Genomic DNA, 60,948 nt, shown 5'->3' with positions numbered 1-60,948 from the left:
ATCATAGTATTAGATGTAAATGAATATACAAGGTTCTTATAAATGATCTTTTCAGAATAAGTTCCTTTGTATTAGCATTGTTTATCTATATTTTGCATATACATAAACATTGGCCCAGTTGTCAAAGGTGATGCAATTCTCCATGCACACCTTAGACTTTTGAGAAACCTATGATTTTGTTTATATTGCTGTTAAACTCAACTCACCCAGTCACTTAATATACATGTATAGATATTTGGTCAAATGGCCTTTAAGAACTTTCAAGTCAACTGCACTTGTGAATATTGCATCATGGTATCATGCTCTGTGACCAATCTGTTGACCGGTTCCACTGTAGCACAACTGTTTCTAGAGAACGGTTAACACATGTCCTTGCACGTTGATACAGTATACAGCTCAAGCACATCCTTGTACATTGGATACAGTATACAGCTCAAGCACGTCTTTGTACGTCGGATACAGCATACATCTCAAGCACATCTTTGTACATCGGATACAGTATACAGCAAGCACATCCTTGTACATTGGATACAGTATACAGCTCAAGCACATCCTTGTACATTGGATACAGTATACAGCTCAAGCACGTCTTTGTACGTCGGATACAGCATACATCTCAAGCACATCCTTGTACGTCGGATACAGCATACAGCTCAAGCACGTCTTTGTACATCGGATACAGTAAACAGCTCAAGCACATCCTTGTATGTCTGATACAGTATACAGCTCAAGCACATCCTTGTACGTCGGATACAGCATACAGCACATCCTTGCATGTGGGGGACAAGCTAAAGCACAATCTTTAAGCAGGGGTCCGTGCTTAAGCACATCCTTGTAAGTAGCATCCATTGTAGTAGGTTTCACTTCTCCCGAGTGTCATCAAGTGGATTGTCGACCACAGACTCATGTATCATGATAAACAGTGGTACATATGTCAGGAAGTCCAGAAGGTCAAGGGACACCAGGTGACCAAGCCTTTCCCTGACCTCACATTCATGTTCATAGCTCACCCCACCGGCTCGAAGTTCAATCATCAACTGTTCCAGCGAGATCTTGTTGGTATCTCGATCCACATTGCATTCCCAAAGTGTCTGAAAACAAGGAAATATCAAGGCGTTAGAAACCATTTGTGATGTGAAACAGAAAAAGGTTACAAGTGTGTATACACGTGACAGTAAGTGGCGTTTTGGCACCATGACTGTAGCCAGCCAAGTGCACAGAGGAGGCTGCTCCTCACTCAGTCTAATGTCATCCCTAGCATATAGTTGTTGGACATTACGCCTTTGGATTACAGTTTCACTGAGACACAGAAGTTGCACTGCACCTTGTATCTGACTTACCTTGCACTTGAACATCTTCATCTCCAGCATCTTGAAGTCAACCGCACCAATAAGGTTCTTCATCCAGTTACTGCAATTAAATCATGGCAAACAACTTATAGAAATGATCAATGCTTGAAAAGTCAAAATATTATTGGCTGTGTTCAATGTGATCATTCCGTTTTTTTCTTTAAAAATCATATTTACTTTACTGTCACAGTTTTACAAAGGTAAAGAATAAAAAAATGATTGATGACTTGCCTGACAGACAACACTTGTCGACAACAAATAAACATGTGTGAAATGTGAAATGGAAGCAAGTCTTCCACATCATATACATGATAAGTGATGGCAGTACTTACTCCACGGAAGCTATACGCTGGGACAGTGCTGCTAACAGAGAGAACAGTTTGAAGTCGGCTCCATTGGTGATGCTGTAACCAGTCAACTCAAGGATCTACAACAGGAAACTCTCAATGAAGTCACTTCACAACAAGTTGGTTGTGATACAAAGTAAACATGCTGACAGATACAGAGTTTATTGATCTAGTAGCAGCAAAGGCATGTGTCGAAGGCCTTGATGATATTCAAAGAATAATACTAACAATTATCAATAACAAATGTACAAACAAGTCGAGATACATTATTATGATTATGTGTATACCTGACAGTTTTAAAAAAATCAAGTCTGGACAAAACAATCCAGTGATTGACGTTATGAGCCATGATCCACATCATATATGGGCTACAATAACATGCTACCAAACATGTCACAGAACCTGACCAGTCCTTTTTTAATATTTTAATTTGTTCTTGTGTAATGACCAAAATTTCCTCCAAACTATACAAGTAACAGAGAAACAAAACAGGTGAGGCCTAACTTGGGGCCCAGTATTACCCTGTACAAATATTCCTCTTCTGTCTCCGTCAGCCTGTTGTTGGTGCCTCTCAGTGCAATCATGGCTTCAGTCCCAGTCAACCAACCACGCTGCTCATCATCAACCTGACATACAGAGTGAGTGAAGTTGTTTTACGACCCAGTCAGTAATATTCTAGCAGGCCATAAATAATCGAGTCTGGACCAGGCGTCCATCTCCCGGCCGCGTCATACCAAAAGACGTTTAAAGATGGTACCTGCTGTTACCCTGCCTGGTGCTCGGCATAAAGGGGCTCAAACAAGGACTGGTCGGCTCCCAGTCAGTATAGGGTGTCTGAGTGGAGTATTCATGTTAAACTGCAACATGGTATGTCACTGGGATAGCACTTTAAAATCAGCAGACTAGTACAAAACTGAATGCAAACCTGATCCATTTTAATCCATTTAGTCAATTCTTTTAAAAAGCATAGGTTACTTGGGACCAATTCTACCCTGGAATCATCACAGATCTGACATAAAGAGCTTGTGTGTTGACATCTTATATGACAGCGGCCTATAAATAATCAAGTCTGATGATTGATATCGTGAACATTGATCTACACTGTTGGGATAGACTGAGTCTGACCACCCAATATGTTTAGTCACCTCTTTTCTCCAGCATGGGTAATATATAAACATACTGTCCAATTGAAATGTTCTACTGAATATATATTTTGCTCAAAATATTCAGGAAAGACATGCAACATCATCAAAAGACACACCATTTTCATCAAGTGGACCTGGGATTTGTGTTTTATGAAAAAAAGTGTAGTATCACTCTTTCATTAATATACTACTCAAAAGAAGTTAAGGATCACCTGTTTCTTTCATATAACTATAGTTAATCTCTCGTCATGACAGATTAACTTTACCATTATGAAAGAATAGGGTGATACTTAACTTCTTTTGAGTAGTATATATTGTTTTATTCGAACAGAGAATGTATTTTTTGTTTCTGTGTTTTCCTGGGTTGTTTACATAATGACAAGGGTGTATTACTGGTAAATGTTCACATACTGCCTGAAATGCATGCCTGTACATCTCCAGGTTGGCACGGCTCAAAATGCAGTACTTGGCTAGAAACCCATCTGCACATGAAAGAGAAAGGTGTCATGTTCATTATCATTACAATCTCATTAATATGAGATCTTAGTACTCGCTACTGCTAAACAAAGATCTGAAGACTCCATTACAGGTCGCATCAGAATGATCTTTCACGAATTTTGAACGACGAATGAAGTGGCTAACATACAAAACCTTTTGACACATTTGATTCAAAATTTAAAAAACTGACCAAAAGAAATTAAATTGTGGAATAGATGACCGAGATTGTAGGACACTGTGGAAGTATCTATCGTTTCGCATGTTTATCCCACTTATCCCATTGAAGTGAGTGATAGACAATGATTTTGACAGAATCAGTCGTACAGACTGTCACTGTCATTTGGAATACCCTTTTCAAGGTTCTCAATCTTTGTTATGTGGTAGTGAGAGCTAAGATCTGATTTTAATGAGATTGATTCTTATTACTTTGAATTATTTTATATAATATCACAGACTTGTCATCAATTTTTATATCACAATACACATAGTACAGTTAATTCTTCTTTTTATCAGGCCACCTCCGTGGTCTACCCGGTAGTTTGACTGGTAGGGCGTCCACCTGGAGAGCGGAAGGTCTTATGTTCGATCCCTGGCCGCGTCATACTAAAAGATGGTACTTCTTCTTGTTAACCTGCCTGGCACTCAGCGTTAAGGGGCCAAAACAAGGACTGGCTGGCTCTGAGTTAGTATACTGTGTCTGATTCGGATATTCATTTTAAACTGTGGCATTTTATTTCAGAGGGCCAACACTATAAAATCGGCTTCCAGACTAGTAAAAGCAATACCATCCACACCCATACCCACACCCACATGTGCATACACAACATTATATAAGTGCAATAATCTTGAAAGCAACGCTAAACCCTATTTCATCTCACCTCCTTTTCTTATCTCATTTCTGGTTACATCTCAGCTCTTTCACTATGTCCCTGTGCAAACTGCTTTCTTATTTGAAAGCTGATCTTTAAGCAGTGTGTGATGGAATACTAGTTTCTTCATAAAAATACTTTGGTGACTCTCTATATACCCATGACATTATTTCAGCCTAAAGAACTTACAGTCTTCAAAGTTAGGTATCCCAGTTATACCCTCTTCTTCCATTTTCTGTCCAAAGTTTTTCTTCCTCTTTCGTTCTAACATTTCTGCCTGCCGTTTCCGCCTTGCTTCTGCCAGTTCCTGTTTAAGAAGCTCATCTTTATACGATGTATCACGTTTCTTAGGTCCCCACCTCTTCTTGTTTTCAATGGGTTGTCTGAATGCCTGCAGTTTGTGCTGGACTCGGCCAATGGTGGTCTGACTTAGAGTTGATGGAAGATAGGGGACAACTGGAGGCAGCACGATCTCCTCTAGCTTCACCTGGACACTCTCTGTGTGAATAGATCAATATTGCAAAATGGGGCTTGTACTCTGCTCATGTAACTGTTGGAGACAAGCACTCTAGTTTTACAATAATTCTTTCGAATACTTTACCTCGTTGACATCATAGCCATACATTCCTAAGAACCAGTCTAAGGCACTTGGACGGCATAGTCACTATTCCATTCCTACATTGAACAAATTTGTGGAACATCCTGACAAGACTCCTGTGTCCCATTAGAGCTGTGAAACATTATCTCATAGCTGCTGAAAAACATAGAAGACAAAGGAAATTGCTATTCATCTCTTGCTAGCCTTCATCAGATAACAACACAACAAAGGCATCTGTGGCAGGATGGCTAAAGACCACCATATCAGATAGCTACCATCAGGCACAGCTTTCAACACTGACGTAGGGTAGCAGCAAAGAAGATACCAGCAACTACACCTTTACGAGGTACGTTAGCCTTGGGATATTTTGTCAACCAGGATGGGACGGATCATAGGTTAACGACTTCAACAGCATAAGATCTGGAGGTGATCTATAGCTCCATAGAAGTGACGCCAGAACTAAATGACATCAAACTGGATGTGAACCAGAATTGACATCATGACCCAGACGTGACGTCATAAAAACCGGAAGTGATGTCATAAGTGCCAACAAAACAGGATTCTCAGAGGAGGTATCAGGTATTGTGCAATGTTCTTCCCGGTTTCCTATCTTTTCATACTTAAATGCTTCCAGCTGTCTAGGATTACCGGTTCTGATCCAACTGGTCTCTCTGATGAATTCTGGATATGATGAGTGAGTGAGTATGGTATTATGCCATTTTTAGCAATATTCCAGCAATATCACGGCGGGGGACACCAGAAAGGGGCTTCACACATTGTACCCATGTCGGGAATCGAACCTTGGTCTACGGCGTGACGAACTAATGCTTTAACCACCAGGCTACCAGACCGCCCCCCTGGCTATGATGAAATAGAGATAAGGTATTTGAAGGAATTACAAAAACAACAGTTAACATTGTGTATATTATTTCTCACCCTGACACAACACATTGCAATTTTCATCAGGAAGAGGAAGTCTTAACAGCCATGCAGAGTGGCGTGAACTAACAGTCGTTACAATCGCCATATCTTTTGTTGTGACTGCAATTGTTGAGGCAGTAAAAATCATGACAACCAGAACAAGAACAAGGAGAACTTTGTCATCACCTACATCATGCTACATGCAGGCCGACAGGAACAGATTTGCAGGTGCTGAACATGGCCAAGAGCCAAGAGACTCTAAAGACCATTCATCTCTATTCCTTGTAATACAATTTACATGAGTACATCATGGCTTGAAGCTGTGGTGAGTGTATCAATCTGTGAGCTCTCCTCACCTTCTACCTTGCTGGGTATCTCAGCCACTTTCTCTTCATAGATCCAGTCTGCCGATTTCTTTACTTGCACCACTGCTGGCGCAAGCTCACTGACAGCTTCCTCAGTCTTACATGGACGACGGCTTACCACACGTTCACGCTTCTTAATTGGAGACCGCCCCTTGGCAACAAACAGCAGTAAGTAAAATATTTTCAAAATGAAAATAATTGCAATGTAACACTCAGAAATTGTAAATCACACATTGAAACTCTCTGGCATCATTCAACCTGTCAATGTCAATCATTCACTCATAACTATTGGGCGTCATTCACTGTTTCACTGATCATTCAACCTGTCATTCAGTACATCATTCCCAGCATACAGACCACCATCATACAGCTGGAATATTGCTGAGTGCTGTGTTAAACAAACAAACTAAAGGAACGGTAAATCTTGAAATTAATGTATCTCCAAATTAATACTACTGCTCACACCTAGCCAAAAATGCGACTCAATATTAATGCGACTTCCCCCCTCCATCCCCAGTGGATTGATATATATATATCCTTACCTTAATCCAATAATCCAACCTTATCTTAATCAAATCAAACAGCAAATAACACCACTCATTAGCACTGAGTAAAAACAGTTCACTGATTGGTATGCGGAGAAAGTGTCAACAAACTTGACAAGACAAAGGCTGTAGATCTGAGGCTAAGTGTGATGCAGTGTTGCGTGGGTGGCATCTGTCTCGGACTGCTGGAGTACTCGATGCCTAATTACTAACCAGTTGCTCATTGTGTACTTTCTACTCTTTGAATGACATTTTTATATATTTGTTACAACTCCTGTTCAATAAACCATGATGTGGAATATATAATTTTTTGTGTTTATATTTAAGTTGGCATTTCCACTATCAGAATTGTGTAGTGAGGCCGTCTTATTTTTGATAGTCATTTTGGGGACATAAATGCGAAGTTTAGTTAATGTGAGCAAAGACCACTCGCATTTAATTCACGCTCGCATTAATTTCAAGATTTACAGTAGTTGCTTGCTGGTCTGATTGAGTGCTTTCAAAGCTGATCTCACCTGATCCGACTGTTCTGAGCTGCCTCTATCGGAGTCGACTGACGGGGATAAGGGGGGAGCAGGGGCAGCGGGCTGTGCTGTCACCACAGGGAGGGATATTGGCAGAGGCTGCGGTTTGTCATCACTAGAAACTGAAATACACAAGTAAATACACGAGATATGTAAATCAAGTAAACAGTGTTTTAAACCATGCACTTATAGGAAGATTTGAATTAAAAGACTTTACAATACAATTGCCATCACTTTCATTTTCAAATCACTTGAACCTAATATGTTATTTTTGTTATAATGGGTAGGTTTCTCAGCAAGATAGATTCAATGGATAAAAATTGTATTTGTTGGCATCATATACCGATAAATATGCAAATATAAAAGGTCAGATAGGTACCACTTTTGGTGTTTACAAACACAGATTGAGCTACTATTGTCTAGCTGCGATTGAGTCAGAATTAGCCAATGGGGGATCTGGACAAATACAAGGATAATTATTATCATTATCAAAATAATAGTGTGAAATGCAGAAAATCAACGCCTAACAGGGATGTAGCTGAAGCATTTTACAAGTTTGGGAAACTTTGGAGGTATAAATATTGCAAAACAATTTAGCAAGGGTACTAGCGATCAGTTTCCATATCTGTGATTGAATCCTCTGCGGCTTGGGGTCTCTTCTCCAATTAAAAAAAAAATCTGACTGTATATCTTAGGCTATGACAGGCCAGGCAAACAGACATCTCCTACACTAGAGTAGCTGCCCTTTGTAAGGCGCAATTAGTCTACTGGGCTGAATGACAGACTGCCGCGAAAGGAAAACAGATAGATTATGTGCAGGCAATTGTTACTTTGCCGATATGTAGTTACGCCACTCTAAAAAAATAGGTTTCAGATGGAACTACATTGACTGTTATTTCTGTCCGACTGACTAATCACATTCCAGGTAAAAGTGATGAGAATAGGTTTTTTTACCACAGAATTTAAGAACATTACATACAAAAAAAGAGATTATCAAGAGGTTAGTATTAGGAATAAACTATGTATTAACCTCGCCAAGGCTCGCTAAATACACTGGTTTTTTACTAACACAGGATATTTACCATCACAAAACATACTTGCGTTATAATCTCTATATACTAGCCACTACCATAGCAACAGCCCAGCTACTGCTGTGATTACAAAGGCCAGGCGATATGTAGAAGTGACTATCTGTGTCACAACATCCATCCTGCAATCTCTATTCAAGCCACTGAGACAACCAAAACCCTACCCCATGCTGCCACATTCCTGAGATAACCTACCTGTCTTCACTAAGAAAACTGTCTGTTTATGACTGTATCGACACTACATACCAACACACAAAGATAACATATGAAAGATGTACATGTATAAATGAAACACAATTTTCATTTTCATATCTGTTAAAGCTCTGAGTTAAAATTCAAATTCAAGTTAATTTCATGTATACAAATCATAGAAAAACTGGAATCATATTTACTCAATGTTGCTCTTTTGAAAACCGAATCCCATTTTTTCACAGCTATTAAGACAAGCAAGGAGTCCTGGGTGCTCCACTCCAGAACAGCCTACATTATACTTTTTGATGGACAATGTTCATACGAAAACAAATACATAATGTCACAGAAAGCCACACTAGAAGACTGAACTGTCCACATAATACAACAAATAGTCCAAGTTGAGAAATGTTCATTCCTCTCACCTCCGTCCGCGCCTCTTTCACAGAGGTCACAGAAAGCCACACAAAATTAACAACATGTCATGTGACTGATTGAATCTGTCTACCTTATTTACCGGTGTGTAGGTAGATAAACAACATAATGATTGGACGTAATTGTCAGCTGACATGCAATCCACATGTAATGGACATATCTATGACTATGTCATCTAAGTACCAATATGGCAGGGGGCTTACTGATCAGAACAATATCAACTTATTGTGTTACAATCATTGCTGTAAACATAAGCTGGGTGAATATCAGACTCTCCAACATAACACTACTATTTCTTGTTGACATTGACAGTATTGTTGGTTGAAAGCTGAAAAAGGTCACATAAATAAAACCAACATAAAAAACCCAAAAAACCCAATGGCTATTGATAAATACATAAGACAAATAAAAAGGTACCACAGGTATTGAAGCTCACCATTAATGGAAGAATTAATCTTTCTGGGACAATGTTTTTACCAGTAAGTCTGTTGTGGGTGTCAACAATTCAGTGAGTGAGCCTATGTGGCTTGGACCAGTATTTCAGTTATCTATAATAATGTGGGAGGAAGCCCAAAGTAGCACAGGTTGTAAACATTTGTCACCTTCGTTAAAGTCAGGAACACTGGCATGAAGCTGACAAAGCAAGGAACATAAACTGGGCAAATCTGTGATTTTGAACCCACATCTGGCAGTTCCTGGCACATGTAAGGGAGACAGTCTTAGGCCAATAGAACATGGTGTTGTTACCTGTCAAACTTTTAGTTTTAATTAACTACTTGTGGCTATGTCATTTTCCAAACAAATTCAGCTGACTAATTTAATTCGAAATGAGGCATGAAAGCCAAGGGGTAATATCACATCATAAAATCTTTTAGTTTTTCAACAGGCGTTCACTTTACTGCCACATTGTCTATGATTAGTTTTGAGGTAAACTCTACACTCAAGTTAATGCAATTTCGCATGTGCAAGGCGGCAAAACATCTATCCGACATTCTAGGGAAAACTTCTTCTCAACTTCTTCTATATATATATGACACAAGTCTGTCTGTGGGTCCACAACAGTTTATTGAGGTACAGTTACAAGGTGTTGCTATGACTCTCAGATTCTGACTGCCCAGCTCATTCCTGACCATGGTCCTTAAAAGGTTATACCACCAGGCCAGTAGTACCTTGTCTGCAATCCACCATGTTATTAATGCAGTGATCGTCAGGATATCTCCTTTTTAATCATGTAGTTCCAAGAATATCACCTGAGTTCTTACAATACACCTGACTTCTCTCACTCCCTTTTCAGACAGTCCTCCATGGCCAACATTTATGTTCTAGCCAGGTCAAATATGTGTCCCTCCATCAGGGTGTTTGGCTAAGAGGGAGGGTGTGATGGATGCCACTGATACAGGGCCCATCATGCAAATCTTGCCTCTGATACATCATTTCTTTTCCGTGTGTGCAGAAGTAAACATAATTTTTTTAGAAATCACATTCTTGCACATTTTTGGAAACGTTATCACACTGTAATTTCAAGATTGTCTGTGAAGACAAGATACAGATATCAGACACTTGCAATACCTGCCAGGAGAATTGAAGATCAGACAATGAAGTCACCAATAAATTAAATTATATGAGGAGAAATCAGTAGACTAAGCATTATAGTTCCGTTTTTCTTAGATAAGCTTGCTAGAAGAGGATGTCTGTTGAAAACCTAAAAGATGTTATTGTGTGATGACAGCCCAAATGGAATTTATGGCTCTGATATAATAGCGGAAATATTCTTAGAATTATACCCAATGATAACTATTATTTGATTTCAGCATGCTTCCATTCAGGCCAAATTTAAGCTGACCTTTCCCTCTGGCAACCAAAAGTTTGTTGCTATTCTTTTCGTCTATCACTAAGACGTTTTTTCAAATCCTCTAATAAGATTATATTTAGATGTTGAGATACACATTCTCTAAACCACAAGGACAAACACAATGAAATAATCTCATGCAACAACATGTCTTGTACCTCTCCGCTGGTTGGTCTTGTGAGAAGGCGATGGCTTCTCCTCCTGCACAGGGACCTCCCTGGGTGCTGTGTCATAATAGTGATGCAAGGATTAACTATACTCAAGGGAAATAGGAGCCACCATGTTCTAATTGTTTTTTTACAAATTGTGAAATACATGACTAAATATACATATTCCTTCTTTGCAGGAATGAAACAGGGTACTTCAAAGGTTGTCCAGTTCCAGTTTAGGGTAGCTATAAATATCTAGTTGTAATCTTTTCAAGCAGTTTGGAAACGCTTAAATGTCTGTCTAAACGCTTTGAGGGGTAAGAGGGCATGTATGGAAATTGTTGGAAACATGAACAAGATGAGCTTGTATTAACCCATTCATCTTTCTGAGTTAACTGACTGTATAAGTTCAGTTTCCACCCTTGTCAAATTAGGCTGGAATTTGGGATATATATTTTGGATAGCCTAATGAGTTTATGCATGGTCAAATCAACATCCGGTTTATAAACAACATGGCAACTACCGTGCCAAATTTGTTCGATTTGCAGAGCATGTGTACCGTCAACTGGTCATCAAATCTTTTCATGTTTTTAAGGTGCTCTAGTGATTTGATGCAAGGTAAAACATGTTTTATTGCAATAGACATCTTTATTATCAATGACCACGTCTTGACTGGGTGCTGCCATTTTGTTTGAAGCCAATGCAAGTGATATGAGAGGTGGAATCTGATTGGTCAATAGGAGTGACATGGAAGGGGTATAGCTTGTAATAGCTACTGGTGGCGCTACGATCAAGCCCAGAAATTCCAGTCTAGTTCGGCAAGGGTGGAAACTGGACTTTGAAAGTTAGTTAACTCCCTTGCCTCGGGAAGTGTTAGTGTTTTTCAAGATTTGTGACATATAGGTGCAGCCTATCCTTACACATGGAGCGACATCCTGGGGTTTACAAAGGTTTGACCCAATAGAGAAAGTACATGTGATGAAGGAAAGTTGAATGCAATTGATAGTTTGATAATTTTTAATTTGACGTTTACACGATATACGGCTTTTTCACTGGACGAAAGGTTGGTCACATGACCACGAAATTGACGTTCATAAGTTTGATGTTCATACGTTTTTCACGAGACCATGTTCTTGTAATGACGTAAACAGTGACGGACTAGTTCCACATTCCTGGGGAAACGAACCCCTGGGAATTCCCAAGCACGAAAACATACATAAGCATTATTTCTGACCATTTAGAACCTTTAATCTTGGTCTCAGCATTTCAGTATACATTGAGAAACATAAGAGAGCTTGACTGCATGATTGTTCACGAATTTCCTCGCTACGGCCGATCCTAATGAACAAACGAAAAAATGCACATCCAAACTATCGTCAGTATCGACTCGATCTTTGTCTATGGTGACAGTGACCGTCTCCAGCAATCTACGAATTTACCTTGGTGTCTGTTTGACGCATCTTTAATCACCTTTCAATAATCGGTCAGTTGATCAATAATGACTAACACATGTAACCGCCACAGGTTCTTTAACAACTTCGGAAATCCTCCCGTCCTGTTTATCGCGTCAGCCATTTTGACGTCTTGTACTTGATGTAAATGTATTATGATGAGCTGTCATTGTGACTGACTTACTGAGGTAGTTCTTTACAGACCTTTCTCATCTAATGGTGATACACTGTATTATTTGAACACATGTGTTTCATAAGATGTTTCTGAAGAGCAAGTTGTGCATCCATACGCTCATGTTACCTCTCTTTTGGGGAACTATTGTCACACGTACTAAATAAAATTGTGTTCAGATCGTAGCCTACATCCTTTGAGGTAAGAAATTCTGATAAAAAATTAAAAGAATTGGCTTTAACTTTGTGTGTGGTCATTGGAGTATAAACCTTCATAGAGTGAGGGCCAAAAACACAAAAAATTACGCCCTTCAACAGCAGTTAATGTTTGTATATATATATACATATATATATAAAGATTTTTAATATTGTAATTCAAAATTGCAAACTTAAATTCAAATTCTACTCAGACAATTTTGGTGAAATATTTTCATTCCTTGTGGGAGATGTACAGCAAAATAATTTGAGGTGTGATAGTCCATATCATAAGAATGATACCATTGCCCATTGGCTTATCTATATGCCAATACCTAAACAATATTATAACCCTTCAACATTTGACTGCCATCCTTGCTATGTTTTAGCCTTCAAGCTACATGCTATCTTTATTCAAGTATGTATTTTGATTTTTTTCTGTTTTTCTTCTAAAAGTTAGTATAGTTATTGTAGATATTAGCAATGAACAGACATCTTATTCAAGATCCTTGTTAACTACCTTTCTTCTGTTTGGCTGTAGGTCTGGCTGGTTTCTGTCGTTGTGGAGGAGACTTGTTCACTTTAGCAGTGTTTGGTTTTGGAGGAGACCTGCTTGGTTTCGATGTGGCAGGCTTTCCTATACACAACACCATACAGTATAGTCACAATCAAGTCACAATCAAGAATGATGAAAACAGAATTAGTGTTATGATGTCGATAAGCTGGATATGAATAGGGTTATTAAACTTGATACAATGATTTCTGACACACACGGTTAATCCCTAAACTTATTTGGACATGGACGTTATGGATAAGAGACAAATATGTATGCCAAACCTTTTAGTTACAGTTACTCACAAAAAAAACACACAAGAAAAGTCTGAAAATTGGGCAGCTTTGCTTAGCCATGTTAGGTGGTTGGACAGAAAACAGCATATCCATAAGGAAAACAAGCACGTCGGCAATAACTTCTCAGGCATTTGCAATCCTACAGCAATACAACAATAAACGACTTGTCATCAACACCAAACTGTATTTCATGTGTGTATTTGATTTGTATCATCAATAAATGAGATTGAATATGATATTTTCATACAACTATAACTTCCTCTCCACCCTTAAATCCCTGAAAGAAAACAAGTTTGCATTTTGCTAAGTAATTTTCCATACAATAACTCCTTCATACAGAGCCTCATCAGCAATACATGCCTGCGTAGTTGTAGTTTTTTTTACTGCAACAGCACCTTGTATTAAATCATGATATTCCCTCTCCTAAGAAATATTTGAGGAGATCATTTGGAAATCCAATCTACTAATTGAACTGTCCTATCATTACAATAGCATCAAATCATTTCACTGCATTGGCAGAAATGTGATGAGAGTCAATCCTCACCAGACCCACTATATAAAACAAAAGGGATATTTTCAAAATCAAAGCAATTGTCTAAAATTGACTTGTACATGTTGGATATACATTGACATGAAACAAACTATTCATTTATCATTTTTACAGTCATGGCACAGAATCAAACATTAATTGACTGTTGCCTAGTTTTATCCTGGGTCCTGGGGGATTTAAGAAAGCAGGACTGAATCATTAAAACTATTAGAAATTGTAAATTGCATGTTGCATAATTGTCACTTTTGTTCTGGTTAGAAATACAAAGTTACGAGTGTCACTGGTGGACATTCTTCAATCTAACGTTGAAAACCCCCATCTAAGATAGGCTATATATATTGTTAAGACAATTTAACAACTGTTATTGGGCTTGTCAATAGATAGACCTTGTCACAGATAAATATATGATTAATAACTATTACAAGAAAATAAAATTAATGTATTGCAATAAACAAAATTCTTAACTTTAGATAAAGATAAGTACTCTGAATATTCTTAGTTCAACACTTGACAAACTGATCTTAAATCTAACCTGATTTTATAATCATGATTATCAGAGATAATGACTTTTGAACAGCAACGAAAGACTGTTGTTGATAAGTTTAGATTAGTAGTAGGGAGACTTTAGGGAACACTTGGACCCATAAAAGGTCTATTTGTCTTGAAGAGCTGGGGTATTTCATTAAAGAAGTTGTCTCCCTTGACTTAACATTTGACCTTGCTGATGTGACCTTCATAACTTTTCATTCATCATTCATTAAATATCATTACAAAGTGCATGCTGATGAAAATGAGTCACCATTTATGGTTCAAATATGGTTATATCACGGGAGACAACTTCTTTAATGAAATACCCCAGCTCTTCAAGACAAATAGACCTTTTATGGGTCCAAGTGTTCCCTAAAATTGTGTCTGCTTTTCCTAGACAATTCAGGAAAGGAGTCAGCGGAGAAACTCATAGAAGTCAAAAAGTTATAAGTATTAGGATACTGATTGTTAGTAACTGAATGTTGTTTTACACCACAGTCAGAAATATAACAGCTGCAGCATAGTGACAGACCTGTATATATCTGGGCCAGGAAAACCTGTAAAAGACAGCATGAGCAACAAAACACAACGTCTGGATGTGGTGACATCATCATCCATGTTGATTGAAACAGTGTCCCTATGTGTGATGCTGATAGGATTCATTCAAGGTTACTACTGTGACCTACTTGGAGATGACTTCTTTGAATGTGTTGATGTCTGGCTTTTGCTTGGTGGTCGGCGTGGAGGAGGAGGAGGTGGTGGCTGTTGTTGTACCTGTCGCTTGCTGACCACACCAGCAGTACGGCCCATCTGGCTTGTGTCATGTTTGTCGGGGGGTGTTTGGTCAGCAACCCTTTTGACCATCTCTTCTGCATGGGAAACAGCATGCATTGTGAGTTGAAAATATACCATCCCCCATTGACATGAAAGTTAATCTTTCAACAGAATTAACAACCAGTTAAATCATCAGCAGTGACAATCTTGTTCATGACGTCAACTGTAAATGAAATATTATGTCTCCAATAGCCACTACATGATGGTAATCACTACTAAATAAAGTTCTTGTGAACCTTCTACTAGTTATTTCTAATATCCCTAAAGATACCCAAGATTACTTAATTGGTGCTTTATCCTGAATTTTTGTGGATTTGATGGGCTTTTTCGTCTAAAAACGAGTACTTTAATCTAATGATGTACATATTTTGTGTCATAATCATGATTTTTTTCATTTCAAAAGGTGAGAGTTCACACATTACAATAAACAAACATATAATTATTTAGAGCTGCAGTTGAAAAAAGTCAATCAGGAAATGAGAAAGACAGAACAAAAAACAGTGCCCTTAGATAAGAATATTATATATTGTCAAAATGCATACAGCTTACATCTGAAGATAGATATCCTAAAAGTCAAAGGGTCCTTGTCACTGCTTTGTACACAAAAAGATTTAGGGGGCCCTGTATTCAAATACTATAGAAGCAGCCTCAAGGACCCCAAGATCTGCTTCATTTGGAACACCGCTGTGTACATAATATGTTAATACTACATATCACTAACAACATGTCCATACAAGTAACACAATTCACAGTCACTGCAGTATATGTGTGTATACATGCCACTGTATATGTTAGTGAATGTTAGTATCACTACAAGTATATATAGATATACATGTACCAGCATGCAGATAGTCATGCTATTGTGTACACCACAACATGCACACAACAACTAGATACCAAGTTTCTGTTGTCTGCTTCGGGGTTTCCTCGTAGTTCGTGTCCCCCTTGGTCCTCCCTCCCCTCCCCCTCCCCACAGCTGTGTCTCCACCTCCACCTTCCCATGTTTGCCCACACGGTATGGAACACTCTGTGAGACAGGTTCCAGTTCCACCACATCTGTGGCCAGTACTTGGGGGAAGTGAACAGACTTGGGATGTGGATGTTGTTCACAAACAACATACTGAATAGACACGGATGGCAGTTTGGGAACACTGTCCACTGTCTCAGAAGACACTCTTGATGTTGCAGATGTGTCTCTTTCAGTGTATTTGGGCATGGGAGGTGAGATGGCTGTGATGGGTGTATGGGGTTTGATGGGTGTATGGGGTGTGATGGGTGTATGGGGTGGGATGGGTGTATCAGGTGGGATCGGGGAGGGGGATGTGTTAGGTGAGAGGGATGTGTGGGGTGAGGTGGAAATGTGGTGAGACACAGGTGTGTGGGTAGGAGTGGGTAAGATGAGATTCTCCAGGTAGTGTGGGGTGATGCTGGCTGTAGGGTGTAGTCTCTGTTACTTATCTGATATATGCATGTATAGTAAATATGTAACAGTTTGAATTTGTGAAGTGTTTAACACTTTAACATTTGTAATAGTATAATCTCCATTTTTCACATTTACAGGGCATATGGTAATAACTATTTTCAAGGTTCATTCCTTAAAATCTGAATCTTTTAAAGACAAGAAGATGTGTTTGGTTCATTCTAATTTTGAATTAGTAATTTTGATTGAGTTACACTGTAAACATTCCAGCTATATTACAATAGAACTGGAAATGATGAAGTCAAGAGGATGCATAATCAACCATGTCACACCCTAGCAAGTGGGAGTTTAGTTTCTTAAGACTCTTGAGATGATCATTTACTGATTACACTGCTACAGAAAAGGTCAACATTGGACAAGATCGATTTTGGTTGACTGAAAATGTCATATTCTAAAATTGCTAAAACTTTGAAGTATTGGTATGAAACTTATCACTCATATGACATGTCCAAAAGGTTTCTTCTTCCTCATATTTTCAAGTTTTGAGCCTGTGACATGACCAAATACATATGTATGGATAATATGAGTAGAAAAGGTTGATTACTTAATTTCAAGAGAACATAAGAGTGTGCATATCAGTGACCTGAGAAGACTGCTGTATCATATTTTGTACTGTTTCTGTATTTTCCTAAGAAAACAGTCTGAGTCTCATTCAAGTCAACACATCTCCCAAACATTATCATGTGTGAAAGTTTTCTTCATTTTTTTAACTATGATTATCCTCGGCAAAAAGGACCTTATCATACCTCTTGGTCTTTAGTAAATGAACAGACAAATTTAGCTAATGGAAAAATCTGCATGTTTTCTATATATAATAATCAAGACCTAATTGTGCCTTACATTTTATGATGCAGTCATGGAATTGTTTAACTCAAAACATGTCAAACTGGATGAAGAATACATGACAAACCTATTTGTATTTCTAAGATAATTCACAACCAGTATACTGAATTCACTGCGACTCAAAAAATGAAGAAGTTACCTTCATGAGCTCACCAAGGTCCAAGTGAGCCTTTGGTTTGACAAATTGTCTGTGTATCTGTGTGGAATGGATTCTTGACGTTTCAATATAAAATAGGCAATATCTCATTTTTTACTATTGGCTATGAGGGGCACTAAATAATCAATACTGACCACTTCTCTCCTCATCACTGTCCTTTATCTCCCATGCCTTTATGTCCACAGACTGACCGGTGTCCCCTGTGTCCGGTGATGGAATGAGAGGTACCTGCAGCTCCAGTCTCCCTGCCTCAGTTTCCACTTTATTCCCCTCTTGGGTGTCCAAGGATCTCCAGGCTGGACCCATATTTTCCAAAGGTGTGGGCTGTGAAAAAGATGGGCCAGCAGAGGGGGCTCGAGGAGGCTGCAAGTTGGCCAGACGATTGCCTACAAAAAGGGAGACGATTGCCTACAAAAAGGGAGACGATTGCATCTTTAGTGAAATGATCTATATGTGAAATGTATTATTGATAATTTCCTAGGGATCTGTGGCTCAAAAGCATGACTGTGATACTGGAGCAGTTCCACTCTATGCATATATGTATGACAAGGCTAAATATACTGGGGGGCATAAAACACATATATCAGGAAGAAAGGTCAGATATATCTTCATTTCTCAAAACATGACATATAAAGGTACAGAAAATGACATCATAATGGTCTAACAATACTAGACAGTTTGCAGAAGATAACTGATGCAACCACTCTTTGCGAGCACATCCAAAACAAGTGGTTTCAGAACTGTCACATGTCTTAATACAATGTCTGTACACCTTGGGCAGACATGCAAGCCCGAAGTCTGCCAGGCATTGACAAGCACAGTATCCAATTCAAATCTTGTGGAATGGCTCTCCAGTGACATTGCAAAGCTTGAGTCAACACAGTTTGGGGAGGATTCCACTGACGTCTCAAACGATGCCCAAGTTCATCCCACAGGTATTCGATTGAGTTCTCATCAATGGCAAAGGCACTGGTTGCAACATCGAGCTTTAAGATTTCCATGAAGAAAAACCAAGTCTGAGCGGAGGTTGACATTAATTGCTCCCCACACAGTAACTCTATATCCTCCACAAGCAGTTACCAACATCTGAACCAGTTAAACTCTATGCTACATCTTCCATAGGCAGTTGCCAACAACTGAACCAGTTCTCTTCTATGCTACACCTTCCATAGGCAGTTGCCAACAACTGAACCAGTTCTCCTCTATGCTACATCTTCCTTAGGCAGTTGCCAACAACTGAACCAGTTCTCCTCTATGCTACACCTTCCATAGGCAGTTGCCAACATCTGAACCAGTTCTCTTCTATGTTACACCTTCCATAGTCAGTTGCCAACATCTGAACCAGTTCTCCTTACACCTTCCATAGGCAGTTGCCAACAACTGAACCAGTTCTCTTCTATGTTACACCTTCGATAGGCAGTTGCCAACAACTGAACCAGTTCTCTATGCTACACCTTCCATAGGCAGTTGCCAACAACTGAACCAGTTCTCCTCTATGCTACACCTTCCATAGGCAGTTGCCAACAACTGAACCAGTTCTCTTCTATGTTACATCTTCCATAGGCAGTTGCCAACAACTGAACCAGTGCACCTCTATGCTACACCTTCCATAGGCAGTTGCCAACAACTGAACCAGTGCACCTCTATGCTACACCTTCCATAGGCAGTTGCCAACAACTGAACCAGTTCTCCTCTATGCTACACCTTCCATAGGCAGTTGCCAACAACTAAAACCAGTGCACCTCTATGCTACACCTTCCATAGGCAGTTGCCAACAACTGAACCAGTTCTCCTCTATGCTACACCTTCCATAGGCAGTTGCCAACAACTGAACCAGTTCTCCTCTATGCTACACCTTCCATAGGCAGTTGCCAACAACTGAACCAGTTCTCCTCTATGCTACACCTTCCATAGGCAGTTTCCAACAACTGAACCAGTGCACCTCTATGCTACACCTTCCATAGGCAGTTGCCAACAACTGAACCAGTTCTCCTCTATGCTACACCTTCCATAGGCAGTTGCCAACAACTGAACCAGTTCTCCTCTATGCTACACCTTCCATAGGCAGTTGCCAACAACTGAACCAGTTCTCCTCTATGCTACACCTTCCATAGGCAGTTGCCAACAACTGAACCAGTTCTCCTCTATGCTACACCTTCCATAGGCAGTTGCCAACAACTGAACCAGTGCACCTCTATGCTACACCTTCCATAGGCAGTTGCCAACAACTGAACCAGTTCTCCTCTATGCTACACCTTCCATAGGCAGTTGCCAACAACTGAACCAGTTCTCCTCTATGCTACACCTTCCATAGGCAGTTGCCAACAACTGAAACAGTTCTCCTCTATGCTACACCTTCCATAGGCAGTTTCCAACAACTGAACCAGTTCACATCTGCCACACCTCCCACAGGTACAACTGCCAATATCTGAACCAGTTCTCCTTTATGCAGGTCAGGTTAGGTGTGCTGTCTTAAGTTGAACCAGGTAACCTCTGTTTCTTATGTGACTATGATCTGTTGACAAGGTATATCAACAGAACTAGAAGTACAACACGACTGATACTGCCATTGCAGCTGAAAATGCTTACCTGTGACATTCCCCTCTACCTTCTGACAGGAATTTTGATTTATTACCAATAGCCTAATCTTCGTACACTGGGGACTAATGCTCCCAATCTGAAGACTTTCAAGATTCTAGATATGAAACACTTACTTTCTTATCATTATCAACTGAAATAAAAGCACTCCAAGCTAAGCCATTACCTCTCCTGTTGGCAGACAGACTGTATGAAGTAGCTGAACGGGGGTACTTAAGAGATGGTGTTGTTGATTCAAGCTTCTTACTGTACACTTGGATACAGTGATATACTGATAACAATATTGCTGTTGAACTTACGTCTACTCTCAGCATTAGATAACGGTGTAGAATAAGCTTTTCGGTTCTGTTTCCAGGAGCTACCATCCAGGCTTTTCTTGGAGGGGTTTCTCTTCTGTAATGCCTGCAGCCGAGGTCAAGAATGAAAGTTCATAGCATCTTTAAGTTACTGAAAATGAGCATTATAGCACGTAGAAGTATTTTTGTGATATGAATATGAAATCTGAGGAAATCTGATACTGCAACTTTAATCTACGTATATATCCAAATTACATCCTAACAACTTGAAGATCAAAGTCAATATCTGTATTAGTAATTAAAACTGTTCATGTAAGGGACCGACCATTAGATATTCTAGGAGGGGGACAATTTATTCCCCCTTCCCCCCGGAATATGAAAAGGTCAGTCCGATAGGGATAACATCCAAAGATAAGAATCTTATATTTAACATGGACCCTAAATATCGTATTGAGAGTCCATGGTTTTAAGTATGTTTCAGTCTGACATTATGTGGAATAAAAAATAAAACTTGGGGCAACATACAACATACAAGTTGTGCAGAAAAGTAAATCAACATTCAAATATAACCATGTCACATTAAGAAATTTAACATTCAAACATAACATTCATTATAACTATGTCGTATAAAGAGAATCAACATTTAAATATAACTATGTCGTATAAAGAGAATCAACATTCAAATATAACTATGTCACATTAAGAAATTTAACATTCAAATATAACATTCATTATAACTATGTCGTATAAAGAGAATCAACATTTAAATATAACTATGTCGTATAAAGAGAATCAACATTCAAATATAACTATGTCGCATTAAGAAATTCAACATTCAAATATAACATTCATTATAACTATGTTGTATAAAGAGAATCAACATTTAAATATAACTATGTCGTATAAAGAGAATCAACATTTAAATATAACTATGTCGTATAAAAAGAATCAACATTTAAACATAAATATGTCGTATAAAGAAAATCAACATTCAAATATAACTATGTCATACAAAGAGAATCAACATTCAAATATAACTATGTCGTATAAAGAGAATCAACATTCAAATATAACTATGTCGTATAAAGAAAATCAACATTCAAATATAACTATGTCGTACAAAGAGAATCAACATTTAAATATAACTATGTCGTATAAAGAAAATGAACATTCACATATAACTATGTCATATAAAGAGAATCAACATTTGAATATAACTGTCATATAAAGAAAATGAACATTCAAATATAACTGTCGTATAAAGAAAATGAACATTCAAATATAACTATGTCGTATAAAGAGAATCAACATTTAAATATAACTATGTCGTATAAAGAAAATCAACATTCAAATATAACTATGTCGTATAAAGAGAATCAACATTCAAATATAACTATGTCGTATAAAGAGAATCAACATTTAAATATAACTATGTCGTATAAAGAAAATCAACATTCAAATATAACTATGTCTTATAAAAAAAATCAACATTCAAATATAACTATGTCGTATAAAGAAAATCAACATTCAAATATAACTATGTCGTATAAAGAAAATCAACAATGTCTGAAACTAAAATGAGAAAAACATGTCACCAATTTACAAGCATTACCTAGAACAGAAACCAAACTAAAAACATCAGAACATAAGAAGAAACAAATACTTTTCAAAAGTAAACAAAAATATCCTTAAAACAAATGACAACAGTTTGGACAACTACCACTGCTCTTCTGAGATTGGCCTGTCCAACCTTCCGCGCTGAGTCTTGAAAGTACTGCATGTGGGACTGAAACCGATCACAGGGGCGTGGCAGCCATCTACTCTCTCCCGCCCCATGCTGGCACCCACAAGAAAAACTTCATTTAATTATAATTTCTTCAAGATAAGAGTCCCAAAAATAGTCTGAAAATATTTTTTCTAAACAGATGATTGTTATTCCTTGATTGGACAACAGAATGAAATGAAGAAACCTTTACCACAGATGAATGTAAGAGACTTGTTAAAAAAGTTATGGCACATAAAGCCTGACTTTTACTCTCCAGTAATAACTTTTAGATTGGAGGTTAACAATCACACAACTTTATTTCCCATAAATCAGTTTATCACTGTTTTCAACAACAGGTTTTGGTGACATAACATCTGAGGCACGTGATCTCACATTTGGGCTCATCATGACAAGACCATGATGTGACTAGCCACTACCGCTCAGAAAAAAAGGCAATGACAGTACAAGTACCAACCCTATCATGTGGTCATGTTACGAACAACTCATTGTGAATGTAAGGAAGATGTTTGCTATATGAAATGTATTGTACATTACTGTTTTCTGACAGTAGGTAGAAGACATTGTTGAAGCTTAATGACTCAGTTGCACTTGTAATGTTTTGGTTGGGTCCCACAGAAGTCTCTTATTGAAGGAATACAAGTGTTTCATTTAATAAAACATGTAATGTTAAACTCAATGAACATATAGAAGAAATATACTCATTTTACATGTTTCAGGTAATGCAAGCTGATATTGTAAAAAAACAATGAATCAAGTGACAATCATTAGCAAGAACCATTGCTGGTATAATCAACAATGTCCCGCACGACAGATCGTACTGTGATAACCTGTAACAAGTTAGGAAATGATTCCACCTGAAAGACTTCAATGTGCATGTACTGGGTACACAAGCTGTCATCAGACACCTTGCATTAGAACTGGAAGCACCTGGTGCAAGTACAATTGGTTGTTTTGTGAAATGAAGTTTAATCAAGACATCTGGTGTCATATTATATTATTTTTCCAATGCCCTGGTATTTATATAGATAGCAACGGTGGAAGTAAGTGTGACTGCCTTTCTATTTATACAGATACCAATGGTGGAAGTAAGTGTGACTGCCCTGGTATTTATACAGATACCAACGGTGGTAGTAAGTGTGACTGCCCTGGTATTTATAGATACCAATGGTGGTAGTAAATGTGACTGCCCTGGTATTTATACAGATACCAACGTTGGTAGTAAGTGTGACTGCCCTGGTATTTATACAGATGCCAATGGTGGTAGTAAATGTGACTGCCCTGGTATTTATAGATACCAATGGTGGAAGTAAGTGTGACTGCCCTGGTATTTATAGATACCAATGGTGGAAGTAAGTGTGACTGCCCTGGTATTAATACAGATACCAATGGTGGAAGTAAGTGTGACTGCCCTGGTATTTATACAGATACCAATGGTGGAAGTAAGTGTGACTGCCCTGGTATTAATACAGATACCAATGGTGGTAGTGTGACTGCCCTGGTATTTATACAGATACCAATGGTGGTAGTGTGACTGCCCTGGTATTTATAAAGATAACCAATGGTGGTAGTGTGACTGCCCTGGTATTTATAAAGATAACCAATGGTGGTAGTAAGTGTGACTGCCCTGGTATTTATACAGATACCAATGGTGGAAGTAAGTGTGACTGCCCTGGTATTTATAAAGATAACCAACGGTGGTAGTAAGTGTGACTGCCCTGGTATTTATACAGATACCAATGGTGGAAGTAAGTGTGACTGCCCTGGTATTTATACAGATGCCAATGGTGGAAGTACGTGTGACTGCCCTGGTATTTATACAGATACCAATGGTGGAAGTAAGTGTGACTGCCCTGGTGTTTATACAGATACCAATGGAGGTAGTAAGTGTGACTGCCCTGGTATTTATACAGATACCAATGGTGGAAGTAAGTGTGACTGCCCTGGTATTTATACAGATACCAATGGTGGAAGTAAGTGTGACTGCCCTGGTATTTATACATATACCAATGGTGGAAGTAAGTGTGACTGCCCTGGTATTTATACAGATACCAATGGTGGAAGTAAGTGTGACTGCCCTGGTATTTATAGATACCAATGGTGGAAGTAAGTGTGACTGCCCTGGTATTTATACAGATACCAATGGTGGAAGTAAGTGTGACTGCCCTGGTATTTATACAGATACCAATGGTGGAAGTAAGTATGACTGCCCTGGTATTTATAAAGATACCAATGGTGGAAGTAAGTGTGACTGCCCTGGTATTTATACAGATACCAATGGTGGAAGTAAGTGTGACTGCCCTGGTATTTATACAGATACCAATGGTGGAAGTAAGTGTGATTGCCCTGGTATTTATACAGATACCAATGGTGGAAGTAAGTGTGACTGCCCTGGTACTTATACAGATACCAATGGTGGAAGTAAGTGTGATTGCCCTGGTATTTATACAGATACCAATGGTGGAAGTAAGTGTGACTGCCGTGGTATTTATAAACATAACCAACGGTGGTAGTAAGTGTGACTGCCCTGGTATTTATACAGATACCAATGGTGGTAGTGTGACTGCCCTGGTATTTATACAGATACCAATGGTGGAAGTAAGTGTGACTGCCCTGGTATTTATACAGATACCAATGGTGGAAGTAAGTGTGATTGCCCTGGTATTTATACAGATACCAATGGTGGAAGTAAGTGTGACTGCCGTGGTATTTATAAACATAACCAACGGTGGTAGTAAGTGTGACTGCCCTGGTATTTATACAGATACCAATGGTGGAAGTAAGTGTGACTGCCCTGGTATTTATAGATACCAATGGTGGAAGTAAGTGTGACTGCCCTGGTATTTATACAGATGCCAATGGTGGAAGTAAGTGTGACTGCCCTGGTATTTATACAGATACCAATGGTGGAAGTAAGTGTGACTGCCCTGGTATTTATAAAGATAACCAACGGTGGTAGTAAGTGTGACTGCCCTGGTATTTATACAGATACCAATGGTCGAAGTAAGTGTGACTGCCCTGGTATTTATACAGATACCAATGGTGGTAGTAAGTGTGACTGCCCTGGTATTTATAGATACCAATGGTGGAAGTAAGTGTGACTGCCCTGGTATTTATACAGATACCAATGGTGGTAGTGTGACTGCCCTGGTATTTATACAGATACCAATGGTGGTAGTGTGACTGCCCTGGTATTAATACAGATACCAATGGTGGTAGTGAGACTGCCCTGGTATTTATACAGATACCAATGGTGGTAGTAAGTGTGACTGCCCTGGTATTAATACAGATACCAATGGTGGTAGTGTGACTGCCCTGGTATTTATACAGATACCAATGGTGGTAGTGTGACTGCCCTGGTATTTATAAAGATAACCAATGGTGGTAGTAAGTGTGACTGCCCTGGTATTTATACAGATACCAATGGTGGTAGTAAGTGTGACTGCCCTGGTATTTATACAGATACCAATGGTGGAAGTAAGTGTGACTGCCCTGGTATTTATACAGATACCAATGGTGGAAGTAAGTGTGACTGCCCTGGTATTTATACAGATACCAATGGTGGAAGTAAGTGTGACTGCCCTGGTATTTATACAGATGCCAATGGTGGAAGTAAGTGTGACTGCCCTGGTATTTATACAGATGCCAATGGTGGAAGTAAGTGTGACTGCCCTGGTATTTATACAGATACCAATGGTGGAAGTAAGTGTGACTGCCCTGGTATTTATAAAGATAACCAATGGTGGTAGTAAGTGTGACTGCCCTGGTATTTATACAGATACCAATGGTGGTAGTAAGTGTGACTGCCCTGGTATTTATAGATACCAATGGTGGAAGTAAGTGTGACTGCCCTGGTATTTATACAGATACCAATGGTGGTAGTGAGACTGCCCTGGTATTTATACAGATACCAATGGTGGTAGTGTGACTGCCCTGGTATTTATACAGATACCAATGGTGGTAGTGAGACTGCCCTGGTATTTATACAGATACCAATGGTGGTAGTAAGTGTGACTGCCCTGGTATTTATAGATACCAATGGTGGTAGTAAGTGTGACTGCCCTGGTATTTATACAGATACCAATGGTGGAAGTAAGTGTGACTGCCCTGGTATTTATACAGATACCAATGGTGGAAGTAAGTGTGACTGCCCTGGTATTTATACAGATACCAATGGTGGAAGTAAGTGTGACTGCCCTGGTATTTATAGATACCAATGGTGGTAGTAAGTGTGACTGCCCTGGTATTTATAGATACCAATGGTGGTAGTAAGTGTGACTGCCCTGGTATTTATACAGATACCAATGGTGGTAGTGTGACTGCCCTGGTATTTATAAAGATAACCAACGGTGGTAGTAAGTGTGACTGCCCTGGTATTTATACAGATACCAATGGTGGAAGTAAGTGTGACTGCCCTGGTATTAATACAGATACCAATGGTGGTAGTGTGACTGCCCTGGTATTTATACAGATACCAATGGTGGTAGTGTGACTGCCCTGGTATTTATACAGATACCAATGGTGGAAGTAAGTGTGACTGCCCTGGTATTTATAGATACCAATGGTGGAAGTAAGTGTGACTGCCCTGGTATTAATACAGATACCAATGGTGGTAGTGTGACTGCCCTGGTATTTATACAGATACCAATGGTGGTAGTGTGACTGCCCTGGTATTTATAAAGATAACCAATGGTGGTAGTAAGTGTGACTGCCCTGGTATTTATACAGATACCAATGGTGGAAGTAAGTGTGACTGCCCTGGTATTTATAAAGATAACCAACGGTGGTAGTAAGTGTGACTGCCCTGGTATTTATACAGATACCAATGGTGGAAGTAAGTGTGACTGCCCTGGTATTAATACAGATACCAATGGTGGTAGTGTGACTGCCCTGGTATTTATAGATACCAATGGTGGTAGTGTGACTGCCCTGGTATTTATACAGATACCAATGGTGGAAGTAAGTGTGACTGCCCTGGTATTAATACAGATACCAATGGTGGTAGTGTGACTGCCCTGGTATTTATAAAGATAACCAATGGTGGTAGTAAGTGTGACTGCCCTGGTGTTTATACAGATACCAATGGTGGAAGTAAGTGTGACTGCCCTGGTATTTATAAAGATAACCAACGGTGGTAGTAAGTGTGACTGCCCTGGTATTTATACAGATACCAATGGTGGAAGTAAGTGTGACTGCCCTGGTATTTATACAGATGCCAATGGTGGAAGTAAGTGTGACTGCCCTGGTATTTATACAGATACCAATGGTGGAAGTAAGTGTGACTGCCCTGGTGTTTATACAGATACCAATGGAGGTAGTAAGTGTGACTGCCCTGGTATTTATACAGATACCAATGGTGGAAGTAAGTGTGACTGCCCTGGTATTTATACAGATACCAATGGTGGAAGTAAGTGTGACTGCCCTGGTATTTATAGATACCAATGGTGGAAGTAAGTGTGACTGCCCTGGTATTTATACAGATGCCAATGGTGGAAGTAAGTGTGACTGCCCTGGTATTTATACAGATGCCAATGGTGGAAGTAAGTGTGACTGCCCTGGTATTTATACAGATACCAATGGTGGAAGTAAGTGTGACTGCCCTGGTATTTATAAAGATAACCAACGGTGGTAGTAAGTGTGACTGCCCTGGTATTTATACAGATACCAATGGTGGTAGTAAGTGTGACTGCCCTGGTATTTATAGATACCAATGGTGGAAGTAAGTGTGACTGCCCTGGTATTTATACAGATACCAATGGTGGTAGTGAGACTGCCCTGGTATTTATACAGATACCAATGGTGGTAGTAAGTGTGACTACCCTGGTATTTATAGATACCAATGGTGGAGTAAGTGTGACTGCCCTGGTATTTATACAGATACCAATGGTGGTAGTGTGACTGCCCTGGTATTTATACAGATACCAATGGTGGAAGTAAGTGTGACTGCCCTGGTGTTTATACAGATACCAATGGAGGTAGTAAGTGTGACTGCCCTGGTATTTATACAGATACCAATGGTGGAAGTAAGTGTGACTGCCCTGGTATTTATAGATACCAATGGTGGAAGTAAGTGTGACTGCCTTGGTATTAATACAGATACCAATGGTGGTAGTGTGACTGCCCTGGTATTTATACAGATACCAATGGTGGTAGTGTGACTGCCCTGGTATTTATAAAGATACCAATGGTGGAAGTAAGTGTGACTGCCCTGGTATTTATAGATACCAATGGTGGTAGTGTGACTGCCCTGGTATTTATACAGATACCAATGGTGGTAGTGTGACTGCCCTGGTATTTATAGATACCAATGGTGGTAGTAAGTGTGACTGCCCTGGTATTTATAGATACCAATGGTGGTAGTAAGTGTGACTGCCCTGGTATTTATAAAGATAACCAATGGTGGTAGTAAGTGTGACTGCCCTGGTATTTATACAGATACCAATGGTGGTAGTAAGTGTGACTGCCCTGGTATTTATAGATACCAATGGTGGAAGTAAGTGTGACTGCCCTGGTATTTATACAGATACCAATGGTGGTAGTGAGACTGCCCTGGTATTTATACAGATACCAATGGTGGTAGTGTGACTGCTCTGGTATTTATACAGATACCAATGGTGGTAGTGAGACTGCCCTGGTATTTATACAGATACCAATGGTCGTAGTAAGTGTGACTGCCCTGGTATTTATAGATACCAATGGTGGTAGTAAGTGTGACTGCCCTGGTATTTATACAGATACCAATGGTGGAAGTAAGTGTGACTGCCCTGGTATTTATACAGATACCAATGGTGGAAGTAAGTGTGACTGCCCTGGTATTTATACAGATACCAATGGTGGAAGTAAGTGTGACTGCCCTGGTATTTATAGATACCAATGGTGGTAGTAAGTGTGACTGCCCTGGTATTTATAGATACCAATGGTGGTAGTAAGTGTGACTGCCCTGGTATTTATACAGATACCAATGGTGGTAGTGTGACTGCCCTGGTATTTATAAAGATAACCAACGGTGGTAGTAAGTGTGACTGCCCTGGTATTTATACAGATACCAATGGTGGAAGTAAGTGTGACTGCCCTGGTATTAATACAGATACCAATGGTGGTAGTGTGACTGCCCTGGTATTTATACAGATACCAATGGTGGTAGTGTGACTGCCCTGGTATTTATACAGATACCAATGGTGGAAGTAAGTGTGACTGCCCTGGTATTTATAGATACCAATGGTGGAAGTAAGTGTGACTGCCCTGGTATTAATACAGATACCAATGGTGGTAGTGTGACTGCCCTGGTATTTATACAGATACCAATGGTGGTAGTGTGACTGCCCTGGTATTTATAAAGATAACCAATGGTGGTAGTAAGTGTGACTGCCCTGGTATTTATACAGATACCAATGGTGGAAGTAAGTGTGACTGCCCTGGTATTTATAAAGATAACCAACGGTGGTAGTAAGTGTGACTGCCCTGGTATTTATACAGATACCAATGGTGGAAGTAAGTGTGACTGCCCTGGTATTAATACAGATACCAATGGTGGTAGTGTGACTGCCCTGGTATTTATAGATACCAATGGTGGTAGTGTGACTGCCCTGGTATTTATACAGATACCAATGGTGGAAGTAAGTGTGACTGCCCTGGTATTAATACAGATACCAATGGTGGTAGTGTGACTGCCCTGGTATTTATAAAGATAACCAATGGTGGTAGTAAGTGTGACTGCCCTGGTGTTTATACAGATACCAATGGTGGAAGTAAGTGTGACTGCCCTGGTATTTATAAAGATAACCAACGGTGGTAGTAAGTGTGACTGCCCTGGTATTTATACAGATACCAATGGTGGAAGTAAGTGTGACTGCCCTGGTATTTATACAGATGCCAATGGTGGAAGTAAGTGTGACTGCCCTGGTATTTATACAGATACCAATGGTGGAAGTAAGTGTGACTGCCCTGGTGTTTATACAGATACCAATGGAGGTAGTAAGTGTGACTGCCCTGGTATTTATACAGATACCAATGGTGGAAGTAAGTGTGACTGCCCTGGTATTTATACAGATACCAATGGTGGAAGTAAGTGTGACTGCCCTGGTATTTATAGATACCAATGGTGGAAGTAAGTGTGACTGCCCTGGTATTTATACAGATGCCAATGGTGGAAGTAAGTGTGACTGCCCTGGTATTTATACAGATGCCAATGGTGGAAGTAAGTGTGACTGCCCTGGTATTTATACAGATACCAATGGTGGAAGTAAGTGTGACTGCCCTGGTATTTATAAAGATAACCAACGGTGGTAGTAAGTGTGACTGCCCTGGTATTTATACAGATACCAATGGTGGTAGTAAGTGTGACTGCCCTGGTATTTATAGATACCAATGGTGGAAGTAAGTGTGACTGCCCTGGTATTTATACAGATACCAATGGTGGTAGTGAGACTGCCCTGGTATTTATACAGATACCAATGGTGGTAGTAAGTGTGACTACCCTGGTATTTATAGATACCAATGGTGGAGTAAGTGTGACTGCCCTGGTATTAATACAGATACCAATGGTGGTAGTGTGACTGCCCTGGTATTTATACAGATACCAATGGTGGAAGTAAGTGTGACTGCCCTGGTGTTTATACAGATACCAATGGAGGTAGTAAGTGTGACTGCCCTGGTATTTATACAGATACCAATGGTGGAAGTAAGTGTGACTGCCCTGGTATTTATAGATACCAATGGTGGAAGTAAGTGTGACTGCCTTGGTATTAATACAGATACCAATGGTGGTAGTGTGACTGCCCTGGTATTTATACAGATACCAATGGTGGTAGTGTGACTGCCCTGGTATTTATAAAGATACCAATGGTGGAAGTAAGTGTGACTGCCCTGGTATTTATAGATACCAATGGTGGTAGTGTGACTGCCCTGGTATTTATACAGATACCAATGGTGGTAGTGTGACTGCCCTGGTATTTATAGATACCAATGGTGGTAGTAAGTGTGACTGCCCTGGTATTTATAGATACCAATGGTGGTAGTAAGTGTGACTGCCCTGGTATTTATACAGATACCAATGGTGGTAGTGTGACTGCCCTGGTATTTATAAAGATAACCAACGGTGGTAGTAAGTGTGACTGCCCTGGTATTTATACAGATACCAATGGTGGAAGTAAGTGTGACTGCCCTGGTATTTATACAGATACCAATGGTGGAAGTAAGTGTGACTGCCCTGGTATTTATACAGATACCAATGGTGGAAGTAAGTGTGACTGCCCTGGTATTTATAGATACCAATGGTGGTAGTGTGACTGCCCTGGTATTTATTCAGATACCAATGGTGGTAGTGTGACTGCCCTGGTATTTATAAAGATAACCAACGGTGGTAGTAAGTGTGACTGCCCTGGTATTTATACAGATACCAATGGTGGAAGTAAGTGTGACTGCCCTGGTATTTATAGATACCAATGGTGGTAGTGTGACTGCCCTGGTATTTATTCAGATACCAATGGTGGTAGTGTGACTGCCCTGGTATTTATAAAGATAACCAACGGTGGTAGTAAGTTTGACTGCCCTGGTATTTATAAAGATAACCAACGTTGGTAGTAAGTGTGACTGCCCTGGTATTTATACAGATACCAATGGTGGTAGTAAGTGGGACTGATACTGGACGACATGTACGCTAGTACCTCACTGTGGTAACACTGTGAACATATTCACCTGTCTGCACACTGTTGTGAAGCACTTCTCAATGACAGGCGGAGTGTTGACAAAGCTGAGGTACGCCTTATCCTGAACTGGCTGTAATAGACATTCTCTTGACATGCACAATCTATATCCTATTCTTACATTTAATGTATATGTATTCACGGTCATGGTAATGGGAAGAAATAAGTGACAACACATATTGCATGAAATTTATTTCAGTTTTCATTTTCTCTTGAGATTAGCCATAAAAAAGTTGTCATTATATATGTAAAGTCTTTTCATCCATATAATAAACTTAAAGCACCTAGCTTACAGTAAAGTTTGGGAAGGGTTGACACATAGCAGATCAGTAACTGACTGTAGTTAAGTTCTTGATATCACATGAATATTCTCCTGTATCAATCTACTCAAAAAACAAGGGAAGTGAGATCTGATTGGTTCATGTGATCTTGATAAATCCCTATAACCTGCTTCAAAGAAAAAAGCCACACGCTCAATGTCAATGGAAGTCACGTGACATAGCAAAAGTTAACCTCAGTTTAATCGAACAGCAGTTGTCTATCAATTTTAAAGTTGTTTTAATTCTTTTTTAATGTCATATTAAAACATGTCTGTAAGATAAATTCGTTGTGGCTGGATCACTTGGGGTACATGGGGGTTTATGAATCCCTCGTTAGGTTTTTACCCCACGCGTGTATGGCTCATTGTACATAATCTAACGTTGGATGTATGAAAACCACATGTACCACTCGTGATAAAACTACAACTGATATAGTGGTAAATATGTTTTCATTAACCTAGAGGAAATAGAGCTCCAAATTTCAAGTTCTCTGTTTTCCCTAAAACACTCTCTTTGTCCATTTTGTTTCTGCCCACAAAGCACTGCCATACACATACTTCGATAATTGAAGCAACTCTTACATTTTAACTTGAATTTGTTGACATCACAGCGATTAACTTGGACTATTCTATACGTGAGTGCTGGGAGAAGTGAGGTGAAACAGGGTTATTGCACTTATATAGCAATGTGCATGCACGTGTCTGTGTGTGGCTGCTTGTACTAGTCCAGACTAATATCGTTGACATAGTGCTAGCTCACTGAGACACCATGCCGCAATTTAACATGAATATACCACTCAGACACAGTATACTGACTCAAAGCCGACTATTCCTTCATTTGGGCCCTAACAAGTGTCAGCCAGGGTAACACCAAGTACCTTCTTTTAACATCTTTTGATATAACGTGACCTAGTTGAACCCCCAACCTTCCGTTCTCTTGGCGGACACTCTTCCACTAGACCACGCAGGCGGTCTTGTGAGTGCTGGTAACTCTCAGTGATGTCTGGTGGTTCCAAACATGATAACAGTGTCCAAGTGTGAATACTACACCAGCAAATACCAACAAACACAAACAAATCAAATATGAAGTACTTATGAAGCCTTTTGCTCATTATGGAGTGAGGAGAAAAAATTAGAGGTAGAAGATTAAATGCTTGCAGGTTTATATGGTCATATATAACTGAATTAGGTTTCATGACATCTTTGCAAACAATGCAAATTATTTGCATCCTGTCTCAACTGTCATGCAATATTTTGCATCTGAGAAAACCATGACATTATCTGAAAGTGCCTGCAAACCATGACTCAGAAAGAAATACTTTCCTATAATTATTTCCATCTGCGGCTATCAAGTGATTGGGAACCAATGCCTGACCCATCCAAATTGCATGCTTTCAAACTCTAAAAGCTGCAGGCTGTGACTAAACTCTTCAGGACCTCAGTAAGAAAACTGCAACTTACTTTGACAACTAAATCCCACATGGATTTACTGCAGGCATAAGGGTCCATACAAATTTGAAACTGAAGGCCTGACAAAAGATCTACCTGCCACGGGCCTACGGGCAGGCGCTAATTTTGAACACTGTTCCTGTCATACCTTAATGTTACAGATAAAGATTCAGGGGGTCCTCAGATTCAAATAGTAGACCCCAGGAACCCCCATTATTTCAACACTGTAGGATAGAAAATGGCTGACTAATCCCCAAAGAGATATTTGATGATGCATACCAAGTTTTTCAGTTTCCACTGGTCAATAAGTTTCAGCAATGTTGTTCAAGACTCAGGATGTACTAACACTACAATCCATCTTCATATTAACCACATACCAACTTTCACTACTGGGTTATCCAATATGTGTCCAGGACACCTTCAAATAGCAACCTTTTAACAAAGAAAATCCATCAGCCAAGAATAGAAAAGTTGCCTGTTAAAGGTGATAAATGAGGCTCATAAATATTTTGCAACATGGAATTGCTTCTTCCCGACATGCTTTACAAAATTGAAGCTTACCTGGTCTGGTTACAAGGTGTGAACTTGGAATTCTAATGGTGCCACTGCCACTGTCACTGTCACTTTATAGGAGATTTGGCACAGACTCAAAACCAAGCCATAGCAATTTCACTTGTGTACAGAATCTGCTTGAAACACTCATGGGCACATGAGCATGACAACAAGTGAATATTGTGTAGCCTGTCAAAGATTAATCCCAATGTAATTATTCAAAGATTAAGATGGGGCACAAGTCCGCCTGTTGTTTTAAGTACTGCATTTTACTGTGCAGAGTTCAGTCCCTTAGGGCTGATAGGATCAAATGACAGTGGTATCGAATCACAGAATCACCCTGATTATGATCTTTGTTTTGCAAGCACCTTATTCATGCTCTAAAGTCTAGCTGATGTAGTGGAAGTGCCAGACCTGCATCACTTTGGGCTTTCCTCCTACATTAAACTGACATGCTGTATAAAATATAACTTAAATACTGTTCAAAGCAGGATTAAACCAAACTCATCCACAAAACATCTATGAAGAAACTTTTACAGAAGCATTTGAAGCTCGCTTATAGATCATTCCTAACCATGTATACCAAGGGCGGATCCAACATTTATAAAAGAGAGGGGTCCAAAATAGGGGGTGTTACGATAAATCGAAATGGCTGGGGAGTAAATCTCATGAAAATATTTGTTCACTTTATATTATTAATGATACTGATAATTCCTGTGAATACTCTATCTCTATTGGATGAGGGCCAGAATTGATTTACTATTACATTGGCATTTATTTCCCCACTCTGTGTCTGTCGTAGGCTGGAAATTGGTGACCTAACCCACCGTAAAGTGCATGAGTGAGTGATGTCACTTCTGGTGTTTGTGACGACATTTATGATACCTTGTTAACCTAACCTTAAACTAGTCTCACACTTACTAGACAATTTGGTATGGAAGGTTAACTCACCACCTAAGGACAACTGCTGAGGATTAATGCACTACATCGCCCATTCCCACTTTCTTCCCACGTTTCTTCCTTGCAAAGGGAGAAGGTTATTGGCGGACGTTGACTGGGCTGCTACTACTGGTCGTAGACTGTATATGCCATGTAGTTCTGGCTGGATATCTTGTAAGATAAAAGATTTTAATGTATACAAGGCCTGGATCTTTTTAAGCAGCAAATACTGGTTTCTCAAGCTGTGCTTGATGATAGATTGGTGTAACGTTTCACTATTATACACTCGTCCGCTGTCCTGGAACTTGATCCACCATGTCCTATAGTTATCCTAGCTCTGCGACAATACCATGAACCGATATGCTAAACGACACATGGTCTATGGCCATGGGGAATGCTGGTGGTAGAATAGCATTAAGTGATGATTGAGCCATGGTATGCAACCCATCTCACAGTGGCCTTGTGGCCAAGGGTATCCATCCTGGCGGTGACGAAGGCACATTTTATCTGAGTAGAGGGTACGGCAGGGGTTTCACTCCTTCTTCCGTTACCCGACTGCACCACCTCCTCCTCACTACGTGGTCTCTTTGCCCAGGGAGTTGATGGATGTCCGCTTCGGTACTGCTGTGGCTAGTGGTGTCCTGTTGCCAAACAGTTGCAAGATAAGATTTCACAGTAGCTATCTGCTAGGCCATTTCCTCCTGCAGATTACACTAAGATACAAGTAGCAGCTGGGTAATGTCCTCCAAGGTAATCAGTGCAGGTGGTAGGGACAGTACAGCCTGATAGGTAGCGTCAATCATTCTTCAACCTGGAATTTCTGATGAATCCATTATGGCTGGTGGAGACATAGCTGTGATACTCTTAGTCATCTCCACTGCCATCTTGGCCTTGGAAGAAGTCGACAATTAGCCATCCGCTGAATACAGTTGTGGCTAATGAGTCTTCTATCCTCCCTGCACTTCCAGCAATGACTGTGTGGATGTCCCATCACACAGTTGGAAGTAGGACTCTGGGTCGCTATCAAGAGTTCTAACACACTTGTAACTTTATGAAAATAACTCTAAACATAAAAAATATGTTACCACTGAGTAAACATGTTTTTAGACTGGTTGCAAACTAGATAGTGACTCCATGACAATAATAACACCCAACATGTAGGCATACACAGGAAAAAGTGACTCCGACTGATGTGATCAGTGCTCATGGGGTAAAATTAAGTGCTGATTTCTGGTTGGACAGTGTTCGAAATAAGCGTCGGCCCGTCGGCCCATGGCAGGTGGATCTCGTGTTGGACACATAGTTTCAAACTTGTATGGGTCCTTATGGCCTGCAGTAAATTTACATGTTGGTTTATTTTTATCACAATAAGCTGCAGTTTCTTAATAATAAATTTGGGCCTGAAGAGTTTAGTCAGGGCCTGCAGCTTCTGAAGACTGTGGGTCCTGATGGCAGCCTAGCATTTTGTACTACTAAAACACTGCACCAAATGAAGAAAAATAAACTACTGCTATAGGCCCCTGGTGATACCTCGTGTGACTGAAGCCAAAATAAGAATTATTAGCACTCATGTTTGTTTTTTTTGTTTATTAGCTGTTTAACGCCGCACTCAGCAATATTGCAGCTATTTAATGGTGGTCTGTAAATAATCAAGTCTGGACCAGACAATCCAGTAGTGACATCATTAGCACCGATCCATGCAATTGGGATACAATGACTTGCATCAACCAAGTCACCCTTACCACCCGATCCCGTTAGTGGCTGTTTACGACAAGCATAGTCGCCTTTTACGGCAAGCATGGGTTGCTGGCACTCATGCAATAGATGTAGGGTATTCCCAATAATCATACACAATCTTAAATGCTGGCTTTAGGGTTGCAATTATTATTCAAACTATCCATGCATTCTAACTGCCCACATGGACCGTTGATGATTTAACATTGACTATTGTTATTGTTTATTCACAAAAAGTGTTAGGCCGTAGGCCTATTACACAGAAGTATTTACAGAGAGAGGGAGAAAAAAGAATTACCACTAGTTTACATATACATCCATATCCATACACATTCATACACATGCATATACACAAATAAATATTTAGACTGTATGTAATGAACGAAGTCGAAAAGCTTTGTAAACGTAGACTGCTAGATTTCGTATGATTATAGAGTTAGTGGATGACATAAGAGCATTAAATTTATTTTTAGAAGGGGTTGTAAAATATTTAGGAGGAATGTATTCAGCTCTTAAATTATTATAAGCATTGCATACAAGCACAAAATGATATTCGTCCTCAATAAAATTCTGGTTACACATCAAACACAGTCTCTGTTCTCTAATTTCCTTAATATATCGACCGGTCTCAATTCGCAGCCGATGGGAGGAGCATCTCAACTGAGCAAGAGCAGCTCTGAATTTTGAAACATTTACTACCTTGATATAGCTTTCTAAGCCAAATGAAATTTTGTAAAGAGAGTAACTCTTGGATTTAGTGCTAGATGAAACAGCTGCATGCCAATCTTGCTCAGACGAGGCTTTTAAACGGTTTACAAATTCCAAGATAAAGCTTCTACTATTATTACTAAATTGCATCTCCCATATGTAGCCAAAACCAAACGAACAGAGAATGTGTTTGATTTTAGAGACCCAGTTGATCTTACCATTATTAACATCAAGTAATAATAATCTATAACATTTCTTAACTAATCTATTTTCAGGCAAATGTAAAATTCTGTACCAATAAGTAACTACACGCTTATAAGCACATATGTACATAGGGTACCTTCCGCATTCCCCCCGAACCACATGATTTGATGAAGATTGTTTAACCCCAAGAAAGCGTTTACATGCTAGTATCTGGATTTGCTCTAATTCTTTGTAGGTATCTACACCCCAAATCTCGGCACCGTATAAAAGAATTGGAGATATTTTAGAATCAAAAATTTTGAAAAACAAGTCATAAGGAAGAGGTTGAAGCATTTTTAGAGATTTAATGACACCAAATAGGACCTTTTTAGCTTGTAAAGCAGCACTATTAACATGCAAAGACCAGGAGAGAGTTTTTGAAAGAATGGTACCGAGATATTTATAAGAACTTACACACTGAAGTTTTTGACCTTTGAAATACCACATTTCATATTTTGATAAAATACCCCCGTTTTTAAATACCACTACCTTAGTTTTATCCAAGTTGACTGTTAGATGATAGTTACTACAAAAACTTTCCAGAGCTTTTATGCGTTTTTGAAGGCCATACACAGTATCAGCAATAAGTGCAACATCATCAGCAAACAACAATAGAAAAATCTGTACAGTGTCAGGGTGTAGCTGTACACCTGGAGTGCATGTTGATTCTATATACAAAGCTAAGTCGTTTATAAAAATAGAAAATAAGAATGGGCTCATTACGCAGCCTTGCCGAAGTCCTAGAGGGCAATCAAAACATTCTGTAAAATAATTTCTGATCTTAACACAGCTTTTAACACAGGAATAGATGGATTCTAATGCAATTAACATTTTTGGGGACACACCTCTGGATTTAAGAACTAGCCAAAGTTTAGATCTATTTACAAAATCGAAAGCCTTTTTAAAGTCAACAAAAAGAACATATAATTTACCACGCTTCTTAGACAGATAATGCTGGATTACAGACTGCAGAATAAATATATTATCAATAGTACTATAACCTTTCCTAAAACCAGCTTGAGAGTCACAAATTTTATCATACGCATCAGACCAGAACGTAAGTCTTGAATTAAGTACAGATACATAAAGTTTACAAAAAGTGCTGAGCAAGGAGATACCACGGTAGTTATTGGGGTTTGAGTAATCGCCCTTCTTATGCAGAGGTATAATAACACCAGTACACCACGACTCGGGAAACGAACCATTTTCAAATAAAATGTTAAACAAGGTTGTTAGGTATGGTACTATTAAATCACTTGATGCTTTGAAAAATTCAGAAATAAGAGAATCATTTCCTGGCGACTTGCAGTTTTTTAATTGATTGATAGCTTGCAACACCTCGTCTTCAGTTATACGGCTGTCAAGGATAGAACATGTGACATCATCAAAAGGATAATCTACACCATCTTTCGTAATATCACGAGAGAAATCGGTATGCATATCTTGGAATAAATTTTTAAAATGCGAAAACATGTTAGTACTTGACATCAATACCATACTACTATTACTAGGCTAGTAAGAGGTTTGATACACATACTAAAATGAAAACTGTCACCTCCACTAGAAAACAATTTACCAGTAACATTTCTGAAAAAGTCATTTACTTTAAATATATACCAGACAATATTCAGAGCGAAGTTCCTGAGAACTTCCCAATGAATTTCCTTATCCTAGGAAAAAAGAGGCATGATAGGTTTGACATGTTGACGAAAACATCTGCAGAGTTACAGGGAAAAAGTACACAATATACTATCAAAATAATATTTATAATTACGATATTTATGTGAACACATGGCTAAATACCCTAACAGGTTAAAGAGAGAGAACCAAGAAATCAAATAAATGCCTGAAAATGGTGACCCTGTGGGGATTCTGGGTGTGAATAGGTGTTGAGTACCTCATGCTTGACAGCTTCTATGACTGGCTGATTGTGTGTTACCATGCAGAGTTTGATGATGCTCATATTGTGGACCACAGATTTCTCTGGTCCCACCTCAATTATTTGCAGACTTGACCCAAAGTATTGAGTCTACTCGCCCCAGTATGTCTCTTGGCATCATTTTCAGTAGATTTTACTGTTAACACAAGGACTGAAAGTGATATTAGCTGAACTTATAAAATAGAAAGACATTTTGCTTTGGACTAGAGGTAAAAATGACAGACTATTGTTGGTATATACTATGACCTGTGGAGTCTCCACTCTTAGGGCAGCTTGTACAAGGAAATGTGCTGTATTTACTTAACCAGCCAATTTGATCTCTCATAGGTTGTCAGGAAACCTAACGCAGCACACTCTTAATCCTGCCACAAATACCACACATGGGTTGTTTCTACCCTCAGACATGAGAGCCTATTGCTTTCCTAATTTGTTATTTGGAGAGTTTATAATTAAATCCTTTCTAGTCATGCTCAAAGATAAATGGATGTATTACTGGCCAAGAAAACTTCTTTCTTTTTGTAAAACCAACATGAACAACATGTAGTTCATACACCTTAGGGTCTTCTCAGCGTTTAATATCTTAGGGTCATGACTATATCAACATTTCAATAAAAAATTATTTCTGCTTTATTTGAAATTATTTGTTTGTTGTAGAAATACCAGGTGATGTCTCAGATTAGAACCCTACTGTTTACGTTATTAGCATTATATGTGACATCATCACATACCACAGTGTGAACAACAATTACCAGTATGGGGAACATATAAACTACCAATCAGTATAAATGTTTTTCATATTTCTAAAGAAACTTTACACTTTGGAAAGGTACATAATTATGCCCCACCTGGAGAAAAGGAACCTTATGGGTGCTAGGATGCAATTGTGCTGTGACGTCATAAAGAAAGACATTTGAAGTCAACTTACAGTAAACTACGGTTATAACAAACTCAAAGGGACCACTAATTTTAGTTTGTTATAACCCGGAGTTTGTTATAAGCATATATACAGAAAATGGATGGGGCTAAGACACAGTTTGTTATATCCGTCAGTTTGTTATAAGCATGTTCATTATAAATGTAGTTTACAGTACTTGCCGTAAATTGCCATGTATGTGAACTGTACAGAAATATATATTTCTCGTTAGTTCGTAATAAAATAAAAACATTATTTCAAAACATTCCAGAATATATGTCTACTTTCAAGTATACGCCAGAAAATATCTCTCTAATAAATATGAATTGAAGCTGATGAATTGTATTCTTTTGGTCCTAACATACTGTAGTATTAAAATGTAATAAGAAGTCAAAATGTAACTTAACCATGATGACCAATGGCTTTTATGTAGCAATATCAAAATGCTTCAAAGCAATCAATATTGCATCAGGACATCTGAAGCTTCATCTGAAACTTGAAGACAAAGTAAAGTGAAACAAACAAGCTCTGCAAACAGTGTTAAAAGCAAAGGCAAAATCAACACAAATGATTAAAAGTGGAACCTACATCCAAATCTGTTGAGGATTTCTTTGAGGAACTGCTATTGCCACGATATGAATCATCCTGTTTTATATCTTCAGTACTTGGCAAAATCTGTGGCAAACTCATCTGCTTGCCAGTAATAGCCATGTCCTGCAGAACATCGTGGCGCTTTATCTCCGATGGATACAAGAATAACTTCCCATGAACAGGTTTACGCCTCATTTTGTCAGCACTAGAAAAAGTTTGAATGTCCTCTAATACTTGCTGAATTGATGTTGCCATATTCTTATCACAACAGCCAGAACAATATACGTCAAACTTCACCTTGTAAAACTCTTAATGATATATGGTGTTAAGGTAGTTTATCTTCATAATCTTGGTGAAAGCATTCATATGGATTATTACTTGTTCTTGTGATGAGACAATCTCATTTCTATTGCAGATTGTTTGTATAGTTGTTGGACTTGTAAGACCTCCTGCAAACACATGTACTTTCCTGTGGTCTTGGCTAGCAACTGAGTCACTCTTTCTAAACTTCCATATGGCTTAATATGCAAAAATACACCATCAGTATTTGTATGTCAGCGTTGGTCGTGTACATATTCCCCACTGAGTCAAGAAGGACTGTCTTAGTATTTTATAGCTTACTGACAGATCGGTTTCTCAAAGTGACTGCCTGAGCAGATCTCTCCCCTCAAATACCCTCCTTGTGACTGACTACAGTTTTATGGTGCTATTCCTCAATGTTTAGCTCATCTCTGTATAGAAACCATTTCTTTCCACCCAGTTACACATAAATAGAAATAAACTATTTATTTGCAGAATTCTCTTTCTGTTTGGTATTCTGCGTTCAAATGTAAGTTTTGATCTTACTTAAGATTATAAGAGCATATCTTAAATACATGTCTCAATTCTATCACCAATAAATTATGATTTTGGGGGGGCCTGTCATCAAATTCCTTACTTTACTTTCTTAATCATCTGTCAGTCCATCTGGAAGGTGTATAATTCATCCTCCTCTTGTCCATACGAAAATGACACAGACATTGTGGCTGTTAACACAAGCATCTTTAGGTATCTGTGACCCTAGGCCCACAACAGATTCCATAACAACCTAACAAGGCATCTGTGACCCGAGGCCCACGACAGGTTCTATAACCATATGACAAGGCATCTGTGAGCCAACGGGTGGGCAACAACACCGATGAGAAGGTGCTGTCAGTTTATCACCCTGACATGCTATTGGTTGAGGAATTAGCTTCACCAATCCCACCTATTGATAGTCCCTTGGCATTGGGGTAACACGCTCCCATACCAGGATTCCAACATGGAGAGGAAAAACAACGATCAGTCGTCATCCGTCAAGGAGACAGGAGAGTGTCATCACAAATCATTACGTGACCAGAAAGACGTTCCCTTCAAAGGGTGGACGAATCATCAATCCCCCCTACAAAGATAGTTTCCTCTTATGGGGACTTGGCAACCTCTTCACAAATCTCTCCAAACTTCAACAGGCAACAATGACACCCTATACCCCTAGTAAATTAATGCTGAAAAAAATGTCGAGAACAAATGGAAGGTTTAAACAATGGAAACTATTGCTAGGATATACACTTTACTCATCTCATGGTACATTTATTTGAGCACTGTCAAATGTAAGGATAATGGTATTTTGATTCATCCACTAGATTTCAGTTCCTAGCTGTGACAAGATAGTGTCATGTAATAACAAATATGATTCAACTTTGAGTCTCTGACCATAAATCACAGTGTTTAACTGTTGCGCTCTAGATAAACATGTTACAGGACGTGAGAACGAGAACAAACGACATGATAGTGACGCCTTAACCACTCTTAATTCATTGACCTCCTATGTAATTTACAATATTGGAAGCAATAAAGTGCTTTTGCACTAACAACAAACTGTCTGTCTTGATCTAAAGTAGATATATCCAGGAATGTAACATCATTCTTTATTACCCATAGCTTAGAAATACATGTAACCAAGTTCATAAAAAAACGTATGTGCACTTGTGCAAATATCACTTCACGCGCACCAGTGTATTGTATGTGTCATCTGGATGCCATTGTTGGCGTCAATCAAAATCTCATTGTGACAACAAATGCGATTTTTCTAAGACAGCGGTCATGATCAGTACATTTTTCAAAAGGAGAGCTCAAAAGGATTAAGAAAGCTCTTACTCAGGAAATACAGGAATTTCATAAAATCAGTGTGACAAACATGATGAAAATGATATGTTTATGTTTCCTGTAAGACAAGTGTCGGCCTGGCTGTACTGTATTTGACCATGGTCGCCTGCTGAACAACCATGGGGAAGCTGATTAAATCATTACACTGCAGGGCTGTTGCCGATGGGAAATTTCACTTATTATATACAACTAAAACATGATCACAGCATATTGATAGATCCATTAATGAGGTGAGGTGAAGTGAAAGCTCAGGTTTTCAAGTGCTAGCCCACAGAGATAGCATGGGGCAGTTTAACATGGATATCCCATTCAGACAAAATAAACTGACTCTGAGCCGACCAGTCCTTGTTTAAGCCCCTAATGTCAAAGGCTAGAGTAACAACACGTACCATCTTTTAATGTCCAGGTTAACGCTGTATCCTCCTTATCGTACTGTATTGTCATCCATATTTTACTACATTATCATTCATATTGTACTGTATCATCATCCATAGTTTACTACATTATCATCCATATTGTACTGTATTATCATCCATAGTTTACTACATTTTCATCCATATTGTACTGTATTATCATCCATAGTTTACTACAATATCATCCATATTGTACTGTATTATCATCCATAGTTTACTACATTATCATCCATATTGTACTGTATTATCATCCTTGTTATACTATATCACCCTTATTGTACTGTATTGTCACCTTAATTGTACTATTATCATCCTTATTTTGCCATGTTATCATCCTAATTCTATTGTATTATCATCCTTGTACTATATGTTCATCAGTGAACTATATGTTGATCACTATTGTACTATTATCTCTTATTGTACTGTGTTATCATCCTTGTACTATATGTTCATCAGTGTACTATATGTTGATCCCTATTGTACTATTATCTCTTATCATGCTTATTGCACTGTTATCATCCTAATTGTACAGCATTGTCATCCTTGTACTATATGTTCATCAGTGTACTGTATGTTCATTCCTATTGTACTATTATCTCTTATTGTACTGTGTTATCATCCTTGTACTATATGTTCATCAGTGTACTATATGTTGATCCCTATTGTACTATTATCTCTTATCATGCTTATTGCACTGTTATCATCCTAATTGTACTGAATTGTCATCCTTGTACTATATGTTCATCAATGTACTGTATGTTCATTCCTATTGTACTATTATCTCTTATTGCACTGTGTTATCATCCATATTGTATTGCATCATCATCAGTGTATTAGTTGATTCCTATGTACTATTATCTCTTATTGTACTGTGTTATCATCCTTATTGTATTGTATCATCATCATTGTACTATATGTTCATCCGTGTACTATATGTTCATCCCTGTTGTACTATTATTTCTTTTTGTACTGTGTTATCATCCTTATTGTATTGTATCATCATCATTGTACTATATGTTCATCCATGTACTATATGTTCATCCCTATTGTACTATTATCTCTTATTGTACTGTGTTATCATCCTTATTGTACTGTATCATTATCCTTGTACTATATGTTCATCAGTGTACTAAATTGTACTATTAGTATTATCTCTTATTGTACTATTATCTCTCATATTTTACGGTGTTATCATCCTTGTTGTACTGTATTATCATCATTATTGTACTGTATTATCATCCTTGTTATTTAAGGATTGACTGTGTATTTTTTCTGGTTCATTGAGGTATGAATCGAAAAACCAATGTGCAAACTATATGATTCCTCGTAGCGGATTCTTACAAAAGTTTGCACATTGGTTTTTAGATTCATACCTCAATGAACCGAAAAAAAGTACACAGTCAATGCTTATAATTAAATTCGACAACATAAAACATCTACAATAGTTTAACCCAAAACAGTTGTATATATCAAAACAGACAAAAATGATGAGATTGATAAACATTCCAGGTGTAGGAATACATACGGTAGCGTGACATGAATCAGGTGATCGTTTAATTTATGCACATAACTTGACACGCCTACACAGTCAGTAGCCAATCAACGGAGAGCAGGATCAAAACAATGTTCATTGGACCTGTCAATTAAGACAAGAGGCGAAAAGAACTGCAACAGTCAAACTGTAATGAAACGGAAAAAATATGTCCGGGAGAAGGCGGCTGTTTCAGATTACATGGTCAGTTACCGCCAGATTCAAACATTACTTCCCTGATTACGGTGAAACACAGTTGGAAAAATGCTAGTTAGAAATGAAACCCGAAGACATGAAAGTTGAACTGAGGCGAGCAGAAAAAAAACAGGCGAGCGAGCCTGCACGTTTGCTGTTTCATTCACTCTCGGCCTTCAGTTTCAAAGGTTTGTTTGGACAATGAATATGCATGAAAGTCGCTAAATGTCTTGTACATGACGATACACGTGAGCAGAAAGAGAATTCCCTCGACTGTAATATTGGGATTCCCCGACATTCCGAAGTAATAAAAGTAGTGCGCCTTGGTGGGCGTGGCAATAACATGTGACCAATTTAGCTAATCAGAACATAGGAATTTCAATGAACACATGAAAATTTAATTATACTGTAGTATCATCATTATTGTACCATGTTGTACTGTATTATCATCCTTGTTATACTTTATCATCCTTATTGTACTGTATTGCCATCTTTGTACTGTTATATCATCCTTATTGTATTGGCTTGCTGACTTGGTAGATGCATGTCATCTATCCCAATTGTTTGCGTTGATGCTCATGATATTAATCACTGGATTTGCTTACAGACCGCCGTCATATAGCTGGAATATTGCCGAGTGCGGCGTTAAACAACAAACCAACCAACCAACCTTATTGTTCATCCGTGTACTATACGTTCATCCCTATTGTACTATTATCTGGGGGCATGGGTGGCCCAGTCGTCTAAGGCACCGAAATTCGCTTTGCAGAGTTGCGTCCCTTGGGCACGCCAGAAACCTATGATTGTGGGTTCGAATCCCGGTTCCCCCCGATTATGTTTCTAGGTTTGTCAGCACCATGCCCGTGCTCGTGGATTTCACCGAAGTGGTAAAGGTCTGAGACCTGCATCACTTCGGGCTTTCCTCCCACATTAAGCTGAAACGCCACGATATAACTGGAATATTGTTAAAAGCGGCGTTAAACCCAACTCACTCACTTACTCACTACTATTATCTCTCTTATTGTACTGTGATTATCTTTGTTGTACTATAATTGTACTGTATTATCATCCTTGTCGTACTGTATTATCATCCTTGTTGAGTGAGTGAGTGAGTATGGTTTTACGCCGCTTTTAGCAATATTCCAGCAATTTCAAGGAGGGGGACACCAGAAATGGGCTTCACACATTGTACCCATGTCGGGAATCGAACCCGGGTCTTCGGCATGACGAGCGAACGCTTTAACCACTTGGCTACCCGACCGACCCCATCCTTGTTGTACTCTATTGTCATCCTTGTACTATATTTTCTTCCGTGTACTATATGTTCATCCCTATTGTACTATTATCTGGGGGCACGGGTGGCCCAGTCGCCTAAGGCACCGCAATTCGCTGTGCAGAGTTGCGTCCCTTGGGCACGCCAGAAACCTATGATTGTGGATTCGAATCCCGGTTCCCCCCAATTGTTTCTAGATTTGTCAGCACCATACCCGTGCTCGTGGGTTTCAACGAATGGTAAAGGTCTGAGACCTGCATCACTTCGGGCTTTCCTCCCACATTAAGCTGAAACGCCGCGATATAACTGGAATACTGTTAAAAGCGGCGTTAAACCCAACACACTCACTCACTCACTACTATTATCTCTCTTATTGTACTGTTATCATCCTTGTTGAGTGAGTGAGTGAGTATGGTTTTACGTCGCTTTTAGCAATATTCCAGCAATATCACGGAGGGGGACACCAGAAATGGGCTTTACACATTGTACCCATGTCGGGAATCGAACCCGGGTCTTCGGCATGACGAGCGAACGCCTTAACCACTTGGCTACCCGACCGCCCCCATCCTTGTTGTACTGTATTATCATCCTTGTACTATATTTTCATCCTTGTTGTACTAATGGTTGGCCCTAGTTAATAAATAATCCCAGGTTTCATTACCCTTATATAAATTCCCATTTTGTTTATCAAATTCAAGGCATACTACTCGATTACAGTCTGTATTGGTACAGTGTTTGCATTAAAAAATATTCAAGTGTTTATACAGATGCCATTATTGCAATTTCAGACACTCCAAGATATACAAAATGCAACTAATTACTATGAATCAGAATCACATTCAAGAGACTGGTGTGTTTGAGAAATCATAATACACAATACATTGTTAGCCACTTGAACAGCCAACAAAGTCAGGAATTATAATGAAAACATTTCAATTTAATTGAAGAATGACCCGTAGTTAGTTCATCCTAACTTATGCTCACAGAGGCTGTAATAGTATTGGACACTAGCACCAGTGCAAGAAATCAGGCTAATATTTCAGAAACACTCAATAATTAATTCTTGGAATTAGGTTTGTGTTCCAAAGAGGTTGTTTATTTCAAAAGACATATTGGTTGGTTGGTTTAGTTGGTTTGTTGTTTAACGCTGCACTCAGCAATATTCCAGCTATATGACGGCGGTCTGTAAATAATCGAGTCTGGACCAGACAATCCAGTGATTGATATCATGAGCAGCGATCCACGCAATTGGGATACGATAACATGCCTCAACCAAGTCAGCGAGCCTGACCACCCGATCCCGTTAGTCGCCTTTTACTACAAGCATGGGTTGCTGAAGATCTATTCGGATCTTCACGTGTCAAAAAGACATATTGGGCCAATATTAAACCAATATAAGCCACAAAGAGTTACTGCCCTTCTCAATGTCAGCTTGAGTCTGTTTGACACGTCTGAAATGCAAAGTACTGAGGTGGGTGACATCACACTTCATATAGGTATTCATTCTGTGTCACATGACATGAGTGAGATAGACATCACAGGGCTGATACAACACCGTGTTTAACAAGAAGAAGCAGCAGATCTCATTAACATGATGCGTCAATGATGCTCCAAACAGATTTTGATAACAGCTTTAACAGGCTTTACATAGCTCTTTATAATTTACAGATATGAAATGTAAGTACCAAAAAAAAGAGATGAAAAATGTGTACTCCATTAGACAACACAGATGTAAAGACACACATTCACTGCATGCAACTTGAACAAACGGCACGGGAGCAGGTTATGCTCCACATTGAATTAGAGGAGCAAAACAATATGCTATTAAAGTCTATATGTGGCAGACACAACATTGTACATATTTATTTTATTCGCCTTCAGTATCTGCTTTTGAGTGTTCAACTTTTATGTTTAATCATTGGTTAAGATAGATTAAATGTAGTTAATGTGTCCTTCATGTTGTAAATCATGCATAAAAAAGGATGAAATCATAATAAATTTCTTACAAAGATCGATTGGCAAAATACACATTTTTGTTACATGCCCGTGAGGAGATCACCAGTTTAATCAAAATACAGCTGTATTACACATTGTGTAATACCAAAATGCGTGCTTATGTACTCTTGTAACAAGTTTCATAAACAAATATGGAGAGCTCTCAACATCCCTTGGCTTATTCAACGACATTGCGTGTGGAGATGATAGTTCACAGAGGAGCTTATGCACACTCGATGATCCAAGCAACCTTGTTGCTACGCTGACATCACAAGGCATTGTTTCTCGCTGATGGATCGTGCAACAGAATTCCACAAATTACATCATCGGGTATAGTGGCGTGATAGTAAACTTTGAGGTGCAGGGCCCGTTATATGGAACTAAATTCATACGTTTCAACTTTTGCGAGTTTAAAGTATTATTCTGTCAAACTCAATAGGATTATGCCATGGATCGTGTAGGTGTCAGCCTATTCACACTCAACAGTATAATTCCAAAATGTTATAAATGGCAAGTAATAAATAAAATACGAAACGAGGTCCTGTGTAAAACCAATTCTATGAAACTCGCTCGTCAGATACCAGAACTATTCACTCATTTCATAAAATTGGTATTACACAGGAGCTTGTTTGGTATGCTATATCAAACTAAACACTTCAATGCTTTATTTCATTGTGTCAGCAAAAATCTGACTTACGTTATCCGTAACAAACTTCATTGCCGATACATTATCAACAAATAAACTGCATACTAGCTTCATAAAGTCCTCGTCCAAAACTTGATGGTCCGGAAGTGGAGAAACATGGGTTTGATACAACTTCCGCTTCAATGGAGGTAAGGTTAGCCGGTCATCATGTCTGAGCTTGAGTAGGCTTTCAGAAGCCTGATGTACCAGCTTGCCTGCATAACTCGGCCACGGCAATGTCTGGTGGGTATGTTGAGATGTGTGATGTGTGAGCATGATATCCTCCATATTCCAGCATTCCTTCTGTATAATCCCATTGGAGTGAAACGTCAGACTGATTAACCTCCTCATATAGGTCCGATTCCGCCTCAGATTGACCATGGGTAACTCCCGGGAGGGGTGGATGTTCGTCATAATCCATACACTCAACGTATTTCCTGTGCGGTTCAGCATCCTCTGGTGTCCAAGGACTCCGCTACGAGTAAGGTCCGTGCAGCTTGTGATTACTGCCCGTGTGTAACGGAACCCGTACAGGAATAATGGTCCTCCATCAAACCGATAGGCTGTCGCATGATGCAAACTCTGTCTCAGTCGGTAGACCATGGACAGTCTTGTGCGGTCCGAGCAGTCGGCTTGGATATCGTCGGTTGATGGTGACTATGTGATTGATGTGACGCTCCCGTAACGGTCCTGCCGTACAGCCGTAGCTGTGGTCTAAATGCCCGTGTCTCTCGGGAGGGTAAAGCTTGGGAGCTTATACCTGGCTGGTCCGTATGGTCATCTGTGGTAGGTGGTACAGCCGTGGCTGGTCTGAACAGATACCTCCCATGCGGCCTCTTGGCCTAAGGACTCTTCTTAGCCAATGCTGTCTGTTCTGTGAGGATCTTCCATGATCATAAAATGGCCACACAAGGGGGTAGGGAGACTCCATGACAATCTCACAAACACCTCACACCAGCGATACTTTAATAAGTACAATCGTCGCTACAATCAGCAGCTCTTAATATGACTTAAACCATGGCTGCTTTGTCTTTGACAGTGGTCAAACTAACTGAATTGTTAGTTAAACACCACTTGGCAATGACGGAACTTCTTTTTTCCTCTATCTTTTGTCTTGATGATAGAAAAATTTCATGAAAAACATTTGTCGCCAGCAGGAATCGAACCAGAGAAGTCCGCACTGAAGGCTAACGAATGTAGTCTTCTGCCACGGCGACATGGGAGATAGGGTATGAAATTAACAACTAAATATTTACTTACATCAGGACCAAGTGCTTATCCCTTTATGAATTGCGAAATGTGTTTCATGCAATGTTTATACAGTATGTTACTCTGTGCATTCTAGTATTTGTACAGTACTTGTGATTTTGTAGCTTTTGGTTCAATGAAACGAACAGATAGAAAAGAAATTACTATTATCTTGATCAGGGCTATATTTGCTCATAATAGGCCCATCAACATGGGCAAGTAATATTTAGTTGATTGATAAATGTGCTCGAGTTGGTCCAAAATGAATGGTATACTTGCCCCGGGACATGCATTTCATAACCCAAATTGGGAAAGTGCGAGGTGCACGTGCAAAAGGCTCAGGGAACACATTTCACGTGCTTCACGAAGGGCCGACTCACACAGTGTTCTCACAGTTGAGCAAAGAGTTCATGAATATCTTTCAAAATACCTTTAAGAAAACAATTTTTTTAAAGCATTTAAGGTGCCATAAATGTTGGACATGGTTATAGTATGTTAGACCACTCGGACCCCAGTGTCTTATCGTTGAAATGGTTGATTAAACCACTCGGCGCTGTGCACCTCGTGGTTTAACTACCCATTTCAAAGATTAGACACTGGGTCCTTGTGGTCTAACCTATATTTCATATATCTGTTTTATTAGAAAACCATAGAACAATCTTAGATTAAATGTGACTGACCAAGTGCTCGATCATTACAACTATAGCGTCTAGCACACACAGGAAAGAAGGGAAGTTTTCCTCCATTATGCACGTCATAGCTTGGGTTGCTATAGTGCTATTCAGGGAGAACTAATTGTGTGTAATTGACAGTGAAGAGGATGCCTGTTGAAAATCTGAAAATTTAGTTAGTGTAACTGAAGCCAAAATACAGGATTTATGGCAAAGATGTAATAGAGGTAGAGGATTTGCAAGAATCATAAATATATATACACAAGTCCCCAGTGGCTGAGCATTCTGCAGTGGCTTAACATTCAAAAGGTTCAGGGTTCGTATTCCTGTCAATCGTCTCATACACCTTTCACCTAGATTTTAATCTCTCTAACAACATCATTACCTAAGTACTGAGGAACATATAAGCATATTGTATGTGCTGTCAAATAGTTTTTTTCTTCACATCATCATGATTCCAAATAGAAAATACATACACTCATGAAAGTTTTATTTCCATTCTCAGAATCTTTAAGTGGATCTTGCCGTGAATCATATCCCACATGAAAAGTATGTTTCATATTATTATTCCATCTTTAAGCCAAGTTCCAGCAATGGAAGCCTTAGAAAATATTTATGGCAATTTCACTTACAAGAACTTGAACTGAATAGTTAAATTTTTTAAGAATACTCCAGATACGAGACATACCTTTCTGTATGGGACCCAGGTGTTGAGGGCATCTACCCACACAATTTTCTCACTCCTTCCCGCACGAGTTGGTTCCTGCCCTCCCTCATCCCCACCTGGGGATGGAGACTTGAGATGGGCAGGGAGTGTGAGATGGTCTCGGACAAATGCAGTGGGGTCATCCTGACTGGTAGCTAGAACATCTTCCTCTACAATGGGATCACACCAGGCGAATGTTGTCGAAGTCCTTGAGGGTAGTGTAGGACTTCTGATATGACCCCCCTGAAATACAATGTTTCTGTCAGTGGTTCATAACATACCACCATCAGACTTGAACCAAGAGATCATTTTCTAGGGAAAATGGTAAGAACAAGATATATTCAGCACAATACTGATATTGAGAGAGCCATTATGGAATGCACATAAGATCATACCAGTCAGTGACTTTAGCCATAAGTTTGTGCAAAGAAAAAAGTCTTTCAGCTCTGGTCAAGCCTATTTACTTGCCATATTTACATCAGTTTAATGCACACACATGTATTGCTCATGACACTATGTATGACCACTGGTAAAGTAATTAAAGTAGCCTACACAAGTTGACATTTTATCATCTATTGAAAGGGATAGGTTGGGGGCAACGTCTGGGCATATGATCTTTGAATCAGCAAACATTTGAACAAAAGCAGTGGTTTACCTGGGTCTCTATTTTCAGGCCCAAGAAATCCTCAATAATATAATTATTGGGGGGTCAAAATCAAGGTGCATGCCACTACTATGGTGGTGTCCTCGGCCATGAGGACGGACGATTGGGAGAGACGTATCTTCCATGCCAGGATGGCATAATAAATGGCCTTCATTTCCTTGCAGTTGATATGTAGGATCCTCTCTCTAGTGCTCCAAGATCCTTGTACAGTGAGATTGTCCATATGGGCTACCCATCCCGAATCTGACGCGTCTGTAATAGATGGTGTTCAGGCGTTGGAGAAGTCAGAGGAATGCCGCTCATCAAATGCTCTCTGTGAGTCCACTAAAGCAGGTCCTGTAATAAGTTGGGAGGTAACTGAGTCTTGAACCCTAGGGTGTGGGATCTAGGGTGGACATGATCCATGTTTGCAGAGGATGTAACATCAACCTTCCTCTGAAGGTCATATCTTGTAGAGCCATTAGGTTGCCTTAAAGAGACATCCACCACCTTAGAGACCTGCTGGGTTGAATTGATAGGGATTGAATCATAGTAACAGTCCTGACGAATCGATCCTCTGGTAGACATAGATATCCCTTCTGGAGTTGGAAATGCACTCCGATGTATACGATATCTTGAACCGGAGTGGTCTTGGACTTGGAGTGATTGACTAGGAGGCCTAGGTAGATCATAAGCTGAACCAGAAATATCATGTTCTGGGGTAACTGAGCTTCTGCCAGGAAATCGTCCAGGTAACCATGCATTCGTACCATCTGGAGGTGGGTAAATCTGATGACTGGCGCTGTGTTCCTGGTAAACAGCCAAGGGGCTATTGATATCCCAAATGGTAAGACCTGGAACTCCTGTCGTCAAAGCATGGATTCCAACTTTGGAGGAGGTACCAGGAATGATTTCTTGAGGATCTTTTAAGTCTATTATCATCCTCATGTCGGGTGAATTCTTCTTCGGAACTAAGAATACCAGAGAATAAAAAACCTTGGTCTTGTTGATCTCCAATAGTTTCGGAATGGCTTACTTCTTTAGTAGCTTCCTGACGGCCAGATCTGCGGCCGCTTGTTAGGCTCCGATTCATCTGCAGCTGTAAATACTTACATCTGAAACAGTAGCATGTCTAACATACTTTCTTTCTTTCTTAGTTGTTTAACGCAGCACTCAGCAATATTCCAGCTTAATGACGGCGGTCTGTAAATAAGCGAGACTGGACCAGACAATCCAGTGACATTCCAGATGTGCAGTGATTGTAGCCAGAAGACCCGCCAGACGTCCCATTTTGACAGGAAACCACCGTCTAGCACGTCTACAGTGGTGCAGACTATTCACTGACGAGTCTTGTTTTCACCTCAGCCACAGCGACGAACGGATTCGAATTTACTGACGTCGAGGTGAACGTTACATCTATCATTGTGCCATGGAAGAAGATCAGTTTTGGGGTGGCAGCGTTATGGTATGGGGTGGGATTACAGCAAGACAGAGGACCCGTTTGATAGTGGTAGAGGGAAATCTCAATGGACAGCGCTACCGCGACGAGATCATCGGCCCTGTTGTTCTACCGTTTTTGCGTCATCATGGCCCAGGCATTACCTTTCAGCATGACAACGCCCGGCCTCATATTGCTCGACTTGTTCAGGATTCTCTTCAACAAAACAACGTGAATGTCATCCCCTGGCCTTCGATGTCAACCAGGTGTTCCACAGACACTCCAGGAACTTCAAAACATGCTCCAACAGATATGGACAGATATCCCACAAGACTTTGTGCGACGCCTGGTCCATTCCATGAGACGAAGATGTGTTGCTTGCATCACAACCAGAGGTGGACACACATGCTATTGATTTGTAAATTGACAGTTTGGCATGTTCATGTTTTTTTATGAAATCACGCATTTTCTGAAGTCAGTATGGCAAATTAAACCTTTTGAACACTTACAGGAGTCTTTTACCTGTTGCAAACCGAAATTGTTTCAGATTTGGTAAAAAATGTAACTTTGCATTAAATCTTATTCAATGTCACAGGAACATTTGTTGTTCAGTATATGTTTGATCATTCGAGAATCTTCTGGAGGGGACTGTTTCTAGAAGGCTGGCTGTACAAGTCTATATAAAGGGGAAAGGGAGCAATTCGAGCATTTCAATTTGGAAATCACCTCATAACAATTTACATGTAATTAAATCTATTGCATTTGCACTCAGTAATTTCTTGCTCTAAATAGTTAAGTTAATTCAAAACTAACAGATCCTAATTTTTAAGGTGCCTACTCTCACTTTTTTTCTGTGGCAGTCATTGTCACTTTGTGAGAACAAAGAGCATAAATAATATATACCAAACATTTCAAACTTTACAGTAGTTCTCTAACATAGTTGCAGGATTTTTTTTAAAAAAAAGAGAAAATGCTTGCTTTAGCCCTATCTTATATTGAAATTAAATGTAATCAGAGCCACAACATTGTCTTTAGGTTCTTACCCAAATGATCAGTAAGCATGGTAAGAACATGATTGTGCTTAATTAAATGAATACAGACACGATACAAGTGAGTGAGATTGTGAGGTTTTACAACAGTCAGCCCTCTTACAGCTATATCCACAGTCAATAATTGAGTGAGTTGTATTTTACGCCGCTTTTAGCAATGTTCTGGCAAGATCACGGCAGGGGGGACCCTAGAAATGGGCTTCAAACATATTACCCATTTGGGGAATCTACCCCAGGTCTTTGGTATGACAAGCAAATGCTTAATCACTAAACTACCCCACTGCGCCCACAGTCATTAAACATGACAAATAAGTTAAGGGTATTTCTAAACGAGGTGCATTTTTTTCCAGCAAGCGCTTAACATTTTCATGATATTTTCAACTATAAAATTCTCTTTAGGGTAGAAAAGAAAAAACACCTAAGCTGCTATGTATTCAAACAATTATGGTGTCCTTGGAAGTTTTCAGCTATATTTTAATCTAGGGATACTCTTCACACAAGGGTTATGACAGACCTCATTGACTTTCAATACACTGATGAGCATTTCACTAATTATTGCTATGAGCATATGAATCCTGTATAGAGCTCTGTACAAACTCTACAATAGCATCTACATTTACAATATTCAATTATCATTGAAGGGTATTGATAAACATGTGTTTAAACCAGAGCTTTCTATTAATCAGAAGTATTGTCAACAATACAATTACTTACCAGTAGTACATGTACAAATTCAAAAGAATATTGAAGATTTAATATCCTCTGATAACAACATCTATAAGGAACCAGGTATTGGCAATGAGTTGTTAGTACTTTATGTTAGCTAAAGTGAAATATAAGTAACATATAAAATAATAATTCCAGTCCCAGAATTTATGTGGTTACTTTTACAATGATGGAATGTGACTAAACTTTGATATTCTATTGTCTTAAACATAAAGGGCAGACTCTATTAACCTTTAGCCTGCTGAAATATTTTTTGAGGTAAATAAATTACTGAAAGTTTTGATATTAAGCAAGCTGAGCACTTATGCATGTTATACGTAATTTAAATGTTACGCAAAGCCTTCTTGGTAAATAGATATGGCGAGTTTTATTTTGGGGTGTGGACGGGCCTGGATTGTATCAAGCAACTTGGAAAAATGTTATTGTGACTCAGCCAAAATTCACCGAAGGATTAGTCAGCATGGTGAGACAATTCTAAGTTATTATTAACTATCTAAACTGATCATCTGTTTTCTTTGGACCTAAAATACTGTTCCCAGCTCTTCTAGTGCCTAGCACCTTGAATAACTCACACTATTGAGGACCACATGAACAGTATTAGCATGCTCAACTTCAGAATTCTAGTGCTTTATAAATAGTTCTTGCCTGGTGTGTTATCATATAAGACTTAATGTTTGTCGCTGAATATCCACTTCATGCTATAGTTCAAACAATGATCAACAACTTGAACAAACACACCTCACTGAGTACATAGATTTTATGATATGTGTAGATTAATGGCACATTCAGTTTTGCATGTTTTGGTCTTTATAATAAGTCAACAAGTAAAACAATTTCAACAACAAATGTAAAATCTGATAATAGTCAAAATGTCTCAAAGAGGTTAAAATTACATTTGTTTCAAGAATCAATAGTTAGATCTACTTTGTTTACATTTTCTGTCAGTTTTATTCAGCAAAATTGACTCACTGAGAACTGGTTCAGAATTATAGCCCTCAAATGCCACTAGTCAATGTGGACTACCATCAATCAAATTTTACTTGTCCCCGGCACAATTTAGTAGTCTCAGGCTAGTGTTTCGAAAGCTGACTCCATATAGATTTTTGCCCAACTGTTCAGCTTGTAGATTCAAGTATTTTGCACATACTGAATATTAAATCATTCACAACAAAATCAGACCTTTTCATACATGCTATTTTGAGAGAATTATTAATGCATCATATCTTCTTAATAATTATCTTGAAAAGTGAACATATAGATTCTGGGGACAATATTTAGTCATGCTGTTCTTAGACTCCAATTCTGGACCCACCATAGTTTACAGTTTCTTTCACTGTCAGGGGGAGTAATTGAGCAAATAGATAAAAGAAACACCTCTCAATAGGTTATCTTGTTTACTCATGACAGTGCAAGCACACATCCTGGGTATTACATTTAGCACACTGACTAAGTATGATTGCCTGTGGACATATTTAACCTTTTGTCAAACTACGATACGGCTATTAATGTGGCATAACATGGCTTTACATGACCATGGTAAAGTACTTACTTTTATAACACTTTAGAAACCGATACTAGGCTGAGCCTTTTTCGAGCATCTTCTCCTTAGATCATCAACATTTGATTTCTTTGAAATCCACCCACAAGACATGCATTTTAGTCTAGGCTTACATCTTCTATAGGGTCTATCGAACAGAGCCTATACAAAGCCAAACCCTGCTGAAAACTGAGTAATTAAACTACCAACCTTGTTTAATATTGATTGTTCGATGTAATGGCTTCTGAGATTGTCACAGTATGTTGTGTTGTGACAATGTACTTTGTCGTAGTCAAAAGTTCCATATTCTCTAGAAATGGTTCCATAACAACGCGACTTGCCGGTGCTGCCCCGCGAGATTCTATATGGAGTTGAAAATCTGTTTTCATCGAATAAATCCGAATCATAGCTTATCTCAGAGAGAGTAGGAATAAACGCCATCTATAACGAAAGACAGCCGCTTTCCTAGACACACGTCTTTCGAATATTCATATAGGCCATAGCCATCCGACGCTAGAGTCTTCTCGCCATGTCGACGTTCCACCTTGCACGTGGTGAACAAATATTGCTGTGCGTGCTGAAGTGATGTATGGAATCCCATCGGGGTCATGAAGTCATTTAGCGGTATCATTAGTCCCATAAGAACTTCTTTTCTTAGATCATATCCGTTGTAGACATAATTATGCTGCTGCACGAAAGTGTACGTTGTCCACCGCTTTTGAGAGCACAAATGCTCTCCACAAAATGCCTCTGGTCTGTACGGAACAGCTAAAGAATAATAACACACAGGTAATTTACCCAACACTGTTTGCTCAAATATGACAAGACCTTTAGTTTCCCGATCGTTATTCAACATTTCAAATAATCATATATCAGCGCAAAACATGCACATATTTGCGTGTTTTATCGTTTGTTTACTAAATTGCCTGGAGTTATCTCCCCTTGGGAAAATCCTTGCAAAACGTACAGGTCCTCAGTAGGTTGACTCATTCTTGTCGATGAATTCGGGTGGTTATAATTTTCATAAAACGATATGTGACATATATTCAACGTTCGTCAATAGTGTCTGCAATATGTTGTGCAACGCGAACACAGATATAAAGTGACAAATTTTGTCAGGGTGTGAACAGATCGACATAAAAAAAATCGAATTTATCTGGCAAGCGTTATGTATCAAGATAACAACTTTAAATTTTATCAGTTATTTTTTTTATTCGTCGTGCTTGACACTTGTGGCAAATTCGTATATATTGCTCATGTTTGAATAACCCTAAAATGTTCGACGTGACAATATTGTGTCCAAGAGAAACACATTTATAAAAAAGTCAATATTGGAGAATTATGTGTACTGCAAAGGTAGACTTATGTTTTTACTTTAACATCCAGCTTCTTGTCCATTTACTATAAGCCATCCTTATCTCTAGGAGTACCAAAACTGCTCTCAGTATCTTGTACATGCCCTTCTAACACGTGCATTATTACGTTATTAGTGATCTAGGTCTGTGCTAATGTTTGTTTAGGCTTACAACTTGCTGTGATTACTTTATTCTGAGATATCGAATGTTGCTACAATAAACCACCCACACACAATGCTGTACATTGGTTATGAACTGTATTCAATTTGTTCGCCCACCTGGTGAGTTGACAACTCACTCTGCACCATTTCCCTGCATTACTGACGCTAATCACAAGCACCCCTGGGGATTCCGGGCTAGACTATAGGCTCCCAGCAACCTATGCTGGCCGTAAGAGGAAATGTAATGGAAAGGGTCGTCAGGTTCGCTGACCTGATTGACCGCGTGTCATCGTTAACTGACGATGTTGGACCTTACTCATGATATCAATCACCAGATTGTCTGTTCCATACTGGAATATTTACAGACCGCCATACGTCATGTAGCTTGAATAATGGTGATTGCGGCGTTAACAACAAACAGAAAACTGCTATAAGAGGTTATAAATCGTGTATAGTGTCTGCTCAGGCAAGTGACTTCATATTTGAAATATGTCTCTATTTACCCAGCAGCAAATGGGTTCCCGGTTGGTAGAGCGTTTTATGGTCATACAAAACTTACAGTTCGTAAAAGGCAGCTTAGGTTGTATACGTACTCTACAGGGAGCTAAGAATGTAATTTCAGTGCAGATTGATCTGCACAACCTGTGTAGCACCTTGAACATGCCGTAGGTCCGGTACGACACGGTACAAATATGTTCTTCTTCTCCCCGTCATCCTGCTTTTCAATAAAACAGCTACACACATTGAGGAGTAGAAGCATTTAGGGACGCCGCGTCAGTATTGAGTGAATTTGCATGCTTGCCACGTGTATACTATACTGACAGTCGAGTGTTAATTCCAGCAACAAACCGTTTTGAATATTTCAGTGGTCCTCTTGTATACGTGTGCGAGAATAAACCAATCTCTGAGTATACCTCGACCATCAACGTTTTAATAAAATAATGACTTTTCACAGTTTAAATCACTTTGGAATTATATACACGTGGAAAATAAAAAAGTTTGCCAAATATTTTATCACGTTAAATGTCACATATTAAGAATGGGAAATTGTGAAATAAGGGAATATTACAACTAATATGTCCCCTGGTCTTTAGACTGGCAAGGGTTAACCCGATAACGTCTATCGGACATGACTCGCATCTCTCATGGTGCTTGACTGATAGAGTTAGGCAAACAAATATAAGACGTTAATATCTTTATCATCCACCCTTATCAAATCACCCGTAACACGTATACATTCGTTGCATACTAACAACTGGTAAAGTATTATTCTTACTAAACACCATAAACACCTTTATCATCAATGCCTCGGTCAATGAAAGTTATATAATTCTATCTAGATTGCGCCACTAAAGTTTAAATACTTTATTATTAGTTATATCAGTAAATGAGATTATCTGTAGTAGTTAGAATGGGTATACATACGGACGACAGACAGTCA

The 60,948-nt window shown here is 39.1% G+C and overlaps 1 protein-coding gene across 1 annotated transcript; it reads right to left on the bottom strand.

The window, feature by feature from the left end:
- Positions 1 to 751: 751 nt before the first annotated feature.
- Positions 752 to 58,432, bottom strand: LOC139475087 (uncharacterized). Its single transcript, XM_071258333.1, has 17 exons — positions 58,202 to 58,432; positions 52,581 to 52,841; positions 32,303 to 32,383; positions 22,544 to 22,660; positions 20,827 to 20,929; positions 18,064 to 18,315; positions 15,302 to 15,484; positions 13,209 to 13,325; positions 10,881 to 10,946; positions 7,153 to 7,283; positions 6,084 to 6,243; positions 4,398 to 4,706; positions 3,253 to 3,323; positions 2,218 to 2,322; positions 1,682 to 1,776; positions 1,341 to 1,410; positions 752 to 1,091 (listed from the first exon to the last, which is right to left on the bottom strand). The coding sequence occupies exons 1-17, from the start codon at positions 58,430 to 58,432 to the stop codon at positions 861 to 863; spliced, it is 2,583 nt and encodes an 860-aa protein (XP_071114434.1). The 3' UTR covers positions 752 to 860.
- Positions 58,433 to 60,948: the final 2,516 nt, after the last annotated feature.

This window comes from Haliotis cracherodii, unplaced genomic scaffold (assembly GCF_022045235.1).
Source record: "Haliotis cracherodii isolate W230 unplaced genomic scaffold, xgHalCrac1.p SCAF_3, whole genome shotgun sequence".
In the NCBI taxonomy this organism is placed as follows: domain Eukaryota; kingdom Metazoa; phylum Mollusca; class Gastropoda; order Lepetellida; family Haliotidae; genus Haliotis; species Haliotis cracherodii.
The sequence above is the reverse complement of the archived record's forward strand: the minus strand, read 5'-3'. Positions and strand labels throughout refer to the sequence as shown.

Excerpts from the sequence above, each read along its gene's own strand:
- LOC139475087 (XM_071258333.1), bottom strand. The coding sequence starts at position 58,432 with ATGGCGTTTATTCCTACTCTCTCTGAGATAAGCTATGATTCGGATTTA. Across the intron at positions 3,324-4,397 it reads GATACCTAACTTTGAAGACT|ATGGGTTTCTAGCCAAGTAC; the intron begins GTAAGTTCTTTA and ends TTTCATGTGCAG. Across the intron at positions 1,777-2,217 it reads AAGAGGAATATTTGTACAGG|ATCCTTGAGTTGACTGGTTA; the intron begins GTAATACTGGGC and ends TTCCTGTTGTAG.